Source organism: Camellia sinensis, unplaced genomic scaffold (genome assembly GCF_055761805.1).
Source record: "Camellia sinensis isolate YWXY unplaced genomic scaffold, ASM5576180v1 Unanchor1, whole genome shotgun sequence".
NCBI classification, from domain to species: Eukaryota; Viridiplantae; Streptophyta; class Magnoliopsida; order Ericales; family Theaceae; genus Camellia; species Camellia sinensis.
The window spans coordinates 5,243,781-5,315,869 of record NW_028128987.1 but is presented as its reverse complement, the minus strand read 5'-3'; the positions used below and the strand labels follow the sequence as shown (position 1 = coordinate 5,315,869).

At 36.7% G+C, this 72,089-nt stretch overlaps 1 protein-coding gene and 1 long non-coding RNA gene across 2 annotated transcripts; one reads left to right on the top strand and one right to left on the bottom strand.

Annotated features, from left to right (window-relative positions):
* The first annotated feature begins 20,936 nt into the window (after positions 1-20,936).
* On the top strand, positions 20,937-51,503 carry LOC145814029 (beta-glucosidase 12-like). Its single transcript, XM_082910531.1, has 13 exons — positions 20,937-21,042; positions 21,609-21,678; positions 28,477-28,535; positions 28,838-28,913; positions 29,370-29,447; positions 29,730-29,817; positions 49,645-49,900; positions 50,063-50,178; positions 50,282-50,499; positions 50,584-50,615; positions 50,715-50,817; positions 50,946-51,054; positions 51,176-51,503. Exons 4-13 carry the CDS (start codon positions 28,853-28,855, stop codon positions 51,351-51,353), a joined length of 1,239 nt encoding a protein of 412 aa, XP_082766657.1. The 5' UTR covers positions 20,937-21,042; positions 21,609-21,678; positions 28,477-28,535; positions 28,838-28,852; the 3' UTR covers positions 51,354-51,503.
* On the bottom strand, positions 34,325-35,577 carry LOC145814030 (uncharacterized). Its single transcript, XR_014357490.1, has 2 exons — positions 35,329-35,577; positions 34,325-35,240 (listed from the first exon to the last, which is right to left on the bottom strand). It is a non-coding gene; the product is annotated as an uncharacterized LOC145814030 (long non-coding RNA).
* Positions 51,504-72,089: the final 20,586 nt, after the last annotated feature.

Below are 72,089 nucleotides of genomic sequence, written 5' to 3'. Positions count from 1 at the left end.
ACAACGCTCGAGCGTCAAGAACAAAAAACTAGGTCTGCTCGAGTGCAATAAGGCCCGCTCGAGCGCCAAGACACAAGAATAAAGTACATCCGCTCGAGCGCCAAAACCAGTCCGCTTGAGCGTGGATTTCCCCCTCCTAGAACTTACACCAAAAAGTACTACCCGCTCGAGTGCCACAGCACCTGCTCGAGCGCTACCGCTCGAGCATAAAGAAACCCGCTCGAGCGTAAAAATCACACCTGCAGAAGTTTTGCGGGGGCACGAAAAACTGGGAGCGTGCAATCTCCGCTCGAGCGCAAGAAGACCCGCTCGAACGGACCTCCTAAAAACTGGGCAACAAAGAATTGAAACCAAAGCCCAACCAACCTGTAACAACTCTGCCCAATACATCCTAAAACTCAATCAAACGGAATTAAAGGATGACAACAAGGTATACCACCACCAACATCACGGGACCGAGTCCGGAATACAACGGAACAGTAAAGGGACAACCGGGATCGCTATATTCACGACAATCATGCCCATGGCACACTTCAATTTCCCTTTCTTATTCAACTTTGAGTTTGAAAATAAGGCTTAGAACCTAGCCAAATAACTTAATGAGATTAAGACTCATCTTTAAACACTTTCGAAATTCATGATGGATGCACATTTTGGTGCTGTATCAATAACACATAGAAACACTTCTATACTTCACAATTGATAACGATATACATTTTAGTGCTATATCAAATCAATTCAAACACTTCCATAATCCACACTTGATACACATTGTAGTGCTGTATCAATGTCACACAAAATCCGGTTTAAAGGTCCATCCCCTATCTTCCCATAAACCGTGGAGTACATCCCCTATCTCCTCCCACACACAATGTATCTAAACATAGATCATATACATAATCAATCAATACATAAAGTTAATGAATTATTTCAACCGCTACATTCGATAGCATACTCAATCGATTAGTTTTAGTTTGCCTAATCATCATGCATTGTCTACAACAATCAAGACTATCCTCCACCGATAGCCCAAAGTAGTTATTTCTAAACAGAAAATAAATGCACCAAATGGATAAAATATCAACATTTCAACTAGGTGAGTGATAAATGATCCAACTACACCCTTTAATCCCATACGTTCCCAATTTCAACATTCTCAATTCAACTTCCCATTTCTCAAAATTAATTTCACAAATTAACTCATCAATGTAATTAGGGCATTTCCCATAATTAACAAAACAATCCTAAGGTTCCATTTCTATCAATAATCCAACATTTATCTCATTTCTCCATGCTAAATATACATATAGGCTTATATAAATAAAACCCCATCTTTTGTAAAATTACACAAAGACCCAAACTTTCTCAAAATTACCCAACAATCCCCAACATATCAAAATGTTAAAATTTAAAGACAAAGCTCATAAAGAGGAGCAGGATATCCCTACCTCGAAGTTAGAGCTCAAACGGGGAAGAAGAAGAAATTCAAAGTGCTCCAAAATCTAAACTTTTCGGATCAAAATGTAGCCCTCGACGATCAACACACTTTTTGTAAAGGCCAAAGGGTAGGAGAACACTCTAACTAGATCAATCCTAAGAGAGAAGGGAGATTCTAGAGAGAGAAGCTCTCAAAATCGATTTTGGGAAAGTAAGAGAGAGAGAAGAAGTGTAAAAAGTGATTAAAAAATGCCCAGTTGTCCACTGCTATACGACACTCCCGCTCGAGCAGAGAATAGAACGCTCGAGCGTCAAGCACAAAAATCTGGACACGCCCAAGGGCAAGAAGGCCCGCTCGAGCTCCAAGACACAAGAATAAAATACATCCACTCGAGCGCGAAAACCAGTCCGCTCCAGCGTAGATTTCTTCCTCCCAGAACTGTCACAGATAAAGCACTACCCGCTCGAGCGCCAACATACCCGCTCGAGCGCAACCCGCTCGAGAATAGTAAACCCGCTCGAGCGTGAAAAACACACCTGCAGAAGTTTTTGCAGGGACACGAGATACTGGGAGCTTGTAAATCCTGCTTAAGCGCAAGAAGGCCCGCTCGAGCGGACAACCAAAAACCAAAACTCCGCTCGAGCGCATAATGACCCGCTTGAGCGTAACACCAAAAACCTGGGCAACTACACTTGAGACCAAAACTCAACCTACCTGTTCGAAACACGCCCAACACATCCTATAACTCAAATATATGGAATTAAAGGGTGACAACAAGATAAACAACCACCAACTCCACGGAACCAAAGTCCGGAATACATCAATTACAGAAAGGGAAAACTGGAATCGCTATACGAGTGGTGAAAATTGCACTTAAGTGGTCAGCTTATATGTTTCGCACCGCTTTTGCTTGCATTGCCCGAACGGTGAAATATGCGCTTGAGCAGTCTTTGCGATCCAATTTACTATAAAGTGCACTGTTTACTCGTTTTAGGGTTAAAACAAAGTATTTTATATTAAAAGTTGCTTTATGAGTGTTTCCTTGATTATTTAAAAGCGATCAATAGATCCATGAACTTTATATCAACATCATCAAGGGATTTGTTTGTTTTCCTTTATATACAAAAGAGAGAGTTATTCTTTGGTGAATTTTGGAGAATTTGGGCCTGAAACTTTGGTGGGTTCTGGGGTGGCTCATCATTGTGGACATCAGCGTTGTGGATTTAATATTGGGCAAGACAATTCCGAGGCGAAGATGGCGATGGAAGAGGCACATTGGGGTCAGTTCAATTTGGGTGTGGATTCGCTAGGTAATTAACGATACACTTGTGTAATTTTTTTTTATTTTCTTAGTGGATTGTTTTGTAGTTTTGACCCGTGATTTTTTTTTATCACAATTGGAGGTGCTCCAATTGTGATTTTTTCACGTTAAATCATGTTATCGATTTGTCTTCGATTCTTTAATTAGGATTGGTATTTATTGTTTAAAATTGAAATATAATTACAAATCAATATTTCAAGAATTTTAGATTTTTCAATTTATGAGGGGAATCAAGGGCTAGGAGGTGCTACAGGTTCACATAACTTTGCTACTTGGTGGATTTGTTGAGAAGGGGTCCTAACCACATTAGTTTGCTTTATAGGCTGCAGGAGTTGTTGATTTTGTTGATTTTTTTGCCTCATTGTATCAGTTTAGAGTGGGTGGTTCTTTGTTCGTTGGTTAGTTTCTCTCCAACATGGTGGTGTGCTAGTAAATGACTGAATTAATTTTGTTATGTCAACTTAATTGAGATTGGTTAACTTTATTTTAATACTTTTTGCACTTGTCTTTTTATTGATGTAGAACATTCGTTTTGTACTCTAATTTTACATTAATAAAAGTGTTTTTTTTTTTTGATAAAAAAAGTTGTGGTTACTAAATGATCGGGCCAAACCCCAATAATGTTGTAATTCTTACCACAAAAAGAGATTACTTCTTAAATAATGATATCACTACGTAGTGTTATGATTACATCCAATATTTTTTAGTACTTGACTAATTTTATTTTTACAGAACACTCATGTGTGTTTGTAATTTATATAGTTCTTATGTAACTTAATTGTATCTAACCCCCAAATTACTTTATATTTTTACTTATTTATTATATTTTCTAGAATCATTATTTACTTTTATCAGTACAAATTATTGTAGTTATGTTATGAAGGGATACACTAGAAGAAAAGTTTTAGTTACAAATCATTATTTTTATGTAACAAACTATTATAATTATGTTATTAATATTAAAATATTACAAACTATTATGATGACAACAGTTTTTAGCTACTGTGATTTTATTGTAACCAATTTTTGTGGCATAGTTTTGATGGGGCATGCAATATGCACCTTTTAGGAATGTGTATCAAAGTTTTGCTCAATTTCTTTTCTCGAAAAGCAAAAAAATAAAGATTCCTCTTCATTTATTAGTTTGAGACTACTTTAAAGTTTCATGTACACAGTGTGATATGTAATTCATTACTATTGAGATACTAGATCAATTATGTGATATTACTTCTCATTGGTATTTCATTGAAATTTAAGTTCCTGGAATAGTTTTTTTTCATTGAAATTTAAGTTCTTGAAATATATATATATATATATATATATTTTTGATTAGCAAAAAAAAGGAACTTTATTGATGATAATTGACATGAATACGTATGACCATACATCAATAAAGGAAGAGACAAGAGCAAAAGCAAAGTTGTGCACTTACATAATCCCAACTAGGTTGGTGCCAAGTAAGATACGCAAACAAAAGCTAGCTTAGATAAGTTGGTGAGAAACCAACACAGAAGAGAGAGAGAAGAAAAACAACAACCAGAAAAAAAACAATAACAACAGCAACCAGATGAAGGACCAAGATATAGCCTCACTCCAAGCTTTCCCTTGTATCACCTCTATTACTTAACCTCTTTAGCAATCAAAACATCAACCCCCACCAATGCAGATCCTTACTTGTTGAAGGTTGTGAACCAAACCATTCACTGAATAGGCCATGGCAGAGGATGAGTACTTAACCCACAAAGCAATTCTCACCTTAACAACTTCACAAAGTTCATCAAGAACAAGTTGCCTCCCATTAAATACACACTCATTCCTTAGATTCCAAATGGGCCAAAAAATAGCTAATGGGATGACACTCCATATCTTTCTTTCCATCTTGTTCAATCTATACTCAGATCACCAATTAAACAAACTTTGGATTGAACCTTGTGATACTCATTGTAATCCCTACTAGTTAACAAAATAAGACCAAGTCTGCCAAGCAAAGGGGCAATAAAGTAGCACATGGTTTATAGTTTCCTCCTCTTCTTTACAGAAAACACAACAAACATCAACATTACCATTTAGGATCCCAATTCTTTTTTAAAAAAACTAGCAGTCTTTATTCTACCTCTCCAAACCAACCACCCAAAGAATTGAGCTCTAGGTGGTGCAGCAACCTTCCATAATGAATTTGAGACCATGCAAGTGGGGCCAAAACCCAATTCAAACCAGTGGTAAGCAGATGAGACACTAAAGACTCCTGATGGATCTGCATTCCACCTCAAACTATCAACCACATTTTCTCTAAGAAATGGGGAACTACTAAGATGCACCTTCAGTCTACTCAACTCCTCTTCCTCCTAAGCAAAAAAGGGACCTTCTAAAATTAAAGACCCAATTCCCTACAGCATCTCTTCTGTTATGAAACAATTTCACAGACCTCTCTTTGTCTTCTGATAATGAATAGAGCCTAGGAAACTCTTCTCTTAGGCAAACACCACCTGACCAATTGTCAAACCAAAACTTTGCTCTTTTACCATCACCAATCAAAACAGTTGCATTACTCCTAAAGAAATGAAGAAGTTTAGCCCTAGTAGCAACACCATTGATTACGACACCCCAGATCTTGGACATTCTATTATGGAAACCATTCACTACCTTGCTTAATGTACTTCCCACAGATGACCTCCTTCCATAAAGATTTTCCTTTAGCTCCAAACCTCCACCACCACTTCAATAAGAGACACACATTCATAATTCTGATTCTTCTAATACCCAACCCTCTTTTGATTTTACTTTTAGCAACATCCCTCCATTTAACCAAATGCACTTTCCTTCTAAGATCTGAACCACCCTGTAAGAAAGCAGATTGAATTCTTTCAATCTCTTTAGCTACCATCTCAGGCATCTTGAAGAGTGAGAGATAATAGATAGCCAAGCCAGCAAGAACAGACTTAATCAAAGTCAACCTTCCTGCAAAAGATAGAAATCTTCTGTTCTAGGAAGCAAGTCTTTGTTTACATCTATCAATCACTGGCTGCCAAGTACTTCTTTACTTGGAGTGGCACCTAATGGCATACCCAAGTATTTTAGAGGCAACTTTTGATGGTTGCAATTCAAACTTGCTGCAAACTCCATGCCAAGCTCATCAGAAAACCCCACTCAACATTCCACACTTTTATGGTAATCAATCCTAAGGCCTAACATGATTTCAAAGGAACTTAGTATTCTCTTTATATTAATTAAGTCCTCACACTCAGCTTCACAAAATAGGATGGTGTCATCTGCAAATTGTAGGTGTGTGGTCTTTAGGCCACTTGAGCCTACATAGGCCCCTCTAATCAGACCCAGATGCTTAGCTTTACCAACAAAATGTTAAGAGCTTCAGCCACAATGTTGAACATAAATGGTGACAATGGGTCACCTTGTCTAAGATCCATCTGAGGGGAAAACTCTGGGGTTGGTGACCCATTTACCAACACTGAAATTATGGCAGTTGCAACACATTCCTTCATCCAATTCATCCATTTGGTCCCAAAACCAAAGTTTGACAGCATAAAAAATAGAAATTCCCAGTTACTGAGTCATAAGCTTTCTCAAAATCAAGTTTAAGCATAATCCCTCGGCCTCTAGCTTTCTTCCAAAAATCTACTATCTTATTAGCAATAAGTATGCCATCTAAGATGTTCCTGCCCTTTATGAAAGCTGATTGAGTTTCACTTATAATCCTTAGCATCACCTATTTCAATCTGTTTGATAATACCTTAGCCAATATCTTATACAAGGAACCAATTAAGCTGATTGGCCTATAATCATTCAGGCTAGATGGATTCTCTAACTTTGGGATTAAAGCTATGAAAGAGCTATTTAACTCTCTAACCAACTTAGCATTATGGTGAATCCCTCATAAAATGCACAAAATCATCATTTACTATGCTCCAGCATTTTTGAAAAAATTCCATATTAAAACCATTTGGTCGAGGAGCCTTATTCCCCTTGCAAGATTTGATAAGATTTCCTTCTTTGAGAACTCTACCTCCAGAAAGCCTATGTCATGGCTATCCTCAATGGATTTAAAGGGACCTCTTAAGGTAGGCCTTACATTCTAGGACTCAGTAAAATGATTGTTAAAATGGTTTATCACCTCTGCTTTAACACCTAGAATATCCTTAATGCTAACCCCATTCACAAGAATTAATCATAAGGCATTTCTATTGCTCCCACAACTTGCCATATAATGGAAAAAGGAGGTGTTCCTGTCACCCTTAGTTGCCCAATTGAATCTAGACTTTTGGATCCACATCCACTCCACCATTTTACTCAGCTTTTAGGTTTTTCCCTTCATATCCCTTTTTCTAGCCAATTCCACTTCAGATAATGCCCTGTCTTCAGCAACTAAATCAAGGACATGTGCTTCCTCCTCAGTGACTTTTAGCTTGTTGTCCACATTTCCAAACACCTTAATGTTCCACTTCTTTAAAGCGGCTTTTAAGGCTTTGAATTTTACTAAGCACTTGAACCTTACCCAACCCATCACATTTAGCTCACACCAGGTTTTCTCCACAAAAGGCAAGAACTTTGGGCATAAAGACCAGACGCTTAGAAACTTTAAAGGTCTAGGACCCCAATCTCTCTCATTTTCCATTAGTGAGATGGGGCAATGATTAGAGATTAGTCTAGGTAAACCCCAAAGCTTAACATTAAACACCTGTAACCATTCTGGATTTAATAAGAATCTGTCAATCCTACTCCATCTCTCACCTTCTTGTGAGTTACACCATATAAACTTCCTTCCACACATTGTTGGATCAGACACCTCCAACTGATCAATCATTTCATTGAACTCCTTCATCCCCTCATCTCTTATAGAATAACCTTTTCTCTCCAAAACACCTCTAATTTCATTAAAGTCACCCCCCAAACACCATAGGAACAAAAACTGTGTTTTGAGCCTCACTAAAATATCCCATACCTCTTTTCTTCTAGCATAATCATTCGGCCTATACACATTCACAATTACACAACTAAAGTTAAAAAATATCATACCTGAGAGGGGAACAAAATTTCAGTTGCAGTAACAATCATTAAGTTGAAGTACCTCAGGATTCCAAATATAGAGTAGACCATCAGACGCACCCTCCAAATCAACTGACATAAACTCCACTTTGTCTACTACCCAATATAGAATTCACAAGCATTGCACATATTACCTCTTTTTTGGTTTCTTACAAAAGAGCACCATGTCAATTTTCCTTTCCTTAAGCACCTTTTTGATTTTTCTTTATTTTTCTGGCCTTCTAATACCCCTTATATTCCATGACAAGAGCTTCATTTGTAAATAAAATTCCTTCTAAGCCTTCTAGAAATAGCCATTTAACTGGCTACTCCTAACCCCTTTTTGTGCACCATTTCCTTGTCCTTAGTTTCTAATTCCACGAGTTTGCTCACTACCTCCTCCTCTTTATCATCACAATTCAACCCAAGAGTTTGCCTAATCTGTAAAGTAGCTTCTGCCTCATTGAGTAACAACCTTCCTCGACTGGACTCACTTGCCATTGAGAGTGAAATTGCAGCCACAACTAAATCTAAACACTGCTTCTTTCTTCAGGTTTACTGTTGATCCAATTATATTGTTACCAAGATTTAGCCCTCATTTCTTATTCTATATCTTCCTTCTCACCCCTTTCCTTTTTTTGATTCCTGTTTACACCACTACCTCTATCAATTTGTGCTTGGGCCTGGGCCACAACCCCTCTAACAGACTGAATGTTGTCCTTAATAATTGGATTAGTTGGGCCACTTGAGCCACCTACTCCCTAGGCTAAGCCAACCCTATTCTCTATTCTTTGGGCCTTACATAACACCACCTCTAAGTTCAAACCAGGTCCATTACACTTAGACCCACTCAAACTTCTAATCAAACCTGGAGTGAATAATTCATCATCAACTTTGCGACTTTCTCCATTCATGCCATGCATAGAGCCCACCATTTTGTCTGCAAACTTGTTATCATATGCGCCTCCAATATATGACACATTCATAATAATATTTGTTTCTTCCACCATAGAAACACTATGCCCTATATTATCTTTCCTCATGACATCTGATAGAGCATGCACCACTTATTTTCCCTTTGTAGCCATGTCATCGACTCCCATTCCCCCCATCTTCCACGTTGGCAGCCATATCATCGCCTTCAACATCCATTTTGCTACCCAATTCTGTACTGATATCATCAGCCTCATTGTTTGAACTCAGGTGGTTGCCATCTCCATGATGAGAATGGTAATTGCACTGCTTCGTTACCACTTTAGAAAAACAACCTGCTCCTCAGAAATCTTCACTTGGTAGATTATAGCATTTCACTCTAGCTTAATGGTAAAATTAATGGATTCCATACATAATGTAAATATCCTCACCTTGCCACATTGAAGACTTTTGAGCCTCAGTGTATCATCACCTATACTAACAACCTCTCCTTGTAGCCTCCCTATGTTAGTGAATGTATTGTAGCTCCACAGATTTGGAGGTACCCTATAGCAGGTAAGCCAAATAAGTCCTTCTTGGTCAATGGCCATATCTTGTTTCCATTCTTTAACAGACTCACTCCACTCTCTAGTCCATCATTCTATCAAACTGAGCTTATCTTTCATTATCTCCACTGAATTAAAAGAGAGTAAAATGTCTCTACCACCCCTACTTTTAACTGGATATCCCCCAAGCCCTTGTTCACCAACTCCTTCTTGAACTCAGTTACAAATCAAGATGACTTTAGCCTTACAATCACACACTCATACAACCAATCATTGCCTTTTTCAAATGCCTTAACAGTTATGGTTGTCTTGGATGGTGCTCCTCCATTTCTGACTATCTAAGCATAAGACTTACTCCCTCTTTGCATAATAGAGACAACTTTGTTCTTTCCTCTGACATCTGTCACAGCATTCAATTGTACTGATCTTTGCTTCCCTTCCTCCTCCTTTCCAAGCTCTGCCACCTTAACCTTTAGAGCTTTATCATCACACCACAGGCCATTTGCTTTTTGAATTGCCATATCGTTGCAACTGGGCAGTCAAATTGAGCAAAACTGAATCTGGTGCGTGTCGTTTTCCTTCTCTTAAAAAGGGATAAAAACATCCCTCACAACACCATAGTTGGAAAATAGTACATACAGTCTTCTTGGGTCTATCAAATCTGGAATGTCATCCACAAAAATGGTATGAATGACTGACCCATCCTTCTTACTCCATGTTCCTTTTGCTCCGTGTCTTTTTTTTTTTTTTTTTTTTTTTGATCGGTAAAAAAGAACTTTATTAATGGAATAAAACTAGTACATAGTACAAAGCGAATTACATCAATAAAGGAAAAAGAGAGGTGCAAAGGTGTCACGACCCAAACCCGTCCCTATGGGTTTAGCATTGCAACCGGCCAGTAATCGGTGATTACCAAAGGCTTGCTTAACAGAAATGACAGTAATACAGAGTAAGGGGCTGGCGGAAGCCAAACAGTAATAGAAAGATGTCCAATGAGCTGTGACATTCTGTATGCAAAAAAACTTTTCTGGACATATTCACATACATAACCAAAACATATTTACATAACGAGTGCACATAACATCCAGGTTAGGGATCGAGTCCCTCCAACATAACTGTACATTCAAGTCTAAAACATTCATTACAAACAGAGACAGAAGGGTGAAACTGAGACACCCCAAAAATAGCCTTGGCTTGACAGATTTGGAACCTTGAAGTAAGGCACAGTGGTTGGCTTGACAAAACAAAAGCTAACCCGACGCTCCTAGCTCCGGTCCGGTGCTTGGACACCTACATATAAATATAAATAGTGAGTTAAAGCCCAGTGAATAACAGCTGTGTAAAGAGGTTAAGAATAAATGTCCTTTCAGTAATTAAATAGTCATATCAGTCATTTAGAAACCAAAGCAGTCATATGTGGTACATCCAATAGCAAAACAGTACAGTAGGTCTTAACAGACCGAACAGTCAGTTGATGGCCATTATAACAGTAAACAATAGTAGTTCCAATCATTGGAACCGACAGAGATCTCTGTAACAGTAGCAGTAACAGTAACAATATAGTAACAGTAAGTTGCTATGGATGCCACGAGTACAGTTCATAAAAAGAGGACAAACATTCATTCAGTAAGCATTGTCATTTTATAAAATAGTATAGTCAGTCGTTCATAAATAGATATAATTGAACGTATCTTTACAACATTGTTACTCACAAAGTGCTGGGCTATAGACAAGCTAACGAGCGTCCTCGGATGCCAACCCTACAGTTGCAGAACGAACACACACTCGGGATTAATAACTAGCCCTTAACATGACTTGGTGTGGTTCTATAACATTATCCTCATTAAGATGCCTTAAACATGGCCTAGGAATGCTTAGGATGGGATGAGGATGCAAGAGTTACACTTTAAAACACTTTTCAAAATTTTGTTGAAACAGGGGTCTCGTTCGAGTGTGGCTTTCTTTGCTCGAGCGATATTACCAAAACAGAGGGGTCGCTCGAGCGTATATTTCCTCGCTCGAGCGGTCTGTAAAAAATGCAAAAGTACTGGATGTTAAAAATCCCCGCTCGATACTCGCTTGATGCTCGCTCGAGCGTGAGACACAGCTCTTCGCTCGAGCGTAGGTCTAGTCGTTCGAGCGTGCGTCTGCGTGCACAAAAACCTGAGAGCTTGCAATCTACGCTCGAGCCAGGATTCCGTCGCTCGAGCGGAGCTCTGAACAAAAGATGGTTGCTCGAGCGTGGAATCCTTCGCTCGAGCGAGGAACCAAAATCTGAAATTTCCAGATTTGCCTCCCAAGTTCAAACCAAGCATTCAACACCTCAAAACTCAACCTTTTGGGCCAATTTTCTAGAAAGCACTTGAAAACCAACAATATAACATGTTTTGAAGATCAATTTGTAAAATCAAAGCCCAAGGGTAAGTCAATTGAACATAATTTCAAAGAACTTCAAGAACAATATAAGAACTTAACATGCATGAGTTCACATGAATTCCAATGCTCTAAAACATGACCAAAAGTAAGATTGAGCTCAAAATCAAGGTGAATTCATGGACTATAACAAAAACATGAACATGCATGTAGAAATTTTTATAGAAAAGACCTTAAAACTCAATGACATGGACATGCATGCAACCATAGCTACTCAATACAACACTTTGAGCCAATTCTAGACTATAATCACCAATTTTACCATGGACCAAGCATGTAACAACTTAAATACATAAACCAAAGGATGAATATCCTACCTAGGTCTTGAATTTCAAGGTATGGAAGCCCAATTTTGCAATCTCCTCTTCAAGTCTTCTAAATTCAAGCAAGAATTCTAGATGAATTCAATTTTCTCCTATCTCCCTCCCTCTCTCACGGTTAGGCCTAGAAAGTGGCTGAAGAAAGGTGTATCAAAGTGCATAAATTAAGTCTCAACAATGAATTTGAGGAAGGCCCACTCAATGGCAATAAGGTAAATAACTAAGTTCAATAATTTAACATTAACAGTGCTAATTTAATTATACCAGAACCAATTTTAATTAAACCTACCATAAAATCACATAAATTCTAATTAGCATAAACACTAATCAATTTCTGATTCAGTCGCCGATAAGGGCTTCAATTTATAGTTCGAAATTAAAACACGAACTGATCATTCAGAAATCAAACAGATAGAAATGCATTTAAACCAATACACTCAGGCAATCAGTTCAGAATTTCAGCTTAATCAATTACTTATCATGCTTAATCATAGATTAGCACTAATCGGAGGTGAGGGTTGTCACAAAAGGCATCACAATGGGCTAAATCATCCCAACGAGGTTGGCACCATCTAGCACATCCTATCATTTGCTAGCACCCACAGAGTTGGTGAGAGACCAACAAGAAACGACCAAAATATCACAGCAAACAAACAAAGAGGACACTACAAACATTCAATCCCAGCATTACACCACATCAGTTCAACATCCATACTTATTCACCATATCAGATTAGCTTTACACTCCTTAGCAGAGCAGGCACAAAGGCCATAACACAAGACATTCCACCTCTCTCTATTAGCACCACTATAGAGAGAACTCCTTATGCAACCAACAAATCTTTTGTTCTACCTGAAACAAACCTAGGACACACATACCAATTCAGACCATCACATTCCTTGAGTTGGCATAAGAAGGCCTACTGCAGGACACAGCAGCCATCCATACCCATCCACCTGCAGGACCACTCCCTAACTTACCCAAGACAGAGGCACACAACAACCAACCACCAAACCAGCCAAAGCACCATCAGTCAATCATCACATTCCTTCAGTTGCATACATTCCTTAAGTTGCCAATAGTAGGCTTGGTAGCACAAAAACCCAAAATAGTACCAGAGGCATAGCATAACAAAACAACAATCCTGATTCCACAGACAGCAGATGACAATAGACAGGGCTAGAGTCAAACAACAAAGAAACCTTTGCAAACATCCAATAGCAGCTGAGCATCCAGAAGACATCATGCAGCTGAGCAGAACATGTAGCCTCATGCAGCTGAGCATCCAAAAGGCACAGCATATCAGAACAGCATTTCACAACCATAGAGGAACCACACTAAGACTTAACACACATCCACCAGATCTACCACATCAGTCGCACACACACCAGCAACCCACACAAACCATAAGGCATAGTATACAGATCACCCATTACTAGCTGAACACCTGATCCATCACATTACTAGCCCACACTACTAACACACACACCAGCACCCACAGCACCAGACCAGAGAACCCTAGCAGCAGAACTTCTGCTACTACACAGTTCCACCCAAGCACACCTGGATCTGAGTAAAGTTAAAAATAAAATCATTGATTGTGAAATTGAAATCCTTCAGATGTGGCCTCAACCACAGAGCTACCCTAGTCTTGATCAGCTCACATAATTCAGCCCTGCTTGGAGTAGATGATCTGAAGATGCATTCATTTCTAAGTTTCCAGACTGACCACAATACAGCTAGAGGGATAGCATACTAGATTTTCCTTTCCCTCTTCGTCACCTTCCCACCTGCCCACCATAGTAATAACTGATCCACAGCTCCTGGTAATGCCCCTTGGGTTCCCCACAAATTCAACATATGAGTCTAGACACTCCAGACAAAAGGGCAGCAGACTAGAACATGATTCACAGATTCCAAATCACTCTTACAAAACACACACAGATTACACAGATTAGCTCCATTCCCATTTAGGATCCTTAGCCTTTGTAGAAACTCCTTTGTCTTGATCCTCTTTTTCCAAGCCATCCACCCAAATACTTGCACCTTAGGAGGAATAAATTTTATCCACACCAACTTACTAACACTGAGGGTTGGACCAAGGTCATCAACCATAAACTTTTACAATGATGCTACAGAAAACTCACCAGAATTAGAAGTTGACCAAACAGGCCTATCCACCTGATCAGGCCTTAGCACAGGACCTGCTGCTAATTGGTTAATAAGATTCTGCAACTGGGTCTCCTCCCAGTCACACAACTCTCTTCTGAAAGCTAGGTTCCACACACCTAATGCATCTTTCCTGTCAACAATATCTTTCAATGTAGCACTTTTCTCTGAGGATAACCTATAAAGGCCAGGAAGCTCATCTTTAAAGGAGAGGTGATTACACCATTTATCAGTCCAAAAAATAATTCTTCTTCCATCACCAACCTTCAATAGGTAATTATTTAGATAGATCTGTTGTAAACTGGTGGACTGATCATCAAGTGCTATGATTCCTCTCCATACAGCCGAATAATTATTACTAGCAACAAGGGATGGCAGCCAGCTATCATCCTCCAATTTATATCTGCTGCAGATAATCTTTTTCCACAGAGCTCCAGATTCACAGCCAAACTCCACCACCATTTCAACAATAAGCACTTATTAACATCACGCACCTTCCTAATGCCTAGCCCTCCTTGCTCCACACTTTACAAGATCAAAGTTGTGCAGTTCATTCTCAGCTGCTTTTAGATTATTGATTACATTACCAAAGAACTCTACATTCCATTTTTTAGGCCTGCCTTCAAAGTCTTCAATTTATTTAACAAAATGAACCTAGCCCAGCCTAGCCTTCTATTCTGGCCTCTTTCCAACTGTTTTCCCAAAAAGGGAGAAGATTTTTGTGTAGGAACCATGCATTCTGGACGCTGAAGGGTTTAGGGCCCCAGTCCCTTTCATCCTTCATTAGTAGAAGAGGACTATGATCAGCCAGCAGCCTTGGCAGTCCCCATAATTTTAACTTGAAAGACTCTAACCATTTCGGGTCTACTAAAACTCTGTCAATTCGATTCCACTTTTCACCGTCACATGAATTGCACCAGGTATACTTCCTTCCTAGTAAAGGCAGATCAGATACTTCGCATTTATCACTCATTCAATTCCCTCATGCCCTTATCCCTTCTTGAACACCCTTTTCTTTCACCAATGTTTCTTATCTCATTGAAGTCCCCACCCATGCACCAAAGCTTAGGGAATTCCTCTTTCAGCTTTACTAAACAGTCCCACAGCTTTCCTCTTATCATTAGGTGCATAGATGTTTAATATAACACACTCAAAAGAATAGAAAAATGTACCTGACAGAAGGAGAAATCTCCTGTTGCTACAGCTTTCTGAAATTTGAAAAACATCTGGATCCCAAACACAGAGTAAACCACCAACTGAGCCTTCAGAATCCACAGCCAAAAACTCTACTTTATCTCTCACCCACATGGATTTTATTTCTGCTTCAGAGATTTCTGTTTTTTTTTTTTGTTTCTTGGAGGAGCACTATATCCACATTTCTTTCCTGAAAGAGCTTCCTAAGCTTACTTTGCTTCCCTTTCTTCCCCAACCCTCTGATGTTCCACGATAATATCTTCATAACAACACATCCATACGCCTCTACAGCCCCCCAGAAGATATAGTTCATATCCCAGCTGAAGCTCCCATATCAATTCTGTCTTGATCCTTCACCTCGAGCTCCATTATTTTCTTTATCACAACATCCTCCTTCATATTGTACTTCACGCCCAAAATTTCCCCCATTTCCAGAGTTGCTTGGGCTTCCTCCAGTAAAAGTCTCCCTTGATCAACCCCATTGTTGGTAGAGGTTGATAGGCAGACTGCTGGTATTACTGTTCTTCGAGTTGTAGCCTTTGAGGTTGCCTTACTAGTTGAAGCCCCTCTTTGGGCATACTTCCTAAGAAGACTTAGAGAGCCCTTAGTTGGAAACTGATAGAAGGCAGCTGGAGTAGTTCTAACCTCCTTCGTACCCTTCATATTTTTTACAGGTTGAGATTTACGCTTCACCTCCTGGGCTTCAGATACACTTGATTCTCTTACACCCGGCCCAAGAGCACCACAACCTTCCATAATGCAAGCAACGTGGCCTGTAGGCCCAGGTTGGTCTTGGTTCTCTTGGTTCTGCCCATGTCCTTTATTTATCCTCTTGTTGTGGGCCAAAACCACTTCAATTTCTATCCCAGGCCTGTTAAGACTTGGCCCACTGAAGCTTCGAACAAAGCCTGATGTGAGGACATGCTCAACAATGTTCTGACATTTGCTGGAGTCTGCAGCTACTTTGTTGGTTCCCAACACCCATCATGACCTTGCATGCCTTACCACTAGTCTCCACCCTCACGCCACCACTAGCTTTGCAACTGCTGTATCACACTTTCCATCCCCCACCTGCTCCACCTCCATACTCATGCTCTCTCTACGTGCCTTACAACCTACAATCTCTTCAACTCTAGGGGCCAGTGCATAGTCTGAGTCATCCTCCATGTCATCCTCATCTTCCTCCTCATTGTTGCTCCTAACCAGGCCCTGTATCACTGGTTCATTTGAGCTACATTTCTTCTCCTGCAGTTGGACCTTCGGGCACTTGCACACCATATTCATAGTTTTTACCATCACCAATTGTTCTTCACATACTCTTACTGGATACAAGAGACCTTTGCACTCCAACTTAATAACCTTATTGATTGGTTCCATGCATTTGGTGAAGATCTTAAGCTTGGCACACGCAAAGGACTTAGGATGGTCACTATCATCTTCAAAGCAAAGAAAATTTCCCCACAGCCCACCGATTTTCCTCAGATTTGTACTGTTCCATAAGTTTAATGGAATACCATAGCAGCTGATCTATGCACTCCTTTCCTGTTCCAGAACCAGTCCATCTTTTCCTTTCAAAATAGCCTCGCACCACTCCAAAAGCAGCTCCTTTATAGGCTGTATTTTTAATACCTTCTCCTCCTTTGTCTTGAATGTCAGCACTACATCTCGGCCTCCACTCTCACGGATCAGCACACCTTCCATACCCATTCCTTGAAGTTTCTTCTTCAGGTTGACATTTACGTGCTCATCCTTTAAGCGAACCACTACACTTTTGTACAGCTACCCATTCCCTATTTCCTCAGCCTTTAGAGTAAATCTGTCATTCTGAGCATTACCTTGTCCTACCACTGCTTCTGCACATGACTTTTGGACTGTAGATACTCCAATCCTGCTTCTTCCATCCTTTTGGTAGCCATTGCATCTTGTTGCTTGAAGACGCACAGGGCCTGTGGCACCTTGTCCCTCTACATTTTCCTTGCCAAAAGCGGCATACTTCACCTCTATTGCCATATCGTCCACCCATAATCCATTTGCTTTTTGAACAGCTACTGTTGCAGCTACAGAGCAGTCAAACCTTACAAACCCAAATCTTGTGTTAGTGAGCTTCCTTCTCTTTTGCGGAATAAAAACATCATTCACCACACCAAACTTAGAGAAGATGTTATACACCCCCTTCGGATTCACTGATCTTGGTATATTATCCACAAATACAGTGAAGAAGCTTGTGCGTCCCTCAATCACTCCTCTTCTTTGTCCTATTCGATGTCCTCCCCTTTGTCTCACAACAGGAATCCACCCCCTAGCTTAGCTCCTTCCATCCTAACTTTTTTTGCGCCGTGTCTTTGAACCATCGACCTCCAATCACTTCTGGTATCCCTTTCCATAAAATTTTAATTTGGGTTGTATTGTATGTAGATCACCATGGACATAGATTTTTTTATTATTATTATTTATGTTGGTATTTTTCCATAATAATACTAGGAAAATATATAAAATAAAATTAAATAGAAATGACAAAATAATCTTGGTTTTTTTTTTTATATTTTATTATTAAAGAATGAAATACAAAATAAACAATGACAATATGAATAGATTACATAATGGATTCGTATAAACCAAAATCACTAGAACAAATTAGTAACATGGTCATATATAAATTAATATACTAAAAATAAATTGAATCTGGAAGAACTAGAGAACAAAATACGAGAGATGCAGACTGAAACTTGTGATGACACAGTTTTCTTAAAACATATTCGCCGCCATGCCAATGGGTGCTGGAGGAATGTCGGTGTCTGTCTACTAAGATACAATGATCAGCTATTACAAGAGCACCTTCTGAGTAGTTTCGGCGAATAGACTAACAGCAACACTCTCTTACTAACAAGAAACAAAGAAGGGGCTAACAAAAAGAATAAAGGAAAATTTATTTTAGTGTAAGAAAGGGTAAATTACAAATATACCCCTTGAGATTTGATTAAAATACGAATCGCCTTTTGTGATTATGGAAATTAGATTCCACCCCTGACGTTTTTAATTTCATAACAAATCACCCATTTTATTAATAAATCATCAAATCAATTAATAGTTTTTAATGATGTTAAAAATATGTTTCAATTAATAATTTAAGTAATTTTATTATTGTATAGAAGAGTAATTATGAATTTTATTTTTTTAGTTAATTCTGTAAAATAAAAAATTTAGGCAAGGGGATATATGTAATTTTTTAAATCACAAAGGGGTAATCTATATTTTAAACAAATCTCAGGGGGTGTATTTGTAATTTATTTTATGAAAAACTATCTCTAATTTTATTATCTCAAAACACCATCTTCATTTTTTATCTCAAAAATCTCTCACCAAAGTTGGAGGGGAAAAGCCTATTTTATACTCGTAGAGGAGTTCCTAACCATGAAGACTATAGCATCAATTGCCATTAACCAAGGCCATCAAATGCTATCAACTCTACCCATTAGGGTTAAAGGTTCAAAACTCTAAAAGCATTATGTAAATCATAATGCGTATATAAGTCATAAGTTTGAGAATTAAATCAAATGGTTGCAAAATGAATACAGGTGTAGGTCACAACCCGATCCAAGTCCAATCTTAAACATATGCACAAGCTAAACCTAACACAATATAGCACAACTCAAGCTCAAGACTAAGTCCAACTTTAAATTCAAACACAACACATGCACATGCACAACCATAGGCCCAGTCTAGACCAAAACGAAGTCCAACTCTAAGTCCAAGTGCAAACCTAACTTTAATTGATACCCACTTTATGAAATAATTTCTCATTTACAACTTAATAGTTTTGGCTCATTATTTTTGTTTTATAATCTTCTCACTTAAGAAAATCCAAACTCACTCAAACACATCTCAACCGACGGTTGAGTCTCACTTTAATTTCGAATTAAAATTATTAAAAAACCATTATATTCTGACAATTTATTTGCCTAGTTTTAATAATAATTTATTAATTTTAATTATCTAAATTAGACTCGACCGACTGCTTAGACTTACCCAATACCTTACTTCCCCCCTCCCCAATACTATATATATAAAGCAAGCAAGAGGTGGCAGGGTAACCAAAATCAGTTATGGGGTTTCAGATGGGTCATACAATCTTCTCTCAACTTTTCTCTCTCTCTAAAAAACCTCCACCCCCGAGCCTCACTTTTGGCCGGCCGACCGCCGCCTTTGGCTATGGCGGTCGGCTGGCCCAGCTCTATTGTGTGTTTGTATGCTGGTTTTTATTTCTAATAAACTTGATTCCCACATCTTCTTTCCACTTTGTGGTCCTTTCTTTTGTTTCTTCAGGTGCCTTGTTTTGTTTGTTTTTGTACCAACAAGGGGAGTTTATTTGTATCAACAGGGGGTGTTTATTTGTATCCACTCAGAGAAGAAGGTCGGTTCTGGACCGTTATAGAGGTTGAGCAGATCTGGTTGTATTTTCATTCGGGCGCTCTTTTGCGAGTGGGAGTTTGAGGGATGAGCTCGGGTTCAGATCTTTGGAGTTTACTTCGGTGTTTTGTTTGGGGGGAACTAGGTGTTGAAGTTGATCCAGATCTGTCCAAGCTTTCATTCGAGCGCTCCTTTTTCGAGTGGGAGTTTGAGGGGTGAACTTCATCCAGATCTCGGCGGATTTCGTTGTTTTGGGTTGTCAACACCGGGGCTTGGAGATGTCAGTGGGTCTTGTTTGGCAAAGAGTGCTCGGTCCCGACCATGGTAGTGGAGTTTTATCCAGCCATGGAGCTGTTGGCTATGGAGTTTTTCCGGCCAAGGATCTGTCTCGGTAGAGTGTTGTCAGGTGTGGGTGAGCTTGCAGCAGGTGTGGGTTTGGAAATCCAATGGTTGGAGGTGTTTCCGGCCATAGATTCAGTCCAAGGAGATTGACAGTCTGCTTCTGCTGGGGTTGGGGCTCTGTGTGGGTATAGAGGCTATAGAGTCTTTCCAGCCATGGAGATGTCTTCGGCAGAAGCGGAGGAGCGTGCACAGAAGCGTGCAGGAGCAGAGGAGCGCGCAGCAGGCGTGGGTCTTGGCAGGTGGGCGTTGTAGCAGGTTGGCGTTGGAAGTTGGAGAAGCATAGGTGTAAAGTGCAGCAGCACCATAGGCGTTGGAAGTTGGTAGCTGGAGAAGCATGGGCATTGTAGCAGGTGCTCTGGGAATGCAGCACCATAGGCGTGGGTGTGTGCACCATAGGCGTGGGCAGCAAGGACATAGAGTGCTGCAGCATTGGGAGTGCTGTAGGTGTTTAAATTGTTGGGTTTCCACCTCGGATGTTAGACTGGTGGGTTGATTTTGTGGAATCATTTATTTTATTTTTTGTTAAGTCCTTCTTAACGTTTTTTGTCTTTTTTTTTTTCTAAAAAAAAAAAATCGTGAGGCCAAGGGGTTGGTTGTATGGTTGCGAGTAGCAGTAGTAGGGGTATTTTGTACTTTCCGAATCTCTCTCAGTGCATCTCATCTTCCTGTACCTTTAATTTCATGTTGATTAATGAAATTTTCTTTGCTGATCAAAAAAAAAAAAAAAAAACAACAACTGGTAGTGAAGAAGCTTCAACTCATAGCTATGGCAGTGACTCACTCAACCGCACCAGTTTTCCACCTGGTTTCACCTTTGGGACAGCCTCTTCTGCATACCAGGTTCATATCTCAATTTCTTGTAATTTTTGTTTATATTTGAGCTACTAACTGTGTTTAAATTTTGGATTTGTGATAAAGGAAAAAAAATATATAGATAGAAAGAAAACAAAGTGCTCGATCCTATATTTGGTTGTGCTTTTTTTTTCTTTTCTTTTTTTTTTTTTGTTGCTATTTTTTACTTTTACTTTTCAGAAAAAAAAGGAGAATTGTTTTCGGTTTTATTTTATTTTTACCAATTCTTTAGAAAAGAACAAAAAGTTATTTGTGACATTTCAAAAGCTGTTTTCGCTACAAAAAAATAAAATAAGTAATTGGAAAATGATGATTGTCGATTGTTTTCATTTGAATAGGTGAGAAAAGAGAGAAGGAAAAATGAATACATATTTAATTTTTTAATTATAGGGTTGTCTATAAACTAAAAGAAAAAGAAAAACAGTTATGCAGAATTAATTTAATTTATCTTTGATTTTTCTTTTCTCTTAACAAACCCAAGGCATCCAAACGAATTGTAAAGTTTTTTTTGATGTTTGAAATCTTACATGCTTGTGTTTGTATACTTTTTCTAGTACGAAGGTGGAGCAAATAAAGGTGGCAGAGGTCCCAGTATATGGGATACATTCACACACAAATATCCAGGTCTCACACACTCTCTCTCTCTCATCAAATTCTTTGGCCAAACGGTGGTACTAGATGCATCAATTACTGTACATATTAGTATACCAACTAGTGTTATGATATTATTATTGATCACATTTATTATACTAGTTATAAATACCCAAAATCATACAAATAATGTCATATCATCTGTTAGTACATTAGTGTGTATATTAATTAATATATATAGCATTATTCTTGGCCAAATTAATGTGAAATACGATTATTACAAGAATGAATATGTTTTAACTTAAATAATCATTTATTGTGTATGAGGCTTAAACAACCATTTGTAAGTATAATTATTGCAAAAACATCCTAATCCTATTAGCTGTTAAATTATTAATTTCCTCTCTATATATAGGAAAAAGTTAGGAATCATGAAATTTTTTTCATAAAAATAATCATGAAAGAGTTATGATCCTTGGGTTACCTTGATTAGTGTGTGGTGCTTTATTCTAAGTGTAATTCAAAGGTCACAAAGTTTTTATAATTATTCTTCTGAAAGGTTTTTTATGATACGTTACATTGCCGCTATATATATATGTCCTCTTCTTCTTGTTATTCTTCACTATTTCTAAAAATCGAATATTCTTTTAATGCCTTGGTGAATGGAGAATTTGATGAACTTGTTATATTGTATATGTCTTTTTTTGCTTCCTTTTGTTCAATTGCAAGTGGCTATGTAATGAAGTTTGCCGCCCGCCATTTATCCTCTTATGCAGTTCAGAATAGAAAAAAATGGTTAAATTCATTTTACCTTTTTTTGGTCGGGAGTTGGACCACCACTTTACCTTTCTGGTTTAAATATAGTAAGAAAATCTTTATGTGATTTTAGATTAAAGTGTTATCATTAATTTTTCTATCTAAATTAATGGAAAGTGTATTATAAACATCATTTTTAGAGTGAGTTTGGTTTTTTAAAAATTTTAGTGAAATTAATACAATAAAAAGATAATTTTATTCTAATTTTCTCCAAATCTAAAATTATATTAATATGTTAATTAAAATACCATAAAATATTATTAAGAATTTATCTAAAATATAAATATAATGAAAAATTGATTTAAAATATAATAAAATAAAAATATACAACAAATAATACTTAAGAATTGAATTAGACTATAATTAAATTAAAAATAGATTAACATGTTACGGATTATAATAAATAATTAAGAATTTAGGATTAATTGTGATCTAAAACATTAAATTAAATTAAAATTAGATTAATAAGTTAGTAATTATAATAAATAATTATGATATAAAATAATTAAATTAAAATTAGAATAAAAAGTTAAGAATTATAATAAATGATTAAGAATTTATAATTAATTGTGATTTAATTGAATTAACGTTAGACATTATAAATTATGTATATTAATAGGAGAGAGAAAGAAAATAACAAAAAAATATAGGTTTGAGGGTAGTAGTCATTTTGCATCTATAGGTAAAATAATGGTATTAATAGTTGCACTTTAATCCAAAATCATATAAGAATTTTCTGATTATATTTAAACGATAAAAAGGTAAAATGCTCTAGTTTCAAACTACGAAAAAGTAAAATGAATTTAACCTTAGAAAAAATAGCAATACTAATAAAAATATAATGTAAATATTTCAATTCACATTGTGCTGCCTTAAAATAATAATAATACAATGATGGTGTTCTGAAGTTTTGATGGTTTGTTCTTGGTGGGTTGAGTTTGGGTGTGTGTTATTGGTATCAATTTAGTTGAGACGAGTATGTTTTGTTATGTTGCTTTTTATACTTGTTTTTTCTTTTTTGATGTATTATTGGTATACTTCTTTTCATCATTAATAAAGTTATTTTTTGTTGATAAAAAAAATGCAATCATTGAGAAAAAGAAAAGAATAATTGGTTATAAATGCACTTTTATGAGTATATATGGTATTAAATTGATCTATTTTGATTTTAAGAACATAATGAAATATATCGACAGCAACTATAAAATATTATTTTAAACGGTATTTTTTTCTTTACCTTCTACTTTTTATATCTTTATTTTCTCTTATAATTTTATGCACTATTATCAATCTGTGATGCCCTCCACCGCTAGCGATAGGCTGGAAAGTGACCCAAAAAGTTACTGGCCATGAGACAAATACATAGAAGTGACTTAATCATTACATCACTTAGCTTATCTCCTAAAACTTTTAAAAAAATTTTAAAAAATAATTATTGTTGGAGACCCCAATTTTTCAAAAGTCCAGTAAAGTAAGGCATCATTTTGATAATTAGCCTAAGGCTTTACGGAATCTTGGGCCGCTCCTACAAAATAGGTGGGGTAATATGCTCTATCAAATTGTTGTTGTTCTTATGAACAAAAAAACAAGAATAAAATTTAAGATAATTATTTCAAAAGGGTCTGACTTTGGTCTAGTTCGTCATCGGATTGGACCGTATTGTTGGGTTCATTAAGGTTATCACGAGTCTCGTTTTAAAAATATGAATCGTTAAATGTGTAGAATTCGTTGAGTACTATATGCTTGTGAAAAATCACGTTGATCGGATATCGATAACTATGTGATCAAATCAGTTTTGTATAAAAAAATAGACGGTGAATAAATTAAAGGTTGATAAAAATTATTTTGATCACATAGCTATCGATATCCAATCAACGTGATTTTTCACAGGCATATAACACTCGACGAATTCTACAAATTCAACGGTTCAGATTTTCAAAACGGGACCCGTGGTGGGCCTCGCGGGCCCAATAGCACGGTCCAGTCCGATGGTGGACTGGACCAAATCCAGGCCCATTTCAAAAAATTTAAAGAGGAAATTATATTGGTAATTCTTATATTTTATTTTTTTTATACCATTTTAGTTTTTATGATTTTAATTAATTCAATTTTAACTTTTAATTTAAAATTTTGTATTAATTTAGTCTCGTTAATAATGTTGTTAGGATTTCACTACAATATATGAGTTTTAGAGATTAAATATTTTGGTCACTAAAAGTGAAAATTTTGTTGCAAAAGACATTTATGGACCAATTTCTATCGTCGTGAGGATAGTTGCTAAAAGATTGTCCCGAAAAGTCAAAAATTTTAAAAATGTCACTAATAAATAGACTTTTAGAGAGAAAATCATTTGGTTTGAAAATGATTTATTTTTTGAGACAAAAAATTTGGTCCTAAAAGGATAATAATTCATCACTAATGGCCAATTTTCGTTACTAAAAATATAATGACACTTTTCGTAACAAAATATTTAGTCTCTAAAAAATAATTTTGTCCTTAAATTTTGATTTCTAAAACTTTAATGTTTTGACAATATTTTTACTAAATTGATTAAGATTAAAGTCATTAAATTGATCAAAGTTATAATTTTGCTCTTACAATACAACAGATGCCCTTTAAGTGCACATTTTTCACGAAAATCAATTAAACTAATTTAAAACAATTAAAATTTCATAATTAAAATTGATTCAATTAAAATTATAAGGACTAAAATGATACAAACGTGAAAGTATAGGAATTATTAATATAATATTTCTAATTTTGAATTCAGACCGTTGGCCCGAGGGCCCATAAAAATAAAATAAAATAAAGTAAAACAAAATTAAAGTATGGCGGGCTTTGACCAGGATTCATAATGAAGAAGAATTTTTAAATTAAAAAAAAAAATTAAACATATATGCCAACTTCATGTGGCCTGCCAAATAGGTTACACTAATCGGAGTCAAGATCTCCTCTTTACACTTTTTCATTGAATTTTTTACTTGTAAGATTATTGGGTCTACTTTTAGGTTTAATTTTAATAATTCGAACTGTTCATATTTTAAGATTTGTTCAGTATATCATACCTGTAAAAAATTAAGTTGATTGGATATCAGAAAGCATGTGTTCAGAAAACTGTTTATTAAATTTAAAAAAAAAATAGTTTTTAGTTCGATTTTTCCGAACACATGCTTTCTGATATCCGATCAACTTGATTTTTAACAGGTATGATATACTGAACAAATCTTAAAATATGAACGGTTCGGATTATCAAAATTGGGCCTAAAAGTAGGCCCAATAGCCCTGTAAGTAAGATATGATGCAAGGAGGGGATCTTTGCTCACACTAATCGGTCCTATGGAATCTAAGAAGAAAATGATTTTCTTGATTTGTTATGATTATAATAATGAGAGACTCAAATGGATTTTATATTTCATTAACAGCTTTAACCTTGTGTTCGTTGTAAAATCAAATTATTCCATGAAAAGAAATCCAACAGGGAATCAACAAAATGATTAAGAGTTAATTACATTTAGCATATTTATAAAATTTCACTTCAGCATTATACTTTCAATTATGATAATAAACTCTCTGTAATTCTAGTCAAGTAATAATATTATCAACTGGTCCTGAATTTTCGTTTAAGAAACAAATAGAAAATAGTTACGCGGCAATGGATATGATTTTCACAAGGAAACTTTTGTTAGTTTCTTAACTAGAAACTCTAGGTTAAATGATATTATAACTTGACCAGAAGTATGAAGAGTTGATTATTGCAATCGTAAGACTCAAGTGGGATTATTGAGACCAATTTTATGTAAAGTTTTTATGCATTATGTATTTTTGTGGTATGTGTTACGTATTTTTGTAGTTAATATTACATATTACATATTTTTTTGGTAGGACTCATGACAATTTGTGATTAAGATGTAAAGTTATGTATTTTTGTGGTAATGCTACATATTTTGTGGTATTTGTTATACATTTTGTGGTTAGTAAACGTTTGAATAAAAAAATGTGTCATATTACTACAAAAATATGTAATAATACCACAAAATTTATTTTTGAACCACAAATTATCTTAACTCTTATGAAAAAAGATAAAAATATTTACTACAAAAATATATAATATTTAGCACAAAAATAGATAAAAGTTGCATATGTGTACCATAGTGTTTCCAAGGTTTTTATTTTGGCTTTTATCTTTTCTCATATTGCCAAAAAAATAATATTATTAATTGAGAAAAAAATATCTTCTTTATTCACCCTTCACAAAATTCTTCATAAATTTAAAATCTAAATACAATTTTTTATTTTGTTAGTTTGATATAAATTAAGAAACATTCTTCGATATGCAATCCACATCGTCTACAATTCTATCACAAAATTACGTAAGTTGAATACTAATTTATAAAAGCCCTAAATTTTCATGAACTTATACAAGTCATGTTTTTATAACTAGATTCCACATGCAAATTTATAAATTGGTATTAGTATAAAATTTGATATTAGTATAAAAATTGAATACTAATTTATAAAAGCCCTAAATTATTGAGATCAATATTTTTAAGTGGAATCTTTGCATGTTTTATATCCATGTAAAGCCTGTTAAGTATGTCCTTTAGTGACAGTGACATCCTGAACATTGTGAAAAAGAAAAATAAAATTAAAATCTGTTTGGTTTGAGTTTTTTTTGAAAATTGAATTTTTTATTTTTAGTAAATATTTTTTAAATTTTAAGTAATTTTTTTTTTACTTTTTTAGATACACCTTACTTAGGTGTATCTAAAAAGTAAAAAATTTGTGAAAAAATATTTTAAAAAATTAATAAATACATAAAAATATGAAAAATATATTGAATTATAGTATTTTTTTTATTTATATATTTTTGGTATTTAGTAAATTTTTAAAAGATTTTTTTTACAAAAAATTATACTTTTATGTGTATTTATGTTAGATGTGTCTAAAAGTTAAAAAAAAATGCTTAAAATGTTAAAAAAATTTAGTAAAAACAAAAAATACGGAAAACAAAAAAATAAAATTTTCTAAAAAGTATTTTTGGAAAACCAAAAACAAGCTCTATTTTTTTTTAAAAAAAAATTCATAATAATAATAAATTTTATAATTTTAATATTAATAATAAATTTTATAATTTTTAATAATTAAAATTTAAATTTTTTTATGAAACTTGTGTTTGGTTGTGTTTCCAAACAATGATTCTACACCCATATTCCAATATGATGTTTGGAACGAATTCTCAGATCACATTTTCACAACTCTGCAGAAAACTTTGTGTGAAGTGTGTTTTTCAAATTTTTCTTTTTTAAATTTGGCTTAACTGGTCGTCCCACCAGATGTTCTATCGGATGTCCCACCGATCGTACGGCCGGTTGACCAGAACAGTGTAATTTTTTTTTGACATATGCTAATTTTTATATATTCGAAAAAAATATTTTCGAATTTTTTTAAATTTTTTATGTGCTTTAGTAGAATTTTGAGTTGTATATTTGGTTATGAGTTGTAAATTTTTGTATCAAATATCATATGTCACATCAAAAATTCCTCACTCAATTCAAAACTCTTTTCAGGGTTGGTTTAGAAAGTGGGTTGACTTTTTGACTTTTTGACTTTTTTGGCTATTTTAGCCTGGGCTAAAAAGCTTGGTTTGGGAAGGACTTTTTGACTTTTCGACTTTTTTGACTTTTTTTGTGAGAGAAGAGTGTAATGATTATGGATTGGATGTAATGTTTTGTTTGTTGTGGCTAAAATATCATATTTTGTCTTTTATGGCTAAAATAGCCAAAAAAGCCTACAACCTATCTTCCTAAACAGAGCCACCAAACAAATTTTTCACACTCAAATCATAATTCTAAAACTCACAAACTCAAAATACAACTCATACTCTCAAATCATATTCAGAAAGTTCTACCAAACGCAATCTTAAATTTTTAAAAATACCACTAAGTTTTATTATATTTTCTTCTAAATTTACATATCAATTCTAAAAATAGTTTCCGGGACCATGCATGAATACAGGTAAAATAACAGACGGGAGCAATGGAGATGTAGCCACTGATTCTTATCACCGTTATAAGGTATATATACATCCTTACATTTATCAAATTAGACTCTTTTCAGTTCTTGTCATTAGACAATAATTCAAGGATGGATTAATCATAATTATTAGAGCCAATCAAAATGAAGTGCCTATACTTGTTTGAGTATTCTATGCCTAATTCTACTCCCTTCTTTTGCTTGAAAATGTCATGAATATAATAAATAAATAAATAAATAAGATTTTTGTAAGTAAATTGTAGTTATATGATTGAATTGATATATTGTAACTATTTATCGGTGATACTAATTTTCTTTATTTATTTTTTTAATTATATTACAGGAAGATGTTGCGATCATGAAAGAAATGGGTTTAGATGCTTATAGATTCTCAATCTCATGGTCTAGAGTATTACCAAGTAAGATGATTAACCATCCAATATCTCTAAATGCCATCAAACATGCATTATACATGAAGAAGGATACTATCTAAAAATACAAAGCAAATGAACCCACAATTGTAAGAGAAAATAAGTGAAAGGGGGCTCTCACATGAAGATGTAAACGAAAAAGAAAAAAAAGTAAAGAGGAAACAAAGTGACACTAAAAATGAGATTATAATGGTTTGATTGAGTAATCCTAACCATTTGACCCAAAAAATTGATATTGTATTATCAAGTTGATGTTCAATGGGAGAAGTGATTGAGCTGATTTCATGCATTTGATGTATTGTGCTATGTACTCTGCAATTTATATCAACATATTTTCCTTTTGCTGAGAGAGTGAGAGAGACCATTTGGCAAAGAAACTATTTTTTTTAATTCTTGTTACCTATATTTGCCTAATTTTTGGGGTCATACTTGCAATATTTCTAGGTGGAAAGCTAAGTGGTGGTGTGAACAAGGAAGGAATCAAATACTACAACAACCTTATTGATGAGCTCTTGGAAAAAGGTTGATTCAACTCTCAATCATGTCATCATTGATTATGTTGTTTGATGTGGATAAGGTTCTTCTCAAAAGTAAATTTTAGATCTTCTAGAGTTTTTATAAAATTCTTGACCAAATTGATCTAGTAAGCAGTTTTAAAATTATAATTCACAATGATGATATTTTTTTTTTCGTTTTATTATTGAATTTATGACCTGAATTTGCCACATTATTTGTATGACTTTTATATTTGTATGAGATTATTATCCTCAAAATTATCTTATGTTATTATGTTGACATTTGTAGGTATAAAGCCATTTGTCACCCTATTCCATTGGGATACTCCCCAAGCACTGGAAGATGAGTATGGTGGTTTCTTAAGTCAAAAGATTGTGTAAGGAACTATAGTGATTCACGTTTTTATCTAGCCAAAATTTTATCATATCAAAGTCACCTTATTATTGGTTTGAAATATGGGTCACCAATGGACGGTCAGGCTTACCCGACTCATAACTATTGAGTTCACGTCTCAAATATTAATGGGTTTTTCAAGTTTTAATTAGTCAATAGATTAGTACGGATCGGATTTATTTACAAAAATTAAAATCATATCCCACTTGTAAATCCAAATCTTACAAGCCACCGTCAAACTGAATTGGATTATACATTTTTTAGTAGATTTGTGTTATTAAGTTCTACACATTTTTTTTAAAAAAATAATTCATATGATCAAATTAATTAATACTATTAAAACAATTAAATTAAAGAATAAATTCATCAAATTAACAAATTATGATAATATTATATATAAAAAGTTGAGAGTTAGAAAGATATTACCGATCACTGTCAAATTTAATTTTAACAAATTGTGATTTGTATATATATTTTTTTAAGTACAATTTATAAGGGTAATATATAAAGGCTTCTTTTTTTTTTTCTTTTTTTTTTCCCTCTTAAAAATAGAAAAGTATTGATTTTAATGGATTAAAATTAAATTTAACAGTGTTATTTTTTGAATAATATTATTTATTTATTTTTTTGGATGGGATAATTTGAGTTGGGTTGATGGGATGGTCAGACTGGATATATCCATGTGGGCTTATACGGGTCGGGTTCATGGGCGGGCTTGGATTTCAAACCTTTATTCAAAGCCCTAAATCATCTTCTATGAGATGAGACGGGCTGAAAAGTCAAATGGATTGAGATGGGCCATAGGACGAGTTGGGTAATACTAAATTTTTTGCTCGCGAGTCATTTAATGACAAACTAAATTGATGGTTTATAATGAATATAAAATTAATTAAGTTAACTCATTTGGCCACCCAGTACACTTATATTTGGAAGGTTAGGTCAATCTTGCATTTAGTGAAGATTAATATGTTTCTCCTATTATAGGGCTCATTGTTTTATTTATTTATTTATTCTTTACTACGGGTTCTTTTTGAAGAGAAAAGAGAAAAAGAGAAAAACTAAAAAGATATTATTTAACAAAAATGAATCCAACCTTTCTCTACAAGAGCAGGTCTTTAGATTTATATACATAGCAGTATAACTGTCTTAACAATCTAACAAATAGTTGTTAAGAGGGTTTTCTAACATACACATCTTTTTGACTAAGATGCACTTAACTACTCTTAACCTACACACACTATAAAGCTATGGCACAACTACTACTGTTGAGACTTAGCAGACGTAGACAACAAGTCCTTGGGCTGCTGCTATTGCTTAGACTTAGACTTTGCAGACTTAGACCTGTCTGCATTGTCACTGTTGGAAAGTATGGCATTGACACTGGAGAGTGAGCTACTGCTTTTGTTATCAGCCCCCCTCAAGCTGAAAGGAGGAAGATCAACTAGGAGCTTGGATTTGAGGAAAAAAAATCTGCTAATAGAGAGAGCTTTAGTGAACACATCACCAATCTGATCTGAAGAGGCAACATGCTGAATAAGAAGTTGTTTAGCAGACACCTTTTCTCTGACAAAATGATAATCATAACAAAAGCAGCAGCTCACTCTCTAGTGTCAATGCTATGCTTTCCAACAGTGACAATGTAGATAGGTCTAAGTCTGCCAAGTCTAAGTCTAAGCAACAACAGTAGCCCAAGGACTTGTGGTCTACGTCTGCTAAGTCTCAGCAACTGTAGCTGTGCCAGAGCTCTATACTATGTGTAGGTTAAGAGTAGTTTAGTGCATCTTAGTCAAAGAGGTGTGTTTGTTAGAAAACCCTCTTAACAACTATTTGTTAGATTGTTAAGACGATTATACTGCTGTGTATATAAATCTAGAGATCTACTCTTGTAAAGATAAGTTGGATTCATTTTTGTTAAATAATATCTTTTCAGTTTTTCTCTCTCTTTCTCTTTTCCCTTCATGGTATCAGAGCTCTAAAGCTCTCACGAGCAACAATGGTGATTCAAACTGAGAAGCTATCATTGCCTTCGAATGTTCTTCTACTTGTTTCCAATCTTCACTGTTTGATTACAGTCAAACTCAAAGATTCAAATTATTCAATTTGGAGAAGCCATATTCAAATTTTTTTTGAAGCAACTGAGTTGTTTGGCTCTCTTGATGGATCTACAGTATGTCCATCTGCTACAACTAACGATTCTAGCAGGAACTTGATCTCTAATCTTGAGTTTCTGTAATGGAAGTTGATCGATTCTTGTCTTCTCAGTTGCATAATTGCAACTCTTACTCCTTTTATTTTTTCTTTCATTCTTCACCTGAAGCATTGCCGAGATGTTTGGTCTGCTCTTGAGAAAATATTTACATCACTTTCTCTTTCTCATTCTCATATTCATTAGATCAAGAATCGATTGAGTACTACTTCAAAGAAATCCAAATCTATGGAAACCTATCTTCAAGAAATTAAAGATCTTGTTGAAGAATTTGCTTTGGCATCATCTCCAATCTGTGATCAAGATTTAATTCTTCTGGTACTCAATGGCTTACCTGATGAGTATAATGCCTTTAAGACCACCATTCGAACCAAATCAGAGGTGTTTACAATGGATGAAGTCTATTCTCTCTTGTGTTCTGAAGCTGTACATGTCGAAAATGGTCACAAACATGGCACTTCTGAGCTCACTGTTGCTTTCTCTGCTAATACTAGTTCTCATTCCACCACAGACAATACTCCAGCTGCTTCACCTGTTCTGTCTGATCAGAATCAGCAGTATTTTGGTCAATCTTCCTCTCGTAATTTCTCTTTTCAAAACAGAGGAGGTAATAGATCTCAAGGCTATTAGTCCAGAGGTGGTAGGTACAGTAACCAAAGAGGCAGAAGATGAGGCAGACCTCAAAGCTATGGCTTGATCTGTCAAATATGTGGAAATCACTCTGCCTTAGAGTGTAGACATCGAATGAATACCTCATTTCAACCTGTGTTTCCTTCTTATACCACGGGACCTTCATAAATGCCTTCTTTTAATCCTAGAGCCTTTTTTGCTCATACTTCTTTTCTTGCTATGTCCACACCTATGCAGTCTTCTTCAACACCATGGTATGTTGATTCTACTGCTACTTCACATCTTACAAATGATATGAACAACCTTCATCTTTATCATCCTTACCAAGGACAAGATCAAGTAATGATTGGTGATGGCAATACTCTTCCAATTCATAACTCTAGCATTGGTATATTTTCCTTTCATTCTTTTCAATTTAGGATTAATAATCTTCTTCATGTACCACAAATATCATCCAGATTGTTATTTGTTCATTAGCTTACTTCTGATAATAATTGTAGCATTACTTTTGACAATGAGTCCTTGTGATTCAGGACAAGCTCACTATCAAGGTACTATGTAGAGGACATCATCACAATGGCCTCTACTAGTTTCCTTCTTCTTTATTTTCTCCTAAAGCGTTTTCTGGTATTAGTTCTCTTGCTACTATTTGGCATAAGAGACTAGGGCATCCTTCTTCTGCTGTGTTTCGTACCATTGCAAATAAAAGTGCCTTGTCTCTTAGTCATAAGGATTGTAAAACTTTTTGTCATTCTTGCTATGTGTCTAAGAGTTACAGACTTCCTTTTGTACTCTCATCTAATAAAACTCATGCTCCTCTTACTCTAATTTACTCAGATGTTTGGGGCCCTTTCACTAAAGTGCATGCTTCCTTTACTTACTATGTTGTTTTTATTGATGATTTTAGTCATTTTACCTGGCTTTATCCTCTTTCTTATAAAAATGAAGTATATTCTAAGTTCTTAAAATTTAAATCCTATGCTGAAAATCAGTTTTCAACCTCTCTTAAAATTTTAAGAACTGATGGGAGAGGAGAATATACTAGTGGTCAATTTGAGGCTTTTCTCAAATTTTCTGGAATTGTTCATTAGCTTAGTTGTCCTCATATTCCATCTCAAAATAGAGTTGCTGAGAGAAAGCAAAGACATCTTATTGAGACAACAATTACATTACTTGATCAATCATCAATGCCTCTAAAATTCTGGTTTAAGGCTCATGCTACTACTGTTTATCTGATAAATAGAATGCATTCTCTTCAATTGGATAATCTCAGTCCCTATAAGGTTTTGTTTCAGATGGTTCTAGATTATGATTTTCTCAAAATGTTTGGTTGCAAATGTTATCCATGGTTAAAGCCTTATACTTCTCACAAATTGCAACCAAGATCCAAGGCTTTTGTATTCATTGGTTACCATCCAAGCTACAAGGGATGTTAGAATTTACCTTACCTACTACACTCCACTACCACCTCCACTTCACCTACTACACTCCACTACCACACTCAACATCTCCTATATAATCAGCATGCTTGTAATATCAAAATACACAACAATCTTGTAAGACATCAATCAATAATAATACATCAGTTATTTTTTAACATGGTATCAGAGCAGGTTTAGAACTTACTATTTTTGCTTCACCGGCGGGCGGTAACCTCACCTTAGCCGCCCGCCGGACCTCAACCCAATCTCTCTCTCTCTCTCTCTCTTTCTTCCAAGTTCCATGGGCAGATCTCCTTGCTGTGAGAAAGAACACACAAACAAAGGAGCATGGCCCAAAGAAGAAGATGAACTCATCATTCACCTCCATGGCTTGATTAGCCGGACACGTTTTCCCAGGCGGTCCTTCCTCGGCCGTGGTGTTCCGGCTGAGTCACCAGACGACCATCGACGAGCTCTGAGCTACGGCTTCCTCCTGGGCGTCGAAGGCAGCTCGTCAAGCCGCAATCGTTTCTCGGCTCTCCTCACGCCGCGACTCTTGTCCAGCGCCGCGGCCTTGCTGGCGCTTGCCACATCTCTGCCGACAGACTCCATCGCTACCGTCTTCTTTGATCTGCCGCCGTCGACAGCCTTCCCTACCGCCGCATCTCTCCTATCACCGCTTCGCCACACCTCAGTCCCTCTCCGACTGGCTCAAGCCCCGATTGCCCTCCGACTCCTTCGCTTCTTGGGGTGTCAAGCCCGGCACCCAGCACGTCCACAATCTCTGGAAAAATGTTGGCAACCACAGGATTTTCTGCCCGATCCTGCTTCTGAGGGATTTGATGAGCAAGTCCGGGAACTAAGGGAAAGGGCAAAGGAGATTCCAGATGATTACTTCGTTATTTTGGTGGAGACAGAGAGCATCTGGGCTAAAACACACTTAGCACACACACCCAACACACACGCACGATTTTCCAAAAAAAACAAAAATAAAATAAAATAAAATAAAATAAAATAAAAAATAAAATCTCTCTCTCGGGTTGCATTTTGAAGGGGGGCAGCTGGGCACCCATACACGAGGCGCACACACATCTCATCATTACATTTCACATCATTACATTTCACACTTTACACACCACCCTTCTCCAGCTGGGCACCCATACACGAGGCGCACACACATCTCATCATTACATTTCACATCATTACATTTCACACTTTACACACCACCCTTCTCCACTCATATTTTTTTATATTTATTTTTATTCCATCTTTTGATCCGGACACACACTGTTTTGCACACCCATTATCATCTTTTTCTCTGTTTTCTTTCTCTATTTTATTGTATTATTATTTTTTATTAAAAAAAAAAAAAAAACAAAAAACAAAAGAAGAACTGCTACCATACTCATTTTATTCATGTTGGGGCTCACCCCGATCACCATTTTACAACAACACACACAAAAAAAAAAAAAAAAAAAAAAAAAAAAAAAAAAAAAAAAAACACAAACCAAAACAAAACACCCACACCCACAGTGGGATTTTTCTTCTTTACTCTGCTGCAGGTCTCTTTTTTTTTCCTCCGTCCTGGGCGGTCCTTGACGGTGCTGCCTCGGAACTTCCTTGTCCACCAAGCACGTTCACTCCCCCATACTCCTCCACTGCAACATATGGAGGACCTCCAAATCGGAACATCACGGTGGCCTTCCGCTTCAGCTCCTTGTTTTCTGTCCTTAGCACGCTTATCTCTGCTCGCGCATCCTTATACATGCGTTGGAGCAGAGCCAGCTGGGAGGTTAACTGCTGCACCTCATTTGTCCTACTCTGCAGCCGGTTCGACAAGTTTGTGACCGCCGTCATGCTTTCCACACATGCCTTCAAAGTATACTGATTGGCCTCCACATCCGACAGCACTGCCATTCTTTGCTCCACAGACCGCATCGGAAAGTTCAACGGAGTAAACTCCGGGGCGCTTGGTTGAGTTTCCAGTGCCACCGCACCAGTTCTCTCTCCTGTGGACTCGTTGAGGTCGGGAAAGAGGGTGAGCAGCCCGCGGGAAGACGAAGCCATTTTTTCTGGGCAACAGAGTGTTATCGAGAGTGTTACAGAGTCTCTTCTCAGCAAAACCTCTCTTTCTCAGCAAAACGAAGAAGTTACAGAGTATCTTCTCAGCAAAACCTCTCTTTCTCAGCCAAACGAAGAATTTTTCAGAGATTTCTCTCAGTTTTTTCTGTCTCCGTTTCTGCCTCCTCCGCTTCGGTTTATAAAGACCATGCCACAGAGGCAGCCACGCGCATCGCGCGCCTTTTGACGCCGACAACCTGGCACGCCTTTTCATGGCACACCTTTTGATGAATTGGGCACGCCTTTTGATGGCACGCCTTTTGATAAAATTGGGCACGCCTTTTGAGGGTGCAACTTTTACAACGGTCCGACATGACCCCATAAACTGTCCCGACATTGATTCCGGTTAGCATACAGTGTCCTCTACACAGTTATGGCACCACCATCAGTGTCCTCTACAATGTTATGACACCCCCTTCAGTGTCCTCTACACCGTTATGGCACCACCATCAGTGTCCTCTCCAACGTTATGACACCACCATCCAGTGTCCTCTACCACGTTATGGCACCATCTTTCAGAGTCTTCACCAACGGTCTGACACGACCATACAGTGTCTCCTATTTTTTTTTATTTTTATGTATTTTCTTGTTTATTTTTATGTATTTTCTTGTTTTGTAACTCTCTCCAAACTCAAGTTGGTTAGTTCCTATCCTCCTTGAGTTTGCGGGGGGCTGTTAGAATTTACCTTACCTACTACACTCTACTACCACCTCCACTTCACCTACTACACTCCACTACCACCTCCACTTCACCTACTACACTCCACTACCACACTCAACATCTCCTATATAATCAGCATGCTTGTAATATCAAAATACACAACAATCTTGTAAGACATCAATCAATAATAATACATCAGTTATTTTTTAACAAGGGATATAGATGTTTAGATCCTAGTTCTGGTATAGTTTACATCTCTCGACATGTTGTGGTTGATGAATCTTCTTTTCCCTTTGCTTGTTTTGATTCTTCTTCACCACCTCTTCTCTCTTCCAAATTTGCTATTAAGTCATTCTTTTGGGGTACTACTTCTACTTTGTCTTCTTCTCAGATTCCTATCTCTTCCTCTTCTGTTTTCACTTCAGCTTCAACTTCTTCTCATGTTTCTTTTCCATTTTCTCATACACCAAATCATTCTGATTCTGCTTCAGTTCTTATTCCTACCTCTTTACCTTCTGCTTCTAGTCCTGTCGAAAATAATTCTGGATTTATCTCCTCTCCTTTATCTTCTTCTCTACCTGGTATTAATCTTACTATTCCTGTTCTTCCTCCTCCTTCTTCTCACTCTCTCAATTCTCATTCTATGCTCACTCAAAGCAAGATAGCTGTCTCTTCCCAAGTTGGTTTGCTTGCTACTTTTCTTGACACTGAGCCTCAAACCTATAAAGCTGCTCTACTGTGTCCTTATTGGTAATCAATCTATGCTTGGAGAATTTCAGGCTCGTCAAACTCAGAAGGCTTTGACTCTTGCTTCTCCTTCTACTCATCAACATGTTGTTGGTTGTAAATGGGTCTTTCGAATAAAAAAGAATTCAGATGGCTCTATTGCTAGGTACAAATCCAGACTGGTTGCCAAGGGTTATCTTCAAGAGGCTGGTGTTGATTTCAAAGATACCTTTAGCCCTGTAGCCAAGCAACCAACCATCAGAGTTTTCCTTTGTGTTGCTCTTCATTTCCATTGGTCTATTAAGTAGTTGGATGTATCTAATTCCTTTCTTCATGGAAAGCTTGAAGAAGAGGTTTTTATGAATCATCCACTTGGTTTTGAGGATCCTCAATTTCCTATTCATGTGTGTAGATTAAACAAGGCTCTTTATGGTCTTAAACAAGCTCCCAAAGCTTGGTTTTCTACTTTTTCCTCTTTTCTGCTTTCACTAGGCTTTATTACTAGTCATTGTGATAATTCCTTGTTTGTTCAAACTACTGCTACCGCTCTTACTTATCTCTTGGTCTATGTTGATGATATTCTTGTCATTGGTAACTCTTCTTCTTATATCCAGTCTTTAATCTCTGAGCTTCATTATATTTTTTTCTCTCAAAGATCTGGGTTCTCTCTCTTTGTTTTTGGGTATTTCAGTTATAGCTTCTTCTTATGGGTTTTTCTTATCCCAGTCTCACTATGCTTCTAAGCTGCTTTAGCAAGGAGGCATGACTGGTTGAAAACCTGCTCCTTTTCCTCTTAGTCTTCATTCTTCTTCTATCTCTTTATTCTCTTCCCCAACTTTTTCCAATCCTTCTCTCTATAGAAGTCTTGTTGGTGGCTTGCAATATTTGACCATCACTCGCCCAGATTTGGCCTTTGCTGTGAATCAGGCTTGTTAACACATGCAAACTCCTTCTCAAGATGATTTTGCAAAGGTTAAAAGCCTGCTCAGATTTATTCAAGGGACCCTTCATCATGGTTTGCATTTTTCTTCTAGTCCCTTTGATCTTCATGTTTTTTTCAGATGCTGATTGAGCTAGTAGTCCTTGTGATAGAAGATCTACTTCTAGCTTCTGTCTTAATCTAGGTTCAAATATGGTTTCTTGGACTGTTAAGAAACTGCCCACTGTGGCTAGGTCCTCTGCTGAAGCTTAATACAGGTCCATGGCTCAAGCTACAGCTAAGGTATCTTGGCTTCAGATGTTGCTTCATGATATGCATATCTTTTTATCTATTCCTGTGCTTTGGTGTGATAATTTGTCTGCATTATCTTTGGCCTCCAATCCTATATTTTGTGCCTGAACAAAACATATAGAAATTGATTATTATTTTGTTAGAGAAAAGGTGTCTGCTAAATAACTTCTCATTCGGCATGTTTCCTCTTCATATCAGATTGCTGGTGTGTTCACTAAAGCTCTCCCTATTAGCAGATTTCTTTTCCTCAAATCCAAGCTTCTAGTTGATCTTCCTCCTTTCAGCTTGAGGGGGGCTGATAACAAAAGCAGCAACTCAGTGTCTAGTGTCAATGCCATGCTTCCCAACAGTGACAATGCAAACAGGTCTAAGTCTACCAAGTCTAAGTCTAAGAAACAGCAGCAGCCCAAGGACTTGTGGTCTACGTCTGCTAAGTCTCAACAGTAGCAGCTGTGCTAGAGCTCTATAGTGTATGTAGGTTAAGAGTAGTTTTTTTATCTTAGTCAAAGAGGTGTGTATGTTAGAAAACCCTCTTAACAACTATTTGTTAGATTGTTAAGACAATTATACTGCTGTGTATATAAATCTAGAGATCTGCTCTTGTAAAGATAGGTTGGATTCATTTTTGTTAAATAATATCTTTTTAGTTTTTCTCTCACTTTCTCTTTTCTCTTCATCACACCAAAGCACATGAATAGAGAAAGAGATATGTATATCATGAAGCAACATCTGAAGCTAAGATAACTCAGCTGTAGCTTGAGCCATGGACTTGTATTCAGCTTCAGTAGATGACCTAGCCGCAGTGGGCTGCTTCTTAGCAGTCCAAAAAACCAGATTAGAACCCAGATAAAGACAAAAGCCAGAAGTAGATCTTCTATCACAAGGATTACTAGCCCAATCAGCATCTAAAATAACATAAAGATCAAAGGAACTAGAAGAAAAATGCAAACCATGATGAAGGGTCCCTTGAACAAATCTGAGCAGGTGTTTAACTTTAGCAAAATCATCTTGAGAAGGAGTTTGCATGTGTTGACAAGCCTGATTCACAGCAAAGGCCAAATCTGGGCGAGTGTTGGTCAAATATTGCAAGCCACCAACCAGACTTCTATGGAGAGAAGGATTGGAAAAAGCTGGGGAAGAGAATGAAGAGATAGAAGAAGAGGAAGGAAGACTAAGAGAAGAAGGAGCATGTTTATAATCAATCATGCCTGCTTACTATAGACGCGCCCGTGGGCCTCATGCTACAGTTCGGACTCAAATGTCACGGTTCTGAATCTAATCCTGCAAAGTGCAATGCGAGACGGATAAATCACCAAAGAGTCCAAATCCGGCAAATTATTTTGAAAAACTCATTTTTTTAGAAAGAAGTGCCAAACATGGACTGCTTTGCCAGATACAGAGTTGCCACCTAAATATTTTATTTTTGGGAAAATTTAGGAAGCCCTGACTCGTGCCTAAGGCCACGTGTCCGTCATCACCAAAGTTGCCTCGGCTCGGGAACTTGGGTACGATTGGGGAAGGTCAGCTATGAGCACCCCCGCTCGCCCGATCAAAGATCGGACACTACTAAACATGATATCTTGTTTTTGAAAACACATGCGCTCTTATTCTCGTTAATTAGCTAATCTTACTATATGATGTGCACAGCAAAATAAGTATAGACTAGATCGCCTAATTTGGAACAAAGCATTACATATCCGTTTGTTTGGAAAATGGCTTGGAGTTTGCTACTCGTAAGTAGGCTAAAATACGAATTTGATGAATTGTTCCAATTCAAGTAATCCAACCTTCACTCACAGGCATTCAGGCAGTTATATCACATAAGCAGTTAGCCTCATGGCAGCACTCACACTCATGCAAGACGCTAAAGCATAAACACTTACAGTGTACTCCAAGCCAAAATAGAAACTAGTTAGTAATCAATGCATGATCCTAGTTCATGTTAAGATGGCTAATGCAACACATGTGAGAATGTAATTAAAATAGGCTCGGCTATTCTAGAATGGCATATGAAATGCAATAATTGATACATGTATTCAACTTGGAATCGAATTACAATGCAATTAGTATGATGCGCCGAGCCCGGTGCATGCAAAATAGATGAATGTATGCAAACATGCAAAGCATAAGGATGCTAGACAGATGAATGGATGCAAACATGCAAAGCATAAGTATGCTAATTGAAACATGACCTAAAACTAACCAACAAAAGCAGGTAAGTAAAAGGGAGAAAGAAATGGAGGTTGGAAGACATGCACACACGCATATACACTTATTACAAAATTGGCCCTCTCGACGGAGGATCCAAACAAATAATACATGCCAGCTAATTAACTAACTAACAAGCTAATTAATTATTACAAAACCGAATAAATAACTAGCTAAAACTAATTCTTACAAAACTTAATTAATTAACAAATTAATTAATTACAAAATGAAGAACAACAAATAAAGCTGCTCCAGCTCTGTTCACAGAAGCAGAAGGGTATGCATGCTCGCATTCGGTTTCTCGCCTCGAAATGCTCTCCGGTTGCTCTTTAGAGGCTCTGTCTGCAGAGTGTCCTGAAGGAATTCCTGCTGAACCTTACCAAAAACATGCTGGGGAGTGCATCAGTGGCCTACCGGCCATGGGGAGCCACTGTTGACCAAAAATAAAGGGGGTGCTGGCCAACAACAAGGCACTGTCGGCCATCTGCAAGGCAATGTCGGCCACTGATGTGCTGGGATACCAAGCTGCAGTAGAGCACAAAATAGAGAAAAGCGAGGGTCTCCCAAGGGTATGTACGCACTATGCCACCCCATATCACCTCAAAACATCAAGGGGGAGGGCATAGTTTGATCCACGACCATCAGTCACGCATCCCGATACATGATGGCCAAAGATCTAACTTGTGCAAATCAATGTGAAATGAATGCACAAATAAACACATAAGTGCCTAGAACTCTATCATGGATAATCAAGAGCGTCAGCGACTGAGAATTGAGACATGTTTCATCACTTGAAGTATGAAACGTTCCTCATTTCTCGTGCCCGGATTAACACTTAACCCAAACAACAATGCAACACAAGCGTGGCAAACATGTGATATGACTTAAGCATGCAAACATGCAATGCAATAACTCAAGCATGCAACATATATATGAGCATGATGCAATGCGACTGACATGCAATAGGCATGCAATCCTAAACATGCAAACATGCATAGCATGCAACAACATGAAAAGATGGACTTAAACTAAAATGGATAGCTCTCGAATAGGCCCAAATCAGTGGCCATCAGACCAAAACAAAGGCACCAAAAGACGAGGCATGTAAGCATACAAGCTAAGCCATAAACTAGGCAACAATGCACGACACTCAAAGACACTCAAAGCATGATTGAAGTGGGAATATGGCAATGCTACATGCTCTGAAATGAAACATTAAATGATGCCAAATCATCTAAATAGCTTAAACATAGCATGCATGAAGAATCAAAACACAAAGCTAGCAAGGCCAATTATACTACAGCTATACAAAGCACGAAGGATATGGCAAGGGCAATCCAAAACAGTCCTAGTACATGTTAATATAAGACTAAAACATGCATGGAAGTAAGCCAAAACAAGCTAGCATGGTGAGCATGAGGCATGATGCATACAAGGCAAATAAGGTGGATTACACTACACCTATTAAGACCAAGCATGGGATGACTCAACCGACAAAAATTAGAGTTACAACATGGCATAATAACTCCAAAAATGCACTGATATGATGAGCCAAAGGCTTAGGCTTAATGGCATGCACAAAAGTTCATTCTTGAGGCATAAAGAACCAAGCCTCCAAGGCATTAAAAGCATGTCAAATGCAAGTGTATGACTACATTTTATGGACTGAAATAACATTTAGAATGATGGCAAAGCATGCAAACATCATATGTATGGCATGGTAGGGGCCTCAAAACCCAAGACTAGCTAAAGCATTTACACTATAGCTATACAAAGCATGAGTGATATGGCCATGGCAGCCCAAAACAGTCTAAGAACCGCCCAAGATAAGAACAAAATCATGCTGGAGCAAAGCCAAAATATGCTAGGATGATGAGTCAAAACATCATGCACATAAAGTTACTAAGTAAGATTTGTTCTACAAGTACATGGAGCATGCAAAAGATGACCAAACCGGCTATGGACAGAGTCATGACATAGCAAAACATCACAAAAAACATGCTGAAATAGACTCAACATAAGCTAGGCAAACATGCTACTTTGAGGAGCCACAAATGGGATTACACTACACATACAAGATGCATGCAAAAAGTGACCAAACCATCCATGGACAGACTTAAGGCTGGTCCTAAACGTCACAAAAAATTGCCTGAACTAGGCCTTAAAAGCATAGAGATGCAAGCTCCTTTGGAAGGCCAATAATGCAAGCAAACAAAAACAAAAAGAGAGGGGGTCACTCCTTTGATTTGAGGCCTCAAAACCACATGCCTACCACTGAAAATCCACTGGATTTCAGTGGTTAGAAGGCCAAACCAAGGCTAGCTCGGAGGCCTTAAGGCATGACTCAAAACAAGGCCAAACAAGGCAAACTAGAGGGTTGAAGACCCTTAACAGAAAAAAGACCTTAAACAACCACCAAAAGCACTTAAATAAAAGACTTTTTTTAGTTGAAAGCAAGGCCTAAAACAATATGCAAGGATGGCCAAAATGAGGTACACAAAAGTGCTAAAAATGGGAAAATGCTTACCCTTGAAGATCAATTTCGAAACCAGCAACTTCAGGGGGGTAAAACCTCACTTTCAGAGCTCAAGTAACCCTCCCAAGAACCTCAGTCCAATGGTGGTGGTGTATCTTTAAGTGTTGTAGTGTAAAAGTGCAAGGAAAATGGACTTCAAGGCACAAATCAACAACAATATATATATAGAGATATTTCTTCTCCAAAAATGCTCAACCTCTCTTAAGGAGAGAGGCTCTCTCCTTATATAGAAGGAAAACAATGCAAAGCTTCTTCAAGAAGCTTAGCAAGAGCTTCATCCCTCCATACACGTGTATGGAGGGGAGATAAAAGGATTTCAGCTGGCTCAAAAGATCTGGAGTGAAACCTGCTGAGACAGGGGTTCTGCCGGCCATCATCAGTGGCCGACAGTGGCTCATTGATGGCCGGCAGGCTCAATCAATGGTCGGCAGCAACGAAGTGGGGGCCGGCATGGCAAAAAGGTGGCCGGCAGTGCACCAAGAAACACATTCTGAAAGGACCAAGTCATGGTCCAAGAATAGGGTAGAGAGGATACAGGGTCTGGAAAGCTCGAACCTGTGACGTTCTGCCATGAAAGTCGAATACCCGATGAGCAATCGAACTTGTGGCTGGATGTACCCGCAAGCACAACCGAGTCTTGAGGATGGTCAAAAATGGCGTGTCTACACTTACTAAAGGAACTTAGAAACATAGTGAGTTTGGGATAAGAAAAACCCAAAAGAAGAAGCTGTAACTGAAATAGCCAAAAAGAAAGAGAGAGAGAACTTAGGTCTTTGAGAGAAAAAATAGGATGGAGCTGAGAGATTAAGGACTGAATATGAGAAGAAGAGCTACTAGTGACAAGAATATCATCAACATAGACCCATAGACCAAGGGATAAGTAATAGTGGTAGCAGTAGTTTGAACAAACAAGGAATTGTCACAATGACTAGTAACAAAGCTTAGTGAAAGCAGAAAAGAGGAAAAAGTAGAAAGCCAAGCTCTGGGAGCTTGTTTAAGACCATAAAGAGCCTTGTTTAATCTACACACATGAGTTGGAAATTGAGGATCTTCAAAGCCAAGTGGTTGATTCATAAAAACCTTTTCTTTAAGCTTTCCATGAAGAAAGGCATTAGATACATCCAACTGCTTAATAGACCAATGGAAATGAAGAGCAATACAAAGGAAAAGTCTGATGGTTGGTTGCTTGGCTATAGGGCTAAAGGTATCTAAGAAATTAACACCAGCCTCTTGAAGATAACCCTTGGCAACTAGTCTGGATTTGTACTTAGCAATAAAGCCATCTAAATTCTTTTTGATTCGAAAGACCCATTTACAACCAACAACGTGCTGATGAGCAGGAGGAGAAACAAGAGTCCATGTCTTTTAAGTTTGAAGAGCCTGAAATTCTTCAAGCATAGATTGATGCCAACGAGGACACAGCAGAGCATCTTTATAGGTTCGAGGCTCAGTGTCAAGAAAAGTAGCAAGCATATCAACTTGGGAAGAGACGACTGTCTTACTTCGAGTGGCATAAGATGAGAATTGAGAGAGTGAGAAGAAGGAAGAGGATGAATAAGAATAATAAGATTAATACTAGGTGGAGAAGAAGATAAAGAAGAGGAGATAAATCCATAATTATTTTCGACAGGACTGGAAGCAGAAGGTAAAGAGGTAGGAACAAGAATTGAAGCAGAATTAGAATGATTTGGTGTATGAGAAGATGGAAAATAAACATGAGGAGAATCTGAAGCTGAAACCGAAGAGGAAGAGATAGGGATCTGAGAAGAAGACAAAGTAGAAGTAGTACCCCAAAAGAATGACTTAATAGCAGGTTTGGAGGAGAGAAGAGGTGGTGAAGAAGAATCAGAACAAGCAAAAGGAAAAGAAGATTCATCAAACACAACGTGTCGAGAGATGTAGATTATACCAAAACTAGGATCCAAACATCGATATCGCTTGTAGCTTGGATGGTAACCAATGAATACATAAGCCTTGGATCTTGGTTGCAATTTGTGAGAAGTATAAGGCTTTAACCATGGATAACATTTGTGGCCAAAATTTCTGAGAAAACCATAATCTGGTACCATCTTAAACAAAACCTCATAGGGACTGAGATTATTCAATTGAGGAGAATGCATTCTATTTATCGGATAAGCAGCAGTAGTAAGTGCCTTAAACCAAAATTTTAGAGGCACTGATGATTGATCAAGCAGTGTAATTGTTGTCTCAATAAGATGTCTATGCTTTCTCTCAACAACTCCATTTTGAGATAGAGTATGAGGACAACTAAGTTGATGAACAATTCCAGAAGATTTGAGAAAATCCTCAAATTGCCCACTAGTATATTCTCCTCCCTCATCAGTTCTTAAAATTTTAAGAGAGGTTAAAAACTGATTTTCAGCATAGGATTTAAATTCTAAAAACTTAGAATATACTTCACTTTTATAAGAAAGAGGATAGAGCCAGGTAAAATGACTAAAATCATTAATAAAAACAATATAGTAAGTAAAGAAAGCATGTACTTTAGTGAAAGGCTCCCAAACATCTGAGTGAATTAGAGTAAGAGGAGCATGAGTTTTATTAGATGAGAGTACAAAAGGAAGTCTATGACTTTTAGACATACAGTAAGAATGACAAAAAGTATTACAATCCTTATGACTAAGAGACAAGCCACTTTTATTTGCAATGGTATAAAACACAGTAGAAGAAGGATGCCTTAGTCTCTTATGCCAAATAGTAGCAAGAGAACTAGTACCAGAAAAAGTTTTGGGAGAAAATGAAGAAGAAGGAAACTAGCAGAGTCCATTGTGATGATGTCCTCTACATAGTACCTTGTTGGTGAGCTTGTCCTGAATCACAAAGGACTCATTGTCAAAAGTAATGCTACAATTATTATCAGAAGTAAGCTGATGAACAAATAACAAATTGGATGATATTTGTGGTACATGAAGAAGATTATTAAGCCTAAATTGAAAAGAATAAGAGGACAATATACCAGTGCCAGAGTTTTGAATTGGACGAGTATTGCCATCACCAATCATTACTTGATCTTGTCCTTGGTAAGGTTGATAAAGATGAAGGTTGTTCAGATCATTTGTAAGATGTGAAGTAGTAGCAGAATCAACATACCGTGGTGCTGAAGAAGACTGCATAGATGTGGACATAGCAGAAAAATGAGCATGAGCAGAAAAGGCTCTAGGATTAAAGGAAGGCATTTGTGAAGGTCCCATGGTATAAGAAGGAAACACAAGTTGAAATGAGGTATTCAATCGATGTTTACACTCTAAGGCAGGGTGATTTCCTTTTTCACAGATTTGACAGATCAAGCCATAGCTCTGAGGTCTGCCTCATCTTTTGCCTCTTTGGTTATTGTACCTACCACATCTAGACTGATAGCCTTGAGATCTATTACCTCCTCTATTTAGAAAAGAGAAATTATGAGAGGAAGATTGACCAAAATACTACTGATTCTGATCAGACAGAACATGTGAAGCAGCTGGAGCATTGTCTGTGGTGGAATGAGAACCCGTATTAGCAAAGAAAGCAACAGTGAGCTCAAAAGTGCCATGCTTGTGACCATTTTCGAAATGTATAGCTTCAGAACACAAGAGAGAACATAGTTCATCCAATGTAAGCACCTCTGATTTGGCTCGATGGTGGTTTTAAAGGCATTATACTCATCAGGTAAGCTATTCAGTACCAGAAGAATTAAATCTTCATCACAGATTGGAGATGATGCCAAAACAAGTTGTTCAACAAGATCTTTAATTTCTTGAAGATAGGTTTCCATAGATTTGGATTTCTTTGAAGTAGCACTCAATTGATTCTTGATCTGATGAATATGAGAACAAGAAATTGATGTAAATCTTTTCTCAAGAGCAGACCAAACATCTTGGCAATGCTTCAGGTGAAGAATGGAAGAAAAAATAGAAGGAGTAAGAGTTACAATTATGCAACTGAGAAGACAAGAATCGATCAACTTCCATTGCAGAAACTCAGGATTGGAGACCGAGTTGCTGCTAGAATCGCTAGTTGTAGTAGATGGACATACTGTAGATCCATCAAGAAAACCAAACAACTCAGTTGCTTCAAAGAAATTTTGAATTTGGCTTCTCTAAATTGAATAATTTGAAGCTTCAAGTTTGATTGTAATCAAAGAGTTAAGACTGGAAACAAGTAGAATAACGTTTGAAGGCAATGATGGCTTCTCAATTTGAATCACTATTGTTGCTCGTGAGAGCTTCAGAGCTCTGATACCATGATGAGAAAAGAGAAAGAGAGAGAAAAACTGAAAAGATATTATTTAACAAAAATGAATCCAACCTTTCTTTACAAGAGCAGATCTCTAGATTTATATACATAGCAGTATAACCATCTTAACAATCTAATAAATAGTTGTTAAGAGGGTTTTCTAACATACACACCTCTTTGACTAAGATGCACTAAACTACTCTTAACCTACACACACTATAGAGCTCTAGCACAGCTGCTGCTTCTAAGACTTAGCAGACGTAGACCACAAGTCCTTGGGCTGTTGTTGCTGCTTAGACTTAGACTTGGCAGACTTAGACCTGTCTACATTGTCACTGTTGAGAAGCATGGCATTGACACTGGAGAGTGAGCTGCTGCTTTTGTTATCACTTTCTTAGGGTTGATGGTTGGGCTGGTGTTAGCAACAATTTAGTTCAAGTCCAATCGACAGTGATTGATCGACAGACTTGAATAAATTTCAAGTAAATACAAATAAAAATTAGGTTTTGTGGTTGAGTTCTATGTCTTAAATAGATTAAGGATTTCTTTGGAGATAATTTAAATGGAGAAGAAATGGAACAAAACAGAATAAAATATGTATTTATTCAATTAAATTGTCACTTGTTACTAGTTACAAGAACTTAAACAAGAACAAAGAAATGAAAAAAAATACAACAGTCGACAGTGAGACGAGAAGAGAAGTGGGGGTTGGAAAATTATTTAATCTACTCCCAAAATAGCTAATTTAAAACTACTTCTAAATAATTCTTCAGGAGTGTGATTGATAGTTGTTGATGATTGATTCACCTTTGTATCTCTCTTGACCTATTTATAAACTCAACCACATGAGAGAAATAGATAATCTAAGCCTACGATTTCCTCAACAAGCCCATGAATCCCTTAACACTATCCATATCCTATGTTTGATAGGAACCATTTTGCAGATTTCGTGCTTGATTTGATCTTGGCTCATTGATCTCACCAACTAACTTTCAAATTGATACAATTGCTAACTTTCTAGCTCTCCATTTAACATGTCATCATGCTATGTCCTTAACACATCTGTCATGTCACGTTAGCATGCCTGTCGACAGAAATAATAATAATAAAAACAAATGTGGTCAAGATTATTTTTTGAAAATAGTTTATGATTTCCATCGACATATCATAATCGACTTTGACCATAATTAATAGGCGACAATTGATAGAAAAATAAAATGTGATGTAAACAGTTGGGTTTATTGTTTCTTTTCTGTTATGGACTCTTTGTTGGGCTTATTTAGTTATTGGAATATGTTTATCCAAACGCAATTCTTATTATATTGTAAATGAGTTCCTATCAATTTAACAAAATAATTAAATAAATAACAATAAAATAAAAATTTACTAAATATAAAAAAAGGGCATAAATCTAAATGTTTGCGATGGTCAATATCTTTTTTTGTTTGTTTGTTTATTTTTTTTATTTTTTATGCTTGCCAAATCATTTATTTTAGTCAATCAACTGTGACGAACAATTTAAATGCTTTATTTTCATCACAAAGCCTTGTAGGTGAATTTAATTGTCATGAAAATAAAAATAAAAATAAAAATAAAAATCATAAAATTTGATGGAGAATTTAGAGTATAGATGTGTCAACAACACATATATTATGGAAATTTGCTTAACATTTCTGTAAGAGACATAAATTTGGATTCCATGCATGAGCATCCTATGGTAACCTAGAGATGGAACTAGTCATCGAGTTGAATGTTTGATCATCACATCTTGAAATTAAGTTGTAAGACATTTTATTATATTACTGCTGAATGCCAACATTAATGATCAACTTTACAGGGATGACTATCAAAGTTTTGCAGAACTTTGCTTTAAAGAATTTGGTGATAAGGTGAAGCATTGGATAACCATAAATGAGCCATGGACATACAGCTTAGGTGGGTATACAGTTGGTCAATTGGCACCAGGGCGATGCTCTTCATGGCTACAATTAAATTGCACTGGCGGAGATTCAAGCACTGAGCCATATATTGTTTCACACCACCAACTTCTTGCTCATGCAGCTGCAGTAAATTTGTACAAGCAGAAGTATCAGGTTGCACATGAAACCCCTATGCAACTGCATATATATAATTCACATTATCAAAGCGTTCTTAAGCAATTTTACGTTTAAGGATAGGATATGCTAAATAAGACAAATTTTGGATACAAATATATTATTAGATGGTTGTGAATTAAATGTTTAAAATGTAAATAGGCATCTCAAAAGGGCAAGATTGGAATTACACTTATTACACAGTGGATGGTACCTTTCTCGAAAGCAAGGCACAACCATAATGCTGCATTAAGGGCCATGGATTTCACGCTTGGGTGGTAAGTGTTTTATATATGTCCTTTTTGTGGTCAATAATATTGGTATGAGTAGAGTTACCAATTTATAATATGGCCCAACTTTGTTTTTCCGTGTGTATTGCAGGTTTATGGAGCCACTAGCAACTGGTGACTATCCACGTACAATGCGAACTCTTGTGGCAAAACGGCTCCCTAAGTTCTCAAAAGAACAATCCAAGATGTTGAAAGGATCATTTGATTTTATTGGATTAAACTACTACACTGCTAATTATGCAGCATACGCACCAAACTCCAATAGTGTATTTGTCAGCTATTTGACAGATTCATGGGTTAACCTTACAAGTAAGTACAAAGTCTTGTGCCATTATTAATTACACACTTAACATAGCATTGTCCTAACTAGACATGATTATTTTGTTATGCTAGCTGAGCGAAATGGTGTTCCAATTGGTGCAAAGGTAAGAAGTAGAAACTTAATCAGCTCTCCTTATCGGTTGTAACTTGCCTAAAGATGGAGATTTTCATGATCAAGTCTATAACTTCACGTGATCATGCAGGCTGCTTCAAGTTGGCTCTTTGTTTATCCAAGAGGCATTTACGATGTTCTACTCTACACGAAGAAAAAATATAACAATCCTCTTATTTACATCACTGAGAATGGTAATAATAAACTCATTAATGATTTTTCAATAGTGTCAAAAGACCATTTTTATTTAGAAATACAAAATATAAAAATTTGTAATTAGACATTAAGTTGACACTGAACATCCCTAACTTACTGTTTATAGGGATTGATGAAGTGAATAATGCCACACTATCGCTTGAAGAAGCCCTTGTCGACAACATGAGGATACATTACTATTACCACCATCTTTCTTTCCTTCTACAAGCAATTAAGTGAGTTCCCAATGAAAATTGTTGCATTTAGAAGATCTATGAGTGCTCGAAAGTTATACCTTTAAAAATTATAAGAGAATATTGCATCTAACCTCTGTTGTTTATTGCATTCTTCATATAGGGATGGCGCTAATGTGAAAGGATATTTTGCATGGTCACTATTGGACAATTTCGAATGGGACTCAGGTTACACAGTTCGTTTTGGCATAAACTATGTAGATTTCAAAAATGGTTTGAAAAGATATCCTAAACTTTCAGCCAAATGGTTTAAGAATTTCCTCAAAAAAAGAGATATGTAACGTTCTAAGCAATCAAAGTCGAGATGTAATAATGACCAAATTTTCAATTTGGGTTGTTTATTTTTGGTGACAAGTCGTCATGACTCATTGGTGCTGGACTCTTTAGCTGAATTCTGAAAATGGAAGTGTAATGATCGGTTTGTTTCAATTTTTGCAATTGTGTCACTTTTATAATTTTAAGTTGTATTATTTTCCTTTGTGCACATGTGGTTGGCAGGAACATTTCTCGAGGTGTATGCACTTGTTTAGGCTTGAGTTAGGTGGTTGTGCTGTGGTTAGTTAGTGGTTCCTCTACCCCATCACACCCTTCACGGCCAAACCCTCAATACTTTGTTCTCCACGCTAACTCCCTTGCTCGGTCTCAAAGCTTCATGTGTCTTTTACTTCACTGCAATCATTACTACCAACCCCTTCTTTCCACCCTCAGTTTTTTGTTTCCTTTACCACATCACATCCCATATGGCTAGTTCCATTCGATGACATTCCATCTCATTGGCCACCATACTATAGCAAAAAACCAAGCCAAAGAAACCCTACGCCATTACAAAGGACATCAATAACACCCAATTGCCAAGGACTTCCCTATCGTCATCTATAACCCACCACCTCCAAACCTTAGATTGAGCTCACTCACGATGATGGATTCTTTCGGTTTTAATGGCTGTCATGATTTCCCTTTTGAGGCCAAAGTCTTTCATCATCTTTGTTGAGGTCGGCTCACTATGAGACAATTGTTGTGTTTTTTTTTTTTTTTTGATTAGCAAAAAACTTCATCGATGAAGAAAGAAAAAAACATGCCACCTTACAACAACAAAGCTGGGACAAAAAGATTGGTGAGGAACCAATCGAAACAGCCCAAAAAGAAACAGAAAAACGAAACAAAACAAGAGCAAAGCAACAGAGTAGCAGCAGCAATACAACAGAAACTCCCCTGTAAAACTCCTTTTTTCAAAGACAAAAGGAAAGCACAATCACCACAAACACTCCCAGAACAGCAGGGGCAGTGGCAGCAACGCTCCCAACTAGCAAAGTAGCAGTAGCAATACCACATAAGCTCCCTTGTAATACACCTTTCTTCATAGACCAGAAGAAACACTATCACCACAGACATTCCTAAAACAGTAGTGGTGGCAAGGCTTCGAACCATTCTCTAGCTCAACATAAGACATCAACCAAGGGGCAACCTGCTACTTCCAGCACAAGCCATAATCTGATGAAGATTGGTGACTATTTCCTACACTGAATACTGCATCCTCGCAATATTCAATTTACTCCAAAGTGCTACTCTTACCTTCACCAACTCTGCTAATTCAATCCAATCTGCTGGTTTGCCAATAAAAAAAACCATCATTCCTTGCTTTCCATAATGACCACAAAACAGCTAAGGTACCACTTTTCACATTCTAAGAATCACCTTACTGAATTTGACTCATGTCCACCAGAGCAGTAAATCCTCAATTGAACCAGGTAAAACCCACACCAGACCCCACCACTTCATCATATCAGTCCACACCTTCCATACAAATGGGCAAAACAACATCAGATGATGAACTATCTCCGCCTCTGATTTACAGAACATGCACAATGAATCTGATTCCTCATTTAACACTCCTAAATTTTTTAACATAGTGGCAGTTTTAAGTTTACCTCTCCAAGCTAACCAGCCACAAAATTTTACCTTGGGAGGAGCAAGATTTTTCCACAATACCTTATTAACACTGGGAGTTGGACCTTTTGAAGACATCCACCACTCCCATGCTGCTGCTACTGTAAATGACCTTTCTGGATTGGCTCCCCACTGACAATAGTCCTCAGACTCCAAAGAGAGAGTAGGTGCTACCCTAAGCAACTCATACAATCTTTGTACCTCCTCTTCCTCCCATGATAACAGTGATCTTCTGAACATTAAGTTCCACTCATTTGAATGAACCCTCCTCTGGTAAATCTGCTGAACAGTGCTACCTTTCCCCTTTGACAAGCTATACAATCTAGGAAACTCCTCATTTAGGCATAAATTGTTCATCTACTTCTCATTCCAAAACTGAATTCTACCCCCATTCCCTACTGATATTTTAAGGTTTAATAAATAAAACTAAACCATAGCAGGTCTTCTATCAACAAGTTTGAGGATATCACTCCAAAACTTGGTGTAGCTCGACTTTTTGTACTCCTTTTAGAAGATGAATATCCTTACAGTTCTGACTCCCGTGGTTCTGAATCTGTTTTCACAAGTGGAATATGAAACAGTGAAAACACGAAAAGAGTCCAAATCTGGCAATTCTTTTAGAAAATTGATGTTTGAATCAAATGCCAAAAATGGACTGCTTGCAAGATTTCAGAGTCGCCACCTAAATATTTTTGAAAAATTTAGGAAACCTAAGACTCGTGCCAAAGGCCATTAGTCCATCATCACCAAAGTGTCTCGGCTCGGGAACTTAGGTACGAGAGGGGAAGGTCATGAATTGAGCACCCCACTCGCCCGATCAAAGATCGACCTCTACTAATCATGATATGATTTTTATTTACATTATATGATCTTGTTCCGATTATTAGCTATTTTCTACTATGTGACGCACATACAAATAGAGACTAATTTGCAAGGATTGAAATATTTGATTTCGTGTTTTATTTGAAATTATTTTGCGAATTTGCCACTTGAAAAATGGGCTTAAAATGGACATTAATCAAACTATCCCAATTCGAGCAACTAACCTTCATCCACATGCATTCAAACAGTCATATCATTTAAGCAATTAGCCTCATGAAAGTATGCTTTGACATGGTAACACAAGCATTCGATGCAAGATGCTAAAACACAAAAGTACTCACCTAGTACTCCGAGCCAAAACAAAGCAAAATAATTAGAAAAATATGCATGCTCCTAATTAATGCAATATGACTAATGCAACGCATACATTATGTAATTTATAAGCTCAGCTATGAGCATGACATATGATTCCATTCAAGACATATGATAAAGCATGTAGTCAAGTAATGAATTCGAACATTGATATTGGGTTAGTATAATGAGCCGAACCTTGTATGCATGCAAGACAATGAATGCAATGCATAAGAATGCTAATTTGAAAAATGATGTTCCTATACTAACCATCGTAAGTGAGTAAATAAAAAGGAGAAAGACATGGGGTTAGAAGATATACAACTTATTACATAATTGCCCTCGTGCAAGAGGGTGAGAATTAAAGTCTGAAAGTCCAAATTAAACTAATTATTACAAAACCAAATGAATAAATAAGTAAAGAATTAACTAGCTAACTACTCTATTACAACAAGGATAATAATGAGAAGTAAACTAACTATCTAGGTTAATTAGCTATAACAATTACAAATAAACAATAATGATAATTACAACACTAATAGGATTATAACAATAATAATAAAAATAACAACACTCGGAGCATTAATCTACAACATTGATGTAAGCAAGGATGCATAAGGGTTGCATGCATAATGTCTAAGAACAGCTCTGTCTGCCTAGGCCTTCTCTGTTTCACCTTTAGCCACTACCCTCTGTTTTCTGCAAAACATACTACTAACCAAACATTGATGGCTGGCCGACCCTCAATGAAGCCCGGCCGGGCCTAAATAAGGTCGGCCGTGCCTTAATTTTATGCAAAATTTTATTTTGTGCTCTGCAGTGAAAATAGTGCAGACAAAGTTATTCTGAAATCTGTTTGTCCCTCTTACACTTCTCTGTCATGGGAAAGCCTCAAGAGAAGGTTGGAATCGTTTCTAAAACCATCAATGAGCAAGCTGATTGGTTGATGATTCTAAATACAATTTGGACAAAATTCAATAAATGCAATGAACATCAACCACCCCTCCATCCTATCATAGAGTTAACTCAAAGAAGGAGGTAGAGACGCTTCAAGGTTCATCAAAACATCATGAATTAATGTAAGACAACCCTTGACACAATGGATTCGACATAATGTCTGGCCGAACCTAAGCAATATGAATCATTTTCTTTATGTGGGTTGGTTCATTTTAAATCAATTCATTAGTCTTTGCCATCCTTTAATCCATTAAGTCCAAGATGATTGTTACGTTCACTAAAGATTACGTCCACTAATTGAGAAACATGTCAAACAGCAGATGATTCTCAACATGAAAAAGTGACTACGCTGTTGACAATGAACCTTCGTAGAGATTAAACCATTAAATATAGATCTCTAGTTCATGTTTTGGATAACTGCCAACCGATTGAAACAACTCTCAAATGAAAGAGATGAATGGTAAGTTGATTATTAAAATGAGGTTCTTAAACATGGAAATTAGACAAAGAAAAGCTTAGAACAAAATACAACAAGCTATGCATAAGGACTTGTGAGACAACAAGCAAATTAATCAAAGCATAAATTAATTAAATAAATTAGGATATCCCTAAAACATCCCCTAATAGGCTAAAACAGTGGCCAAAAATTATGATAAGAACATGAAAAAAAATAGAAAGGAATAAGGCAAAGTGAATGCTAGTAAACAAAAGCAACGAGATGTGGTTAACCTCTCCATTTTTTTGGAACCTCAAAGCATGTTTTTTAACCTTTATTGAACTTTGAAAATCAGTTTGTAACCCAAGAAAATAGTGGCAAAAGCAAGAGAAAAAGTTATGGAACAAAGCCTAAGGAGGGGTGGCTAACCCCCTCATTCTTTGTAACTTTTAATCACATATTTCAGCCCCTCAAACCAATCCAAAAATAATGTATAAAGCAAGGAAAAGAGAGGAAAAGAGTGAGAGAGAAGTAAGGAAGAAGATGCAAAAGTTATACCTCTTGAAAGAGATGATGCTTGTAGTTAAACAAACTTGATCCTAAACACCCTCAAGTTTGTGAAAATTAGGTTGAAATCTCAACAAAAAGCTCCAAGAACAAGCTCTAATGATGTATGTATTGTGTATGTATAGCTAAAAGGTGATATGAGGTCAAGGAAGCCTTTGGAAGAAAGATGGATGTTCTATCAATGCCTAAGCCTCTTGGAAGGTTTTCTAACCTTAAAATATGAAGTGGGAGGTCCAATTTATAGAATTTGAGCCAAAATGGTGAAAAATATCTTCAAACAAAGATATTTGTTCAATTCCCGCCAGCTGTCTGTCTGGCGCCATTGAGACCTAGCCAGGCCCAAAAACCCACGACCGGGCCTAAAAAGCAAGTCTGGAAAAGTTTTCATTGAGGCCCAGCCTGGCCTCAATGAGGCACAACCAGTTCTAAATGGACTCGGCCGGGTCTAAAAATCCGCATTCAGGCCCAACTTCAAATGGACATATCTCCCTCATCTGGACTCGGCATATTTTTCTAATGGTGGAAGCCTCACATCTAGATTCTAAGTGGTTAGAGATATGCCTAATTTAGTGAAGGCTACGCATTCTTTCTCAACGGTTTGATGCTCAACCCTCTCCCTAACTAGTTTTCTTTCCTCCCCTCCAATTTTATTCAACTCCAAACAAAAAAAAAGATGTTTTTAAAGATTTTTCAAAGATTTCACCTCCCTTCCATGTATCTCCACTTTGTCCTTACTTGGTTTACCAAAAAGTGCAATAGTTTAATTGAAATGCGAGCCTTGGAACACCGTAGAAGCATTTAAAAAAATATTTTGAAAGGAAGGTTTTAAGGTCTAAAATAGTTTGGCCAAAATGGGGTGTAAGGTTTGGGATTAGAGCTTGAATCCAAATTTTTTCACTGAGAATTCAAAAGATTACATAGTGTAACTTTCATTATAGGGTGTTTGGAATAAAGCGCCTAAGTCTTAAGGGCGGTCAAAAATAGGGTGTCTACACTTGGACACTGAAACAGTAGTAGAACTAAATGGGACCCACCTGTCCCTCACTACACCATACTTACAGCACATAATCCGTTTCCACAGGGCTCTGTCCTCTAACCCAAATAGCCACCACCATTTAAGCAAAAGAACATCATTGACCTCTCCAAGATTTCTAAGCCCCAAGCCCCTTTGCTCAATGCTTACTGATATCTCCCTCCAGTTGACCATGTGAAGTTTTTTCTTTGTATCAGAATCTCCTCACAAAAATGCTGCCTGAATCCTCTCTAACTGCTTAGCCACACCCACAGGTAGTTTAAAAATTGATAGGAAATATGATGGTAAACTGGATAGAACTGCCTTAATCAGTGTGATTCTACTAGCAAAAGAGAGTATTTTTCCTTTCCATGAAGCCAATTTCTTCTTGACTTTCTTAATCACTGGTTTCCAAGTGTTTTTCTTCTTGGATTCGCCCCAAGAGGTATGCCCAAATAAGTAATAGGAAGCTTTCGCTATGATAGTGCAGAACAGAGACAAAATCTTTGATATCCTCCTCATTAACGCCAACCCCACTCAACACACTCTTGTGGAAGTTAATTTTTAACCCAGACATTAACTCAAAAATCTCAAGATTCTCTTTATAGTAACCAATTCCACCCTATTTGCCGCACAGAAAATAACAGTATCATCTGCAAATTGCAAACGAGAAACCTTCAACTCATTAGGCCCTATAGTTGCCCCTCTTAAATTACCCAACTCCGTTTCCCTGTCAATCATCAAATTCAAACCTTTAGCAATAATGTTGAACAAGAATGGTGATAATGGATCACCCTGCCTAAGCCCTTTTTGAGGTATAAATTCAGCAGATGGAGAATCATTTACCAATATAGAAATCTTAGCTGATGATATGTATGTTTTGGTCCACTTCACCCATTTTTCCTAAAACCAAAATTCATCATCATTGAAAAAAGAAATTCCTAATTTATTGAATCATAAGCCTTTTCAAAGTCTAATTTCAGAATAATTCCTTTTGTTCTAGATGATTTCCACCAATCCACCACTTCATTAGCAATTAATATGCCATCTAGAATAAACCTTCCCCCTCAAAATGTTGATTGAACTTCAGTAATAATTGATGACATTACTTTCTTTAACCTTCTAGACAAGACTTTAGCTAAAATTTTATAGACTGAATTAACAAGGCTGATTGGTTTGTAATCACCTAAATCACTTGGGTTCTCTTTCTTTGGTATCAAAGTGATAAAAAAACTATTCAAACCTGAGACTAGCTTCCCATTCTCATGAAATTCAGTCATGAACTGCAGAATCTCACTCTTCATTATCTTCCAGCACTTTTGAATGCAAGCCATGTTAAACCATTTGGCCGAGGAGCTTTATTCCCATCACAATCATGTATAGCTTCCCTAATCTCTTGCTTTGTGAATACTGCTACTAGATTATCATTCTATATATAGTCAATAGATGAAAATATGCCAGAAAGTTTAGGTCTCGAACACCACTCCTCAGTAAATCTTCTTACAAAGTAATTAAGCACTGCCTGTTTAACTCCATCTGGTTCCACTAACCTCACTCTCCCTCTCCACAACTAAATCCAACATATTTTTCCTTTGCCTAGAACTTGCCATCATATGGAAAAATCTTGTATTCTTATCACCACATTTAGCCCACACCATTCTAGATTTTCGATGCCATAAGCTCTTTTTTCTCCTACTTAAATTCCATACTAGACTTCTTTCTGCCCTCCTGATCATTTCAGATTTAGATAGAGTCCTTGATTCAGCTACCAAATCAAGTTCATGATACTCCTCCTCTGCCCTCTTTAATTGAACATCCACATTTCCAAAAACCTCAGAATTCCATCTTTTGAGATGGGTCCTCAGATTAGCTAACTTCCTCTTTAATCTAAATCCAGCCCATCCTGGATCAACAACTTCCTCCTAAGACTTCTTCACTTCAACTTTGAACTTAGAATGGAGTAACCAAGCATTAATAAACCTAAAAGGTTTTGAACCCCAATTTCTACCATCTTCCTTTAACAATACTGGGCAATGATCAGATATACTTTTGGGCAGTCCCCATTGCTTAAATGAGTATTCCTCAAGCCATCTACTATTCAAGAGGAACCTATCTATCCTGCTCCACCTCTCCACATCTTGAGCATTACACCATGTGAAACTTCTTCCTAACATAGGCAAGTCCACTAGACTTAACTGATCAATTAACCCATTAAAATCAGTCATGCCTCTCTCCCTTCTTGAGCGTCCCTTTCTTTCACTAATATACCTAATCTCATTAAAATCTCCACCCATACACCAAGGATTAGTGTAATGGGTTTTTAATCTACCTAGAGCATCCCATAATTGCCTCCTCTTAATTACATCATTTGGGGCATATATATTGACTATAGTGCATTCAAAAGCCACTCCAGCAATTCCTGAAAGCATAACAAAATTCTTGAACTGCAGCACTCCTTAAGTCTTAATCTATCTAGTCCAAATGCATAACAAACCTCCTGCAGTACCTTCTGCATCCACCCCCATGAACTCTATCTTTTCAAATGGCCACATCTGCTTAATGAACTCTTCTTCCATGTTACTCCTTTTTGTTTCTTGTACTAGCACTACATCCATTCTTCCTTACTTTATCATTACCTTTATTTTCCTCATTTTTTTTTTGTGTGGTCTTGTTAGACCTCTAACATTCCATGTCATTATCTTCACAAGGAACCAAATATTACACCTCCCCCCATGCATTAGCTACTTAAGCTTTAACAACCATTCCCCTGCCTTCAATCCTTTCCAAATCTTGTCTTTCCATCTGAATAATTTTGTCTATAGCTTCTTCTTATTTTCCTTCAAAATTTATGCCAAGTAACTGCCCCATCTGGACTATTCCCTTAGCTTCCATAATCGACCTTCTACTTCTTCTATTGGACTCAGTATTCATTGATAGGGAATTCAACAAATTCACCGCAGTGGCTATGAAAATAACACCCTTATTAAAGCTTTGTAGAAGCACTCTTCCTCTATGTAAGGGCATTGTCTTACCTTTAAACCTAACTCCTCTATCACTCCCCTTATTTCCCTTTTCTCTACTGAGAACCCTTCTTCAAACTAGTGCACAACTGCTCTCTCCATCCTTTTGGGCTACTTGTGAGCCTACTTGATTGAATTGTGTCTGGGCTACACAATCACTCAAATTTGACCACGAATGTCCATTGGGCCTACTTTGATTAGCTTCACTCTGGGCTCCCTGCAGCACTACTTCTAAATTAATATTAGGCCTACCCATTTCAGGCCCTCTCAAGCTTTTCATAGACCCTGATTTGAACATATTGGCATCAACATTTTGAATGCTCCCAATCACCTTCTCTCTTGAATTTTCCATAATCTTCATTATACCATCACTACCAAAGCCCCTACCTGTTGAGTTTCCCAAGCCTTCGTCTAAATGCCCTAATGATGCTGCTACCCCCCATATTGCTCCTTCTTTCCAGCTCAGATGTTCCCATCTCCAATATGTCCTTAACCTTGCTTGCCACTTCAGCACTAAGTGACACATCATCACCACCTTCACCTTCCTTTGCTGTTCCCTTTCGCCCTATAATGGTGTCGAATACCATATCCTGCCTACTGTCGGAATGTGAATTCATAACCTCATTAAACTGAGTATTGTCCAACCCTGTGTTTATCCCTAATGGGACCTTATCTTTTCACACACTCGAATTGGAGAGTAATTCCCTTTGCATTCGAGTGTTACCACTTTGTTAATAAACTCTTCACTTTGTGATTATCCTTACTTTACCCCATTAAAAAGAAACTGGGTTGCTTATATCCTCATCCAGCAGAACTATGTTGCCCCAAACTCTCCTAATGTCATTAAAAGTTCTTCTATTCCATAGATTAAAAGGTATGCCAAAACAAAATAACCAAACACACATTTCACTTTCAACCATTCTCCCCTTTTCCCATTCCTTCAATCTTACTTTCCATTCCTTCATGTGTTCCATAGACTTGAATGTTAGCAGTGCAATTCTACCCCCCATCTCTGACATTCACATCCTTTAACCCTCTTTCCCGACATTCCTTTTTAAAATCAACAAAAGTAAAAAATGCTTTAGCCTGTACTACTAAACTCTCATAAAGCCAACCATTACCAACCTCTTTAGCTTGAACAGAAAGCTTGTTGACATCTCTATTTAACCCTCGTACTGCATCTGTATAAAATCTCTGGCCTTTTCCCCTCTCTGTTGGTTGCCAATGCAACCTCTGTTTGATAAGACTGGTATTCACCTTTCTTGACTCTTCCATCTTCAAATTATGATCTTGACTTTATACACTGCTAGCCGTACCTTCAGTGCCTTATCATCACACCACAACCCTTCAGCTTTTTGAACTACCATACTTGCTACAACCTGACAATCATACCTAACAAACCCAAATCTTGTTCCCAAAACATTCCTTCTCTTCTTCGGAATAAAAACATCCTTCACCACTCCATAGTTGGTAAATAGATTGAACAAATCTCTTGGTTCCATTGATTCTGGTAAATTATCTACAAAAATGGTGAACATTCCTGGGCTCCTAACTCTAGCTTGCTGATATCCCACTAAATTAGTATTGTCATTGTCTTTTGTCTGAACAGAGATGTAATTAGGGAGAAGGTAGGGATTAGATGGGTTTAGCGACATAAAGTGGGAGTGGAGAGTGTAAAGGTAGGAATTAGATTGAGGGTGGGGTTTTAGGGGTGGTATTAGGGTGGGGTGGGAGGTCGGTAGTGTCGAAGGGTGGTATTAGAAAGGGTTAGGGAAAGAATAATATGATGAGAACCAAAAATGATGATGATGATTTATGTGTGCATGTGTGTGCTTTTGAGTAAGGGATGTAGATGGTGAGTTTGGGTTGAGTCGGGTTGCTTTGGGTTTAGGTTTATGGCGAAAACTTTTCTTTGAAATACCAAAATTCTCATATATCAAAATTGTCCTTTAATCATTGTTGTCATTGATAATTGGATCAAAATGCAAAAGCCAAATAGTTCATGGACCAAAATGGTAGATTCTTTGCAAAAATATGAAGGTACAAGTAAGGATCTATTCTGTGATGTAAATAAGGCCATAATTTTTGTTTGTACCAAAGTATAAATCCACTTAAACCTCTTTATATACATTTTCGTTCAATGGTAAGGGGTGTTCGGAACAGCTTATATGCAACTCGACTAATTCGCTGCCCGGTCTGATCAAAGACAAGCCATTATGAGAAATTTCTTTCTTGTGCCCCTATGTATTTTTGCAATAATGTATTTCTTATAATTTGTAATTCATCCCCAAAACATGGGGTAACGCTACTTTTTTGCCCATGCTTCACATGGCTTATGTTTGAATTTAATTTCATGTAAATTTGATTTTTTAATTGTCCTCTTTACCCCTTGTGGTTTAGGCTTGTTGTACTTTACCCCTATCAATTAAAATACTTACCCCTCCTGTAGTTCAGACTAAACTGATGCCGTTAGCAATTTCGTCCAACTTGACATATTTTGACATGTATGTGAGATATCATTGTTTCCCTCAAAACTAACTATGTAAAAAGATATATAAATAAATATATATATATTTTTTTATCAGCGAAAGTTAGTAACTAGATGTTAGGAGAGTTGAACTCTCACCCACTCCTTGCAAGTTGCAAGCACTTAAATCTTCTCTTCTGTTCCACTCCTAAGAGTGGAATACAAGACTTAGCGGCCAAAATAAAAAATATGATCAATAATTGATTTAAAAAATAAAATATAATTAAGAATTAATTTAAAAAATAATTAAATTAACACATAAGATGAATAATAATTAAGGATTGATTTAAAATAAAATAAAATTAAAATGTTAGGAATTACAAAAAATAATTAAATATTTAAGATTAATTTTGATCTAAAAGATAATTGGATTAAAAGGTTAGAAATTGTGAATAACAATTAAAATTGACCATCCATTCTTAATATATACACAAGTATATCTATATATATTTATATATACATAAATTTGATACCTTGTTCATATATATATATATAACATGTGTATATAAAATTGTATATGTATGTGAAAAATTCATAATTTTATATGTGATTAAATTAGTAAGTAGATTAAAATTTTAAAAATTAAGTTAAAAATGTTTCTTAGCTAAAAGTATTTGATTTGGGTTTTTTTATTTATTTTTATTTTTTATAACACGATGAGATGTAAACAAAGAATAGAAAAGATATAACTAAAGAGATTTTGAATCTAATGATTGTATTCAATCAAATGAATGATTACAGATTTACATTCCAATTTTTATACAAGACTTATCAATCCATCTAACGTAACCAGAACTAACTTGTTATCCTAACCATGGTTTAGTTCTAACAACCTAACCACTTAGTTACAACTGTTGTGTAATCTCTCTAAAATATCTCTAGTATAAAGATTACATAGTTGAGATTGCAGCTGAGGGTGCGGCCTTGTCTGCTCCACCTTAAGCCTTGGCTGCCCTACGTCTGGCTGCAGCCTGAGTTGCTTAAGCTGAGATTCTTTCTTTGGCTCATGTTATTGTGGCTTTAGCTCATGTTGTTGTGGCTTTTGCTCAACTTGCCTGTCATTTCCCTTCAAACTTGTAGGATTGGAAATGACTAAAAGTTTGCCTTGAAGATATTGAAACCAGGACATAGACAAGAGCTTGGTAAAGATATCAGCAATTTGATTTGTGGAGGAAATATGACAAATGTGAAGCTTCTTGTTAGCCACCCGTTCATGAACATAATGATAGTCGACCTTGCTATGCTTGGTTCGAGCATGGAAAATAGGGTTGTTGGTTATGGTTATGACAGGCAAAGTATCACACCACAAAGTGGGAACATGGATAGAAATATGCATCTGATTTGACAACATGTTAATCCAACTGAGCTTGACAGAGTTCTGAGCAAGAGCTTGATATTTTGCTTCTGAGGAAGATCGAGAAATAGTAGGTTGCTTTTTAGCAGTCCAAGAAATCAAAATTGGGCCAAAGAAGACATAGCACCCTGTTGTACCAAGAACATTGCCTACCCAGTCAGAGTCTGAAAAAATAGTAAGGTGAATAGTACCAAGAAAGAAATGAAGACCATGGGCTAAGATACCTTTGAGATAATGAAGCAATCACTTGACAGCAACAAAATAACCATTGGAGGGTGCTTGCATAAGTTAACAAGCATGATTAACTGCAAATGCCAGATTTGGCGAATGATAGTGACATATTGGAGAGCATCAACCAAGCTTCGGTAAAGAGAGGGGTTAGAAAATGGACAATTATCTGTGGGAGAAAGAGAAAGTTTGATAGCCATAGGTGCAGAATAAGATTTACAATCACTCATGCCTGCTTTGGCTAAGATTTCTCTAGCATATTTGTGTTGGGAGAGCATACATCCGAATGGAGACTAAGTAACAGAAACACCAAGAAAATAGTTAATGAAATCTAACTGCTTCATGGAGAAGGTAGAATGCATTTGTTGAATGAGGGATTGAATATAAAGAGGATCACTACTAGTAAGAAGGATGCCATCCACATAAATGAGAAGGATAGTGATGGAGCTAGAAGACTTGTTTACAAACAAAGAAGAATCACATTTACTAGGAATAAAATTTTGTGACAAGAGAAAATTAGAAAATGTGGAAAACCAAGCTCTAAGAGTTTCCTTCAAGCCATAAAGAGCTTTATGAAGTTTGCAGATAAGAGAAGATTGAGCGGGATGAACAAAACCCTGAGGTTGCTACATATAAACTTCTTCTTCAAGAACCCTACGCAAGAATGCATTCAAGCTACTTGATATGCCAATTAAAATGGAGAGCAAGGCAAAGAAGAATATGAATGGTAGGTTGCTTGGCTACAGGATTGAAGGTTTCGTGATAGTCAACACCTTCTATTTGAAGAAATCCCTTAGCCACTAACCTGGCCTTATGCCTAGTTATAGAGCCATCTGAGTTCTTTGTGAGCCTAAAGACCCATTTACACCCAATAACCATTTTTTCAGGTGGTAAAGGAACTTGAGACCAAGTACCCTATCTTTGAAGAGCTTCATACTCATCAACCATAGCAATTTCCCAAGCAGAGGAAACAACTGCCTCTTTGTAAGTTTGAGATTTAAAATGATCTGGATTTGCAAGAAAGCAAGAAAGAGGAATTTGTGACTTGGATCGAGTAACCATAAGATGAACATTGTTATGTGAAAAAATGTGTGGAAGTGGAGAAATAGGAGGAATAGTGGGAGGTGGTAAATCAATAAAGATAGAAGAAATATGAATCTGATGAGATGGAGTAGAGCAGACATGAGAAATAATAGCTAAAGAAGGAAGAGGAGTTAGAGAAGAAATGATGTCAGGAGGAGAAGGTGGAGATAGATGAGAATCTAAAGCAGGAGGCACTAATAGAGTTAGAGTAATAGGTAATGTTGATGCAGGACTAGGAGAAGGAGACCAAAAGAAATTGGTCAAAGTAGAAACGGAAGAAACAGACTCAGATGCATGATGAAATGGGTAAGATTGCTCATCAAACACTACATGTCTAGAAATGTAGACTCTTCCTGATTTAGGATCAAGACATTTGTACTCCTTAGTAGAGAGTTGATAACCTATAAACACACATGGGACAGATTTGGGTTGAAATTTATGAGAAGTGTAAGGCCTTAGCCATGGATAACATCTGCAACCAAAAGTCGTTAAGAAATGATAATCAGGTTTGTGGTTGAACAAAACTTTATAGGGTGTAAAATTGTACAGTTTGAGAGTAAGAAGTCTATTGACTAAAAATACTACAGTAGCAAGTGCATCAAACCAATAAACCAAGGAAATAGAGGAATGATGCGTAAGGGTGATAGTAGTCTTAATAAGATACCTTGGGTGATAGTAGTCTCAATAAGATGCCTATGCTTTCTCTTAGCCACATCATTTTGAGCAAGTGCGTGTAGACAAGTCAATTGATAATCAATTCCTTTTTGTTTGAGAAAGGCCTGAAATTGTTTACTAAGATATTCACCTCCATTATCACTTCTCAAAATCTGTAATGTTGTAGTGAACTGTGTCTCAACAAAGGCTTTAAATTCAAGAAATATAGAAAATACTTCACTCTTGTAATGAAGAGGAAAAAACGAAGTAAACTTGCTAAAATCATCAATGAAAAATACATAGTATTTAAATCATGAAACATCATAGGAGATTGAACCCCAAACATCTGTGTAATAAGAGCAAAAGGTTTATCAATAGTAGAATTTGATAAACTAAAGGGCAATCTATGACTCTTAGACATACAATAATGTTCACACAAACTAGAGCCATTATTGGAAAGTAAATAAGACTTAGAAGCTAAGTGATGATGAGACATAATATGATGAAACTTCTTAGAGAATGGATGTCGAAGTCAAAAATGCCAATATGAAGTACTTAAAGTAGTGATGCAAGAGTGGTATGCTTGAGATAAAGCTGTAGCAGAAGATGTGGGTGGAGATTTGAATGGATAGAGACCATTGTTGTAGCATCCTTTATATAGTATTTTCTATGTATTCTTGTCTTGAATAAGAAAAGCATCCTTATCAAAAGTAATAGTACAGTTGTTATCAATGGCTAACTGATGTATTGAAAGCAAATTGGAAGAAATAGTAGGGACATAAGCATTTTGGTAAGATAAAATAGAAAAGTAGGTGTTGGAAGAAGTCGTTTACCAGTGTGAGCAATGGGAAAGTTTGTGCCATCACCAATAGCAACTTATCGATGACCAGTATATGGCTCAGAGGGTAAAAAAATTACCCAGATTATTGGTGATATGGTTAGGGGCTCCAAAATCAAGAAACCAATTTGATTCATTCTATGAAGAGCTGGAGTGTGAAGTAGAGGCAATATAAGCCTTGGAATTACTTAGAAGTGTTGTGATAGGAGAGGAAAAATCTATGGAAGAATTATGAGAAGTCTAAAAAGTAGTGTCTAGCTTGTACCAATAGTCTAGAGCAGCCTGATTGAGATTTTGACTACTCTGTGCATTCGGAGAATTTGTAATCTGAGAACTTCGAAATCTACCTCCATCTCTACCTCTAGAGGAGCCTTTTCCTCTATAATAACCTCTGTGACCTCCCCTGTTGGAATAGTGACCTCTACGAGCAGTATAAGCAAATGGAACTTTTGAGGATTTGTAGAATTAAGAGAGATCTCAACATGTATGGATCCAGAACAGAGTAGAGAGCATAAATTTTCCATAGACATAGGTTTAGATCTAGCTCGTATTATGGTTTTCAAAGCATTGTATTCTTCTGGCAATCCATTAAGAATCAAGAGAATTAAATCCTTATCATTTATAGGAGATGAAGCCAAGGCTAGTTGATCTGCTATGACTTTAAACTGATTTAGATAATCTTCCATAGTTGTTCCCTTTTTAACAATTTGATTTATCTTATTCTTCAACTAATGAATGTGAGATCTAGACAAGGAAGTGAATCTTTTGGCTAGAACACTCCAAACCTCATGACTTTTTTGACATTGAATCACAGTAGCAAGAACAGATGGGGACAAAGTTGCAATTATACAGCTCAACAATTGTGCATCAATGGTGATCCATCGAGTATAATTTGGATTTAGAACTTCATGATTGGCTGAATCAATCATAATAGAAGAAGGACATGCCTCAGATCCATCAACATATCCAAGAAGTCATGTTGTTCGCAAGATATTTTGCACTTGATTCTTCCATATTGTGTAATTTGTTGAATCAAGCTTTATGGTGACAAGAGCACTAAGATTTGAGATTAAAAGTTTGAGATTTGAGGATAAAGTAGACTCAACAGTCAAAGAAGAACTTGTTGCATACATGGTGTTTGGATTTGCATCTACGGTGTTTGAATTTGGTTTATCCACTGAATGATCGATGCTCGTGAGGGCCTAGATGGCTCTGATACCATAAAGAGATTTGAATCTAATGATTGCATTCAATTGAATGAAAGATTGCAGATTTACATTCTAATTTTTATACAAGACTTAACCAATTTATCTAACCTAACCATAATTAACTAGTTATCCTAACCATGGTTTAGCTCTAACAACCTAACCACTTAGTTACAACTATTGTGTAACCCATTTGAAATATCTCTAGTGTAAAGGTTACATAGTTGAGTGCTCTACCTCAAGCCTTAGTTACCCTATGTCTTGCTGCAGCTTGAGCTATAGCCTAGGCTACTCAAGCTGAGATTGTGGCTTTGGCTCATGTTGTTGTGGCTTTAGCTCATGTTGTTGTGGCTTTGGCTTAACAATCGTCATTTTATTGGTAAAATTAACCTAGCTAGTGTAACAATTTAGTCTAAAACCATATGTGTCGCTCGACTTTTTCGTGCCCCCTTTCGGAAGTCGAATAAGTCCTACAGTATCGGACTCCTGCGGTTCTGAATCTGATTCCACAAGTGCAATGTGAAATAGATAAACACGAAAGAGTCTCAATCCGGTAAATCTTTTGGAAAATCAATTTTGAATCAAATTGCCAAAAATGGACTGTCTTGCCAGATTTTAGAGTCCCACCTAAATATTTTTTGGAAAAATTTAGGAAACCCATGACTCGTGCCAAAGGCCATGTGTCCGTTATCACCAAGATTGTATCGGCTCGGGAACTTAGGTACAAGAGGGGAAGGTCATGAATTGAGCACTCCCGCTCGCCCAATCAAAGATCGGCCTCTACTAATCATGATATGAATCTTATGTATATTATATGCTCTTGTTCTAATTTATTAGGCTAGCATTACTATGTGATGCACACACACATAAGTGTAGACTAAATTGCAAGGATTGGAACATCTCGATTCATGTTTGTTTGCAAAATTGTTTAGAATATGTACCACTTGAAAAAGTGATCGCATATAAACATTATTCAAATTATTCCAATTCAAGCCACTAGCCTTCATCCACAGGCATTCAAACAATTTATCAATTAAGCACTTAGCCTCATGGTAAGCATGCTAGACATTGCAACATTAACATGCAATATGCTAAAGCGAGTAAAGGCTCACCTAGTACTCCAAGCCAAAAAAGAGAAATGAGTTAGAAAAATGCATGATTCCTAACTATGCGATATGAATAATGCGATTCATGCGATATGCAATTTACTAGGCTCGATTACTAATATGGCAAATGAAGCAATTTGATAGCATGTGGTCTAAGCATGTATTCAAAAAAGTATTTAAACGAACAATGCAAGTTAGAATGATGAACCGAGCCATGGTGCATGCAATACAAGTGGATGCAAAGATGGAGAATGCTAAATAAAACATGATGTCTCTAAACTAACCATCATAAGTTAGTAAATAAAAGGGAGAAAGATGCGGAGTTGGAAGACATACATATTATTACAATATTGCGCTCTCACGAAGAAGTGTCCGAATGAATAAACTAGCTAACTAATTACCTAGCTATTACAACAATAAATGAATAAAATTAGCTAAACTACTTAATTAATTATTACAAACCTAATGAACTAATTAATTATCTAATCTAGCTAATTAAAATAATTACAACACGATATGAATTAGCTATTCTAATTAATTATAAAGCCATTATTTTAAGAATAACACTATTATATTTACAACACAGATCACGAGGATGAATGGAGGGCTCATGCACGAATGTGGTTTTCACCCGAAAAAGCCACTGTTTTTACTGCTGAATGCCTTTGTTGCACAGTAGAACATTTGCATTGATTTCCACCTCCAAACCAACTTTATTTTGCTTTAAAATGAAACTGCTGGATTTTGCACTAGTGGCCGGCAGAGGGCCTGCCGTCCACTGATGATGGCCTGCTGGCCACAAAAGGTGGCCGATTGAACTTTCCTACCGCAACAGAGAGCAAATAGAGTAGAGACAGTGTATTCTCAAGGGTTTGTTTGCACAATTTACCCGTCCTTATCATTTGAACAGCTCAAAGGAGTAGTAAAACTTGATTCACAAACCATCAATCTATGCAATTTCATTGCATGATGGCCTATGAACCAAAGTGTGAAAGTTCATTGAATGCTACAAAACAAGACTCTCAAAACCACATCCTTATCATGAAAGATCAAGGGAAGTAGTTGACAATGAATCTTGAACCGTTTTCATCACTAATGAGTATAAAACGGCGCAAGACTCAAGGGTTCAATTAACGTCCGATTGAACCCAAACAAGTTATTGATCTTGCAACTTTTTAGCCTCAATTTTATTACTTCATTTTAGATTACCATCCATTCTTTAGTCAATTGAGTCTAAAGGTGAATTTAAGTCCTCTAATGGAAAGAGGGCTCAAACCAAGAGTTGCTTTGGGCATGAAAGTGACATCATACCATTGGTACTGAACCTTCAAAGTGATTAAACCATTAAGCATGATATCTCAATCTCATGCTTAAACAAACAAGTAGTTTGAAACCACTTTCAAAGCAAAACAAAAGTTAAGAAAGGAGGTTGCAGAGGTGATTAAGAATGATCACAAGTATGGAAAGCCATAAATAAACACTATCATCTCAAATAAGATGGTGTCTAAGGCCTAAAATACCAAACTTATGAGGACAATTACACTACAAGCATGCAACAAAGCTTGAATGTAACAAACACTTAAAAACAGTCCTAAAACATGCTGGAATTAAGACAAAAATAGCTAGAATAACAAGCTAAAACAAGGATCATGCTAGGCTATTAAGCGAAACACAAGGAGGGGAGGCAAACCCTCTAATTTTGGACTTCAAACCATGATTTTAGCCACTAAAGTAACTTTGAAAATCAATGTTTAAAAGCTCAAAAAAAGATAATGTAAAGGTGGAAAACACAAGGGTAAAGGCCTTGAGAGCAAGGTGTAAAGAAGGGTGAATCACCTCTCAACCTTTATTGGCCTTAAAACCCAAGTTTCAGCCTAAAAATATAGAGTTTTTACAGCCCCAAAACAGTTGGAAAATAGCAAGAAAAAGAGTAGATACAACAAGTAAAAAGACAAAGCTTTATATCTCTTGAAGAGGATGTCACTTTCAAGCAATAAAACAAGGAAAACACACCCTCAAGAGCTCAAACAAGGCTCAAAGATACCTCAGCTCAAAGATGGAGAGGTTTGGTTAAGAGTATTTAGGCAAAGGCTAAGAAATTTGCAAGAGACACAAAGAGAGAGGAAAAATTTTGCTCCAAATTTTTTCTAACCTCAAAGCAAGAGGGGAGGCCCTCTATATATAGAAAACCAAGCAACTCCCTCATAAACATCTAGCCATATACGTGGGAGCAAATGCAAGCATCTGTGCAAACAGTTGTCACAGCTGTCACAAAATATCTGCAAAACACATTAATGGCCGACCGGCCATCAATGGTGGTTGGAAAGCTATCACTGGTAGCCCATAGAAGTGGCCGACAGCCCACCAAAGGTTACAAGCTTGAAGATCACTGGGTTTGGTAAAAAACAAAGGCAACAGGGGTGCAAGGTTTGGAAGGCTCAAAACTGTGGCATTCCGTTGAGGACTTCTAGTACCTGACAAGCATATGCATTCATCATTGGGTGTGCAAGCGATGACGTCCAAGTCGTAAGGGGCCGTCAAAAATAGGGTGTCAACAGTTGTCCCTTTTTGACAGAACTAGGAGTCATGAAATGACGTGAGTGAATGTTAAAGCTTGAAGACGACCCATTTTGACAAGGCCGTAAGACTTGGACAAACAATCGAGACAGAAATAAATGGTTGCGCTCACAGGCTGCCTACGTATCCCTTTGCAAGGAATCAAACCAGTGTAGTTCTGGGGCAAGATGCAAATGATATGCCAAAACATTGAAAGCTGGACTTACACGCCTCGCGAAGCTGGTTATTTTGAAAACTTATGCTCATGCAAGATGATGCGATAAGTAGTAATAGAGGCAATAAGAAAACGAGACAACAATATACGAATGAACAGCTTCAAGCTTAAAACCAACA

What these genes read in the sequence shown, in the direction of transcription:
- LOC145814029 (XM_082910531.1), top strand. Translation starts at nt 28,853, where the DNA reads ATGAAAGAAATGGGTTTAGATGCTTATAGATTCTCAATCTCATGGTCT. An exon ending in ATGGTCTAGAGTATTACCAA is followed by an intron (nt 28,914 to 29,369) that starts GTAAGATGATTA and finishes CAATATTTCTAG; the next exon opens with GTGGAAAGCTAAGTGGTGGT. An exon ending in TATTTACATCACTGAGAATG is followed by an intron (nt 50,818 to 50,945) that starts GTAATAATAAAC and finishes TACTGTTTATAG; the next exon opens with GGATTGATGAAGTGAATAAT.